Source organism: Impatiens glandulifera, chromosome 8, assembly GCF_907164915.1.
Source record: "Impatiens glandulifera chromosome 8, dImpGla2.1, whole genome shotgun sequence".
NCBI classification, from domain to species: Eukaryota; Viridiplantae; Streptophyta; class Magnoliopsida; order Ericales; family Balsaminaceae; genus Impatiens; species Impatiens glandulifera.
In genome coordinates, this window is record NC_061869.1 from 24,729,250 (window position 1) to 24,801,338 (window position 72,089).

Genomic DNA, 72,089 nt, shown 5'->3' on the forward strand with positions numbered 1-72,089 from the left:
AGTGGTTCCACATTCAACGCAACCGGTTCGGCTGTCTTCAGTTCTGCCCGCTTCATCACGTTTTTAATGGCACTTCGTTTCTTCTTGTTCTTGTTCCTTGTACTCATGGAGTGGGATGATTGACCCTGTACCGGTTCCTGAGCGTTAGCCTGCTCCTCTTCATTGCATTGTTGGGCAAGCTCATGATCCTTATCTTCAAGTTCCTTCTGTAGCTGTTCTCTTTCAATCTCTTCTTCTTGTAATTTCCGTGCGGTTTCAGCATCCTTTTCGATTTGAGTTTGGGTTGAGCCGACTTGAACTTTTGACATTTCACCGATCTGGATTGCCATTGCTTGCAGCATGTCCAAGAGTGGGGCGGTTGCAGCTTTGACAGACTCGGAAATCATGGCTTGAACTGTTGATTGCATAGTCGTATCCATCATAGTTTGTAGAGAGTTTACCATTTTATCTTCAGCCGCTGAGATTCTTTCTTCGGTTACTGCTTTAAAGTTCCCAAGACACGAATCAGCTGTTTCCACCACTGCTTGCTTGATTTGATCGATGTCCAGAGCTTTAGCCGGTTGAGAGGCTTCTTGTTCCCGGTTTTCAGAAGTGCCGGATGTTTCACCAGTTATAAAGAAAGGCTTACTTTGAAATAACTCAGGATTGTTGAATTGACGTTGGCAAGTATCCCACCATTTCTTATCAAGACGGTTGAAACTCTCCACAAGTTTTTCTTGTACCCCAAGGAATCGTTCTGCCATCTTCATTTCAATCGGTTCTAGGGTCTTTCCTTGGATTTCTTGAAAGGCATTCTCAACTGCCTGCAGCCGAACATTTTCAAGGATTACCGGAGCTTTGGAAAACGCCGGTTGGATAAGATTGGTGTTGGCCAGCTCAAGTGCCATCTCTTCTAGCTTGACAAGTGCGTCCCACTGCCTGTTTCCACTAAAACCTGGAAGCATGTCGGATAATTTGGTCTCGCATCGGAGCTTCACCCACCGGAGGTATGGAGCTAGTGCGTCACTTGCACCTTTGTTCATGTCTTGAATGAATTCATCAAACAGCTCATTTTCTTGCTCTAAGGTGTATGGATATTCTTCTCCGGTTGTGGCTTCAGTCTGAGGATCGATTTGCAGTGTTCCCGTTCCGGTTTCAGGTGTTTCTTCAAGAAGAATCCCTTTGCCTTTGTCTACCTGAGATGGACCTTCTGGAACTGTCTTGTCTCCTGCGGAACCGGAAGTTTCCCTTTCTTCAATATTTTCCTCCTGAGCCGGAGGTGCAGTTTCTGTTGACTTGGTCGTCTCATCGACCGGTTGAATTTCTGTTTGATCAGGTATTTCAACCTGATTTTCTGGCTTCCGACGACTGGAGACGTCGTCCTCTTCGGTTTCTCTTGTGATCTCCTGGACCACATTCTGAATTGCTTCTGAAGTATTCAAGCCCACATCGGCTTGTTTGCTTGGTGACTTGGAGGTTGCAGAGTGAATATTTCCCTCTACTTCCTCCTTAGAGTTTGACTTGTTCTCCTCGCTCCCCGAAGATTCGGTTTGCTTTGGAGAATCGGATGGAATGGGAGTTGGAACAATGGTGTTGATTGGGATGGGCTGGAAGACATCTGCGGTTCTTTCCGGTGGATTATCCGAGGAAAGCGTTTTCTCGGAGTCGGCCGGTTTCCTTGCACTCTTCTTCGCAGATACTTTCTTCCTCCTCTTCGGTTCTGGTGGAGCTTCTGCCTCAACCGCTTTTCTTGACGGTTTCCTTTGTCTTGTTTCTTCTTCAACTGGAACCGATGAGCTGGCTCCCTTAGATGACTTTGTTTTTGAGGTTTTAGGTTTTATCGTCTTCTCCGGTTTTTCTGCTACTGACTCAGAGTCAAGAATGTTGGAGATCGGAAGCGGTACGCCTTCACCTAGTTCCACATTAAGGAACTCAAGAATCTTAACGATTTGCATAGCGTAGGCCTGCACCCGGCCGTCTTTCTTGATCACCATTTGACAGAACTCTTCGTATAAAACGTATCCCCAGTCCACCTTATCGTTGCGGACAATGGCCAACAGCATTCTGAGCTTAAACTTTGTGAGATTATCAAAGTTACCTCCCTTTCCTTGGAGCGATTTGGAGATGATGGTCACTAACCATTTGTATTCCGGTTTCAGCTTGATTTTCCGGCTGTTGTGGATCACCAGATCCTGACCTGATAAAGATACAACCAACCGGGCAGCATTTGATTCTGCGTCGGTTAGGTCGAACTTTAGGTCCGAACCTGTGTTGGGCAGACCGAGGGCCTCCGCAAAAATTTCTTCAGTTATAAGGACGTCTTTCCCGTTAACGGTAGCAGAGATCTTTCTTTTCAACAATGTCGCCGTCGCTAAGAACTCCGTCACCGTCGCCGGATAGATGGTGAACGGACCAGAGAGGAAATTTTCCAACCCAGATTCTCGAAGAAGTTGAAGAACAGCCTTGTTCTTGTCGTCAGCGTGCTCGTCGATGTCTGCGAAGTCTACTTGCAACATCCATTAAAACGGAGCTTTGCCTAGATCCATGATAGTTTTGAAAGAAGAGGATGAAGATTGATGATGATCGGAGAGAGGGAATCTTTGGAGTTCTGGAAATTTTAGAGAGAGAAAGCGCATGTGTTGAATGGGCTGATTTGAGTTTATATAGATGGCGGTTCCAAGCAGTTTTTGAAGATGAACCGTCAACTTGGTGTTTTGGCGCCAATTTTCCCTCCAAAAGTTACTGCCGTAACTTTCGGCGGTAAAAGCGGAAATTCGATGGGCGGTAAATTTTGAGTGGTAAAACCATGGGCAGTTAAGATTTTTCAAATTTTCATTTATGCTCGAAGTTCCGGTTTCTTCTTTAAATTTTGTTAGCCGGAGATTGTTAAGTTAACTTTAATTTTGAGTTTAAAAATCGGAAAGGAATACTTTGAATGAGAAAACCGGAGACTCGTTAAGAATTGAAAATATTTCATTAATAAAGGAAATGGTTCACATATGAGCGGTTCTGGTCGTACAACAAAATGACCAGAGACCGGAAAGTAGAAGTAAGGAGAAAGAGGGATTTAATCTTTGGTGAACCAGTCTCCTTCCACCATCCTTTCATACCAATTTTCAAGGGTGTTTTCAGGTGATCGTTTCTCAATCCTTGAAATCCACCTGTGCATCATGATCATGGTGAAAGTGTTGGATGGTCCAACCGGAACGCCGGTTCCAAGGTTGCGACGCTTGGACATCAGAAACCGGGTAATCTGAGGAGCGTAACTGATCCTTCCTCTTTTACCGGTCATAAGCTGCTTTAGCTTATTGAAGAGATAGGAAGCCCAGTTGATGTCGGAGTTGCGAATGATTGCTATCATAATGTCGAATGCTTCCCGGCAATAGTTCTGGTTGGGCATTCGGCCTATGATAGACCTGTGAACCAAGTCATGCAGGACTTGGTAGTGAGGAGCGAGATCTTCTTTCTTCCCAAAGTTCTTAATCGGAGCGTTGGAGGAGGAGAAGATGTGGAAGAAGTCTTCCTTAACCGGCAGGAATGGCGTAGGGAAGTCAGAAAAACCTTCGGTCGGAAGGTGAAAGAAAGTGGCGAATTCTTCCTCAGTAAACTGGAGGAATTGGCCGTCGATGATGGTGCGAATGCTGCCATCATCCAGAATATGACCGTTGTTAAAGAATTCATACACCTCCTCTTCGAGGATAGTGTCCGAACCTTTGAGAAAACCTTTCAAACCAGAGTCTATGACATGCTGAAAAATGCATTCATAGTAAGCACTTTCCTTAATATCCTCAAAATCGATAATAAGAGTGTTTCTTAATTCAGCAGACATGGTGATGAGTGGTGAAGGAAATTTAAGGGAGTTCTTGAGCTTTTGAGTTTTGGAGAGAGGAAGGCTTGAAGGCGTGATTTGAAAAAAATGGAAGTTGAACCCCTTTTTATAGCCTGGAATGAATGAGAGCATTTAATGAGATGATTTGAAAATCTAGCCGTTTATGCTTAGACATTAATGATTTTGTGATTTTCCAAGAGAATAAAAACAAGTCTTGTCAAATCAAGTCAGGCATGCTTTTTGATAATGAGAATTTATGTTTCCAAGAGTGGAATGATTTATTTTTGATACGACGCATTGAATGTTGTAGATTCTGACTTGGAAAGGAAATCTGTTTTATTAATTGGAGTACAAAAACCGGTATTACAGCAAAAGTACCGGTTTTGTAAAGACAGGATAAGAGAAGAGAAGAAAGACAGGTTTAGACATTTGATGATTCGGCCGCTTGAGCATTTGAAGCCTCAGCCGCTTGAATTTTTCTAGCCTTGATCGCTTCCCACCGGTCGATCATCTCTTGTACTCGTTCTTTGGTGAGCACGTACCTTGGGTGCAGAGTGACGAAGGCTCCGGTGTGAATCTCCAGACTTGCGCAGAAACCGCTCAGCTGAGGAGCGTAGCCGGTTTTGTTGGAGAGAATCATCTTCTTCAGGTTTCTGAAGATGATCCAGGACCAGTTAACCGGTGTCCCAACCGTTACAGCGATCATCATCTCGAAGACCCTTTGAGTGTAGTAGTAACTTTTCTCTCTGCACATGACAGATTTTCCCAGAATCTCGCAGAGAATCTGGTACTTATGAGAAAGTTGACTCTTAGCACCCCAGGGCTTAACCGGGATGTTAGATCCAGAGAACCGGCGACACATCTCTTCCATTGTCACCGAAGAATAGGTTAGGTCGGTTACCCCTTCATTGGGTAAACCGCAGTATACAGCGAAATCCGTCTCGCTGGAAAGAAATTTTTGCCCGTAAACCTGTGCAACGAGTATCTCTCGATGCACTTCTTTCACGGTTTCGAACAGTTCTTCGACTACAAGGTAGTCGATGATGAACCTGTTCTCAAGAAAGCTTCTTAGCCCACTCCTTTCAATGGCTAAGAACATTTCCTTGACCTCATGATCCTCATATTGGTAGATTGATTCAAAATCTGTCAGTAAGATCTTCTTGGCTAGAGGGTTGGAGTTCATGTTTGTTTTTGAGAGAGAAAGAGGATTTTATCTCAAGGATGATACTTGTGAATAGTGAACTTGTGATGTTTTGAAAGATTAAAGGATGGTTTATATAGCCCGGGGATTCGGCTTGGTAATTAATAAGGTTAAGCATGCCTGATGATGTCATCGGCTATTTAATAGACTTAACTTGTTGAAGTAACTAATGGTTATTTCCAAGGTAAATCTAATAATTACTAAGATAGCAATGATGAAAAATATCTATTGACAAGATGTAAGTTTCCCTCTCTTGATGATGGACACATGTCGTCATCTCGATTGTGGTAAACTTGTTTTTAATTTATCACAGGCTTCATTTTTCAAAATATGCACGAAAACTCAGTCGGTCATCTCAGGTTAACCGGAAAAGTTCATCTCATCAGACCAAAGTGCATATGTACTGAGTGGTTTTCCATGACCGGTTTTAGTAGAATATTTCCGTTTATGAAAAATAGTTGATTGATATCAACAATTATTCAACTTTGGATTTATCTTATCCACTTCAACCTGGTTATTTCAACCCCATAGTAAACATACATTTGATTTGAAATTTTGAAGTAGTCGGGCATAACCGGAGACTTCCTCCCGGTTAGCATATTTGATTTGTTAATAGCCTATTAAGATATGACTTGAGAAGCTTTAGCTTCTCCCTGAACACATATCCCGGTTTTACATGCATCATGATTATATCAATTGATTTAAATTAGTAAGACCCAGGATATTTCGAAAATGTGAAAACTTAGCTTCCTGTAGCGGTTTTGTGAAGATGTCCGCTACATGTTGCTCGGTCGACACATATTCCAGCCGGATGTGTTTCTCCTGAACGTGCTCCCGGATGAAATGGTGTCTGATGTCGATGTGCTTTGTTCTTGAGTGCAACACTGGATTGTATGTAATCGCTATGGCGCTGGTGTTGTCACAGAATATTGGAGACTCTTTTGCTTCTATTCCAAAGTCCCTGAGTTGTTGTTGAATCCAGAGGAGTTGGGCACAGCAGCTTCCAGCCGCTAAGTACTCCGCCTCTGCGGTTGACGTTGCAACGGACGTTTGTTTCTTGCTGCTCCAGGTAACTAGCCGGTCACCCAGAAACTGACATGTTCCACTTGTACTCTTTCTGTCGATTTTGCATCCCGCGTAATCGGCATCGGAGTAGCTTATTAGATTGAAGCTCGAGTCTTTTGGATACCAGAGTCCCACTTCTTGAGTTCCCTTCAGATATTTTAGGATTCTCTTAGCCGCCGTATAATGAGATTGCTTTGGATTTGCTTGGAACCTTCCGCACACTCCAACCGCAAACAAGATATCAGGTCGGCTTGCTGTGAGATACAACAGCGATCCGATCATTCCTCGATACGCGGTGATGTCGACGGCCTGACCATCTTCATCTTTGTCCAGCTTCACGGAAGGACTCATTGGCGTAGCCGCTTCGGCACACGTATCCATCCCAAATCTCTTCAGCAGTTCGGTTGTATACTTCGGTTGACTTATAAAAATTCCTGCTTCCATCTGCTTAACCTGAAGTCCTAGAAAGAAGCTCATTTCCCCCATCATACTCATTTGAAATCTATCAGTCATCATTTTCGAAAATTTGTCACATAACTTTGGATCGGTTGACCCGAATATGATATCATCAACATAAATCTGAACAAGTAGAATTTGCTCCTTTCTTTCAAATTTAAATAAGGTTTTGTCTACTGAACCGATTGTAAATTTGTGATCAAATAGAAATTGAGTCAAAGTATCATACCAAGCTCTTGGAGCTTGTTTCAAACCGTAAAGGGCTTTATTCAGCCGGAAAACGTGATTTTCATGTTCTGGATTTTTAAAACCTGGAGGTTGATTAACATACACCTCTTCATTTACTTTACCGTTTAGAAAAGCGCTTTTTACATCCATTTGATAAACTTTGAACTTTTTGAAAGCTGCATATGCTAAAAATATTCTAATGGCCTCAAGTCTAGCTACAGGGGCGAATGATTCTTCAAAATCAATGCCTTCTTCCTGCTTATAGCCTTGAGCCACTAGCCTGGCTTTGTTCCTCGTAACTAAACCGTCTTCATTGAGTTTATTTCTGAATACCTATCGTGTGCCTATAACCGGTTTATTTTTCGGTCTAGGAACTAGGTACCAGACTTTATTTCTCTCAAACTCGTTTAATTCCTCTTGCATTGCCAAGATCCAATCTGGATCTGACAGTGCTTCATCCACCTTTTTCGGCTCAATTTGTGATATGAAAGCAGAGTTTCCATAGTGATCCAAATTTTGTTGCCTAGTTCGGACGGGTGAGGATATGTTACCTATTACTAGTTCAAGAGGATGATTTTTGTTCCTTCTGAGGTTAATCCGAGACGTGTCTACCAAGCTTTCGGCTGGCTGATCAAGGTTAGACTGATCGGTAGGTTGAACAGAGTCAGACCGACCGATTTCTTCAGTAGAAACTGAAGCGTCAACTTTCTGCGGTAAGGCAGCTTGATCAGGTTGAATTTCAACATCAACCGCTTGGTCCTTGACAAAACGTCTAAAAACCGGAACCTCGTCTTCATCATCAGAATAGATATTGAAATTTTCCATTCTGTTGTGAAGGTCGAAGGGTAATGCAGTGTTTCGCTCAACCGATTCATCGAAAACAACATGTGCGGTTTCTTCAACTGTTAAAGTCTTAGTATTGTATACTCGGTATGCTTTACTTACAGCTGAATATCCCAACATTATTCCCTCATCGGATTTAGCATCAAAAGCGGTCAAGTACTTCTTGCCGTTATTATGAACAAAGCATTTACTACCAAAAATTCGAAAATACCGTACATTTGGAATTTTATCAAAATAAATTTCAAAAGGAGTTTTTGAAAACCGTTTAGTCACTAGAGATCGATTTTGTGTATAGCAAGCGGTGTTGATAGCTTCAGCCCAAAACTTTTGAGCGATACCCGAATCGGCTATCATTGACCTTGCGGCTTCCTTGAGAGTTCGGTTTCTTCTCTCAGCCAGGCCGTTTTGTTGAGGAGTTCTGGCACTAGACAACTCGTGCCTAATACCGGAATCATCAAGAAAAGTGGTTAAGTTACTGTTAATGAACTCAGTTCCTCTATCACTTCTAATTTTGTTTACTTTAATAGATTTTTCATTTTGTATTCTCAAAATCAGTTTAATCAAGTTTGAAGTTGCTTGATTCTTAGAAGCTAGAAAGGTAACCCAAGTAAATTTAGAGTAATCATCAACAACTACCATAGTATAATGCATGCCTCCTAAACTCGTAACTTTAACCGGACCGAACAAGTCCATGTGCAGTAGTTCTAAGCATCTTTCAGATTGATAATTTCCTTTACTTTTAAAAGATGATTTCACTTGTTTTCCCATTTGACATGCAGCACATACTTTATCTTTTGAAAATTTAACATTTGGAAAACCGTGAACCAGTTCTTTGGAACAAATAAAGTTAATCGTTTTGAAATTCAAGTGATTTAACCGTTTATGCCAAAGCCAATTTGGATCATTTCCGGCTATCATACACACAGGTTTTTCGAAATCTGTTTTCCAGTTCACTTTGTAAATGTTTCCTATCCGGTTACCGGTTAATAAAGTTTCATCATTTTGATTTTTGACTAAACATGAGTTTTTATGAAATTCAACTTTGTAGCCCACATCACACATTTGGCTTATGCTTAGTAAATTAAAGCTTAGTTTTTCTACTAATAACACATTATTTATGGATAGTTCACCATGGACAATCTTACCCTTGCCCACAGTTTTACCTTTTGAGTTATCCCCGAATGTGATGAATGCTCCGGTTTCGTACTTGATGTCGGTCAGTAGCTCCTTGTTTCCGGTCATGTGCCTTGAGCATCCGCTGTCCAAGTACCATTCAGAATTCTTCAACCGATTGCTCCTCCTAACCTGCAACAAACAATTATTTACAACTTTTTGGTACCCACATTTAGTTGGGTCCATGGTTGATTAGTCCCTTTGGGATCCAGACTTGAATTAGTCGGATCACTTTCCCGGTTGCTGTTTTGATAATATTTGGCTTAACTTCTTGGCCGTTGCTCAAGAATGCCTTATGTGGTGATGGACTTCTTTGATGTCGGTTTTTATTATTTTTATTCGGTTTCCGGTTGGCTTTCCTTCTCTCAGGATGAAGCCATTTTTCAGATTCGTTAGGACCTACATACTTAAGCGTTTCTTCCGGTTTTAGGTCATTTTCGGTTTGTGAGCTTTTGACAAATTTTATAAATGGAAGATTGTTTTTCGTTAGTTTCATCCCGTTAGATTGTTTTGTTTCATTTTGTTTACTTGGTTCATAACCGATACCATATCTACACTTCGGATGTCGTTTGCTTGGCGTGATCTCTCCCACGCAGCCGTGACGTACATTGCTCGTTCATCTGTTTCAGTTGCCGGTTGAACTGTCTCCTCATTATCTGAGAATAGTTCATCCGATTCATACGTTTCAGTTTTATGTGTTTTATTGTTTTCATCATTTACTTGTTCGGTTACAGGTGTTGGCATATACGCAGATATATTTCTGAACTCAGCAACCATTTGGTTGAGTGCAGATACTAGATCTTCTTTAGTAAACTCATCAGAAGAGAAATCGAATACCTCTTCGTCGTTTGCCATGAAGCATGTTACTTTTTCTTCACCATCTTCATTGTCGGAATATGCCCATTCGCTTCCACCATCGGATGCAATGAGAGCTTTTTGGATCTCCTTTCCTTCATCAGCACGTTGATCATCATTTCTTCGGTAGTCGTTTCGTTGGTTATTGTTGTTTCCCCGATAATTGTTTCCTTGATAATTGTTTCCCTGATACCGGTTGCCTTGATAATTATTCCCTTGATAATTTCCTTGATAATTTCCTTCCGGTTTTCTATCATCTCTTCTTGGTTTTCTACACTCTGACCTGAAATGTCCAAAACCATCACAGTTATAGCATCTTTTGTTTGATTTATCTACATAGTTATAATTGAAATCATTGTTTGATGGTGGCTGGCTCTTCTTCATGAATTTCCCGAATTTCTGGGCTAGCATCGCCATCACATCGTCGGTTATTTGATCAGTGTTTTTGACTGGAGCCGGTGCGGTTGATACTGGAGCCGCCGGTTCCACCGATGTGACCAAAGCTCTTGTTGCGGTAGATGTTGATGTTTCATCTTCGATCCGAGAATTGATCTCGAATTCGTAGGCTTTCAAGTTCTCAAATACATCATGCAACTTCATCTGCCCAAGGGTACTTGATTCCCTCATCACCATGGTCTTGATATCCCACGTGCTTGGCAAGGATCTTAGAGCTTTGATGATCACTTCTCGGTTGTCATACTTCTTTCCGAGTGTCTGAAGCTCGCTTACTACGCTGGTGAACCGGTTGCTAAATTCTTTCATATTTTCTCCCGGTTTCATCCTTATGTTCTCATACTTCTGCGTAGCCACCAAGATTTTATTCTCCTTGGTCCTTTCATTTCCTTCGTGAATCTGGATGATCGTTTCCCAGGCTTCCTTTGCATTGTCACACTCTGATATTTTGTTCAAAGTGTTGTTATCTATGGCTTTATAGATGTGCCTCATGCAATGGTTGTCCAGGTTGCTTCTTCTCCGATCTTCACTTGTCCACTGGCTTTCCTCCTTGTTGATCTTGATCGGTCCTTCTTTCAGGACTCGGCTCATCTCATCATCTAACGTTATCAGATGTAGATACATCTGTTTCTTCCAAATGCTAAATGCTTCGCTGTTTAGCATTGGCGGCTTGTCGCTGTGAGTCATGCTTCCCACCATTTTTGGTTGCTTGAGTGCTAAGAACCTCGCTCTGATACCACTTGTTAGGATCGGGGACGCCCTTGGAAGACCGGGTATGTTTTCCGGTTTTAGTAAGGGTGGCCTCTTACACAACACACAACTTGGTGATAGTCCGGTTAGAGACTAAAACCTTTCTCAGCACTACACAGCCTGTCATAGACTCTTGAACCGGGTTCAAGGGCGGAAATGTCTGTTTCAGGTTGAAGCAACCTTTGCGACTTTAGATGAGTTTTAAGAAGGAATCGATTTAATGGAGGTGAATGACCGGTTTTAGAAAAGCGATTAGCTTGCGGTTTAAGTTTAGAAAGAGGAAATGAAAGCAGAAGAAAGAACACGAGGCAAGGAATTTGTTTATGGATGTTCGGAGCAAACCCTCCTACGTCACCCCTTCTTCTCAGGTTATGAGAAGGATCTCCACTAACTCTTTAGAGTTACAACGACACTTCCGGTCGAGCCCAACTTCGCTACTCGCCGGTTACACCAAACTCACGCTTTGATGTAATACAACACAACACAATAATCACACACAAGGATTTCCGGTTTGACTATATCGGTTATAGACTACAAGACTTTATCTCTCTAGAATTGAATGCTTTATAACTTTCACAATTTCAACTACTCGTATTCACAACTTGCTGCTTGCATTGAATTCGCATTGAATGAAGACGATTGATCTTCCTTTTATAGTTGAAAGTATCCAACGGTTACTTTCTTCTCTCTCTTGCGGATTGGTTGATCATTAGCACGCCTATTTGCAGAAGGGTTGCTTGCACGTTTCAACTTCCTCAACACCTGGCATTCATGCAGGTGACTCTGAGCATATGATGACATAGGCGGATTTCAGATTTATACACGTGTTTAACATCCGCCTCCGGTTGTCAGCATCAGATCAACAAAGCATCATTGCTTTCTTCGCATGCTTCTGATCGGATCCGATCTTCTTTTATTCTTTCAAGACACGTTTCCTCCGTCACAGTACGTCACTCTTGAGATTTGAATCTTCTGACTTTTGATCTGTACTTTCCGGTTTGTGTCTTTGTGCATTATGATCCAGTTGAAGTGTAATCTTCTGTTCTTTGTTTAGCCGGTTGCTTGAGATAGTGAGACCGGTTCCTGTGATCTTTTGACTTGATCACTTGAGGCTGGTTTCTTTGAAGTAGTAGCAACCGGTTATTGATGCAAGATTTCCGGTTTCGGTTTGTTTAGTACCTGCACATGAAATTTAACTTCTGTTTAGTTTGTCTGGCCGGTTCCAAAATTAATCTACTTAATTTTTCTATCAATTTCTCCCTTTTTGATTATTTAGAATAAATATTCAAAAATTGTAATGTGTGGCCGGTTTTAAGAAAATTAACTTACTTAATTTTTCTATCAATTTCTCCCTTTTTGATTATTTAGAATAAATATTCAAAAATTGTAATGTGTGGCCGGTTAAATTTCAATTGCTAAATTTGAGAGAAACGTGTTTGAAAAATGTGAGTTTGATAAATGTATAAATAAGTGAGATTTTTAAGAAAACTATGTTTGAAAAGCATAAAGGATATGTTTGAAAGCCATAAGAAATATCAGAGTAACCGAGTTCTGAAACACAGAAAAGCATAATTGTTCAAAAGTAGTTAAAGAAATAAATTTTAGGGCTTGGATGACCCCCCCTTGTCTTGCTCTTTTTCAAGCTCTTTGTCCAGCCGTCTTCTTGCTTCTTCTATTCGTGCTCTGTGCTCTCTAGCACGTCTGTCAGCATCGATCACCACACCGGCCCACACACTTGAATGACCGGGGACCTTTTTCTTAAGGCTTGGATGACCGTTAGCTTCTGATCAGTATTTAACCAATCCTTAGAGCAACGGACGAAGTACCTTGCCTGACATGAAACCTTACGTACAAGCGTACTTATTTTGCAGAGAGACTACTCAATCATCTTGCTTACTGAACTCATTGTTGAAGCTTCTTTCTGATTGTACTGTGTGTGAATCGAGAGAGAGAGCTAGAATCAAAACACCATTAGCTGAGTGATATTCTTCATCTTCTTGTAATTGAATAGAAAGTGTTTTGTTCAATAGTGAGCTAAGTGTGTGTGTAAACTGTATTTGATTCTCATCATATAGTGAATCATTCCGGTAGTTGGAAGAAGGGGTGACATAGGAGAGTTTCTCCGAACATCCATAAACAAACTATTGTGTTCTTCATTTTCTGTCATCTTTTCATATTTCTTCTTGTGCTTCAAACCCAAGTAAACAATTTCTCCTTGAATCCGTTTCAAGTGTTTACACAAGTTTGCGTAGAATAGAAAGCGAATTAAATCCCTAACATGATTTCTTTCAAACCGTTTTTCATAAGCCTTCATCCTTAGCCAGACCCCCGTCTCTAACGATAAAGCCGATCCTATCACACTCCTTTTTATATTTTTTAAAAAAAAACCCAATTAATGATTAAAATGGATCAAATTGAATAAACGTTAATTTCATACTCACTTTCATGTTTTATAAAAAAACACAAAATAAAAGCGTGAAAACGAACGATTTAAGAAAAACGTTAATTTCGTACTATTTGTTGGATTTTTGTGTTTTTATATAAACCAGCGTACAAAATATCATGAAAACGGATCGATTTTATGATTTTTCGATGTTTTCTATGAAAAACACAACATAAACAGTTAAAACGTACGATTTAAAAAAAACACATTAATTTCGAACATTTTAATTTATTTTTGATGTTTTTTACGAAACAAAACAAAATAAAACACAAAATAAACGCGTGAAAACGTACGATTTAAAAACATACGTTAATTTCGAAAATCATAATTGATTTTTAATGTTTTTTACGAAAATTAAACAAAATAAAAGCGTGAAAACGGAACGATTTGAAGAAACTGTGGTTGTAAACGGCTTTTGGCTGTTTGAAACTCGTCCATTTCAAATTTCGTGAAAAAATTATTTTTTAAAATTAAATTGTGATGTATCAAATAAATAAATTAATCATCATATGACGGGTGCGATCATACCAGCACTAATGCACTGGATCCCATCAGAACTCCGCAGTTAAGCGTTCTTGGGCGAGAGTAGTACTAGGATGGGTGACCCCCTAGGAAGTCCTCGTGTCGCACTCCTTTTAATGTTTTTTTTGAAAAACAACCCAATTAACGATTAAAATGGACCAAATTGAATAAATGTTGATTTCACACTCACTTTTCCTGTTTTATAAAAAAATACGAAATAAAAGCGTGAAAACGAACGATTTAAGAAAAACGTTAATTTCGTACTATCTGTTGGATTTTTGTGTTTTTATATAAACAATGTACAGAATATCATGAAAACGGATTGATTTGAAGATTTTTCGATGTTTTGTACGAAAAACACAAAATAAACGCGTGAAAATGTATGGTTTTAAAAAACATGTTAATTTAGAACATTCTAATTGATTTTTGATGTTTTTTACGTAAAAAACAAAATAAAACACAAAATAAACGCGTGTAAACGTATGATTTAAAAAAAACACGTTATTGTCGAACATTTTAATTGATTTTTGATGTTTTTTACGAAAAAAAACCAAAATAAAAGTGTAAAAACAGAACGATTTGAAGAAACTGTGGTCATAAACGACTTTCGGCTGTTTAAAACTCGTCTATTTCGAATTTCGTGAAAAAATTATTTTTTTAAATTAAATTGTGATGTATCAAATGAATAAATTGTTCGTCATATGACTGGTGCAATCATACCAGCACTAATTCACCGGATCCCATTAGAACTCCGCATTTAAGCGTGCTTGGTCGAGAGTAGTACTAGGATGGGTGACTCCCTGGGAAGTCCTCGTGTCGCTCTCCTTTTTATATTTTTTTTAAAAACAACCCAATTAACGATTAAAATGGACCAAATTGAATAAATGTTAATTTCACACTCACTTTTCATGTTTTTATAAAAAAAAACACAAAATAAAAGCGTGAAAACGAACGATTTAAGAAAAACGTTAATTTCGTACTATCTGTTGGATTTTTGTATTTTTATATAAAACAACTTACAAAATATCATAAAAACGGATCGATTTGAAGAATTTTTAGTTTTTCTCAAACCGTTTTCTAAACCGGCCAAATAAAATAATGTTATTTTGAAACCGGCCAATGATTAAAGGGTTTTGAATATTTATTTTAAATAATCAAAAAAGGAGAAATTGTGATATATCAAATGAATGAATTGTTCTTTATATGACTGGTGCAATCATACCAGCACTAATACACCAGATCCCATCAGAACTCCGCAGTTAAGCGTGCTTGGGCGAGAGTAGTACTAGAATAGGTGACCCCTTGGGAAGTCCTCGTGTCGTACTCCTTTTTATATATTTAAAAAAAAACCCAATTAATGATTAAAATGGATCAAATTGAATAAACGTTAATTTCACGCTCACTTTTCATGTTTTATAAAAAACACAAAATAAAAGCGTGAAAACGAACGATTTAAGAAAAACGATAATTTCGTACTATTTGTTGGATTTATGTGTTTTTATATAAACCAGCGTACAGAATAGCATGAAAACGGATCGATTTGATGATTTTTCGATGTTTTGTACGAAAAAACACAACATAAACACGTTAAAACGTACGATTTAAAAAAACACATTAATTTCGAACATTTTAATTTATTTTTGATGTTTTTTACTAAACAAAACAAAATAAAACACAAAATAAACGCGTGAAAACGTACGATTTTAAAAAAATACGTTAATTTCGAAAATTTTAATTGATTTTTAATGTTTTTTTACGAAAAATGAACAAAATAAAAGCGTGAAAACGGAACGATTTGAAGAAACCGTGGTTGTAAACGGCTTTCGGCTGTTTGAAACTCGTCCATTTAAAATTTCGTGAAAAATTTATTTTTTTATATTAAATTGTGATGTATCAATTGAATAAATTGTTCATCATATGACGGGTGCGATCATACCAGCACTAATGCATTGGATCCCATCAAAACTCCCCAGTTAAGCGTTCTTGGGCGTGAGTAGTATTAGGATGGGTGACCCCCTGGGAAGTCCTCGTGTCGCACTCTTTTTTATATTTTTTTTGAAAAATAACCCAATTAACGATTAAAATGGACCAAATTGAATAAATGTTGATTTCACACTCACCTTTCCTGTTTTTTAAAAAAATACGAAATAAAAGCGTGAAAACGAACGATTTAAGAAAAACGTTAATTTCGTACTATCTGTTGGATTTTTGTGTTTTTATATAAACAATGTACAGAATATCATGAAAACGGATTGATTTGAAGATTTTTCGATGTTTTGTACGAAAAAACACAAAATAAACGCGTGAAAATGTATGATTTTAAAAAACATGTTAATTTAGAACATTCTAATTGATTTTTGATGTTTTTTACGTAAAAAACAAAATAAAACACAAAATAAACGCGTGTAAACGTATGATTTAAAAAAAACACGTTATTGTCGAACATTTTAATTGATTTTTGATGTTTTTTACGAAAAAAAACCAAAATAAAAGTGTAAAAACAGAACGATTTGAAGAAACTGTGGTCATAAACGACTTTCGGCTGTTTAAAACTAGTCTATTTCGAATTTCGTGAAAAAATTATTTTTTTAAATTAAATTGTGATGTATCAAATGAATAAATTGTTCGTCATATGACTGGTGCAATCATACCAGCACTAATTCACCGGATCCCATTAGAACTCCGCATTTAAGCGTGCTTGGTCGAGAGTAGTACTAGGATGGGTGACTCCCTGGGAAGTCCTCGTGTCGCTCTCCTTTTTATATTTTTTTTAAAAACAACCCAATTAACGATTAAAATGGACCAAATTGAATAAATGTTAATTTCACACTCACTTTTCATGTTTTTATAAAAAAAAACACAAAATAAAAGCGTGAAAACGAACGATTTAAGAAAAACGTTAATTTCGTACTATCTGTTGGATTTTTGTATTTTTATATAAAACAGCTTACAAAATATCATAAAAACGGATCGATTTGAAGATTTTTTAGTTTTTCTCAAACCGTTTTCTAAACCGGCCAAATAAAATAATGTTATTTTGAAACCAGCCAATGATTAAAGGGTTTTGAATATTTATTTTAAATAATCAAAAAAGGAGAAATTGTGATGTATCAAATGAATGAATTGTTCATCATATGACTGGTGCAATCATACCAGCACTAATACACCAGATCCAATCAGAACTCCGCAGTTAAGCGTGCTTGGGCGAGAGTAGTACTAGGATAGGTGACCCCTTGGGAAGTCCTCGTGTCGTACTCCTTTTTATATATTTTAAAAAAAAACCCAATTAATGATTAAAATGGATCAAATTGAATAAACGTTAATTTCACGCTCACTTTTCATGTTTTATAAAAAACACAAAATAAAAGCGTGAGAACGAACGATTTAAGAAAAACGTTAATTTCGTACTATTTGTTGGATTTTTGTGTTTTTATATAAACCAGCGTACAGAATATCATGAAAACGGATCGATTTGATGATTTTTCGATATTTTGTACGAAAAAACACAACATAAACACGTTAAAACGTACGATTTAAAAAAAAACACATTAATTTCGAACATTTTAAAATTATTTTTGATGTTTTTTACTAAACAAAACAAAATAAAACACAAAATAAACGCGTGAAAACGTACGATTTTAAAAAAATACGTTAATTTCGAAAATTTTAATTGATTTTTAATGTTTTTTACGAAAAATGAACAAAATAAAAGTGTGAAAACGGAACGATTTGAAGAAACCGTGGTTGTAAACGGCTTTCGGCTGTTTGAAACTCGTCCATTTCAAATTTCGTGAAAATTTATTTTTTTAAATTAAATTGTGATGTATCAAATGAATAAATTGTTCATCATATGACGGGTGCGATCATACCAGCACTAATGCATTGGATCCCATCAAAACTCCGCAGTTAAGCGTTCTTGGGCGAGAGTAGTATTAGGATGGGTGACCCCTTGGGAAGTCCTCGTGTCGCACTCTTTTTATATTTTTTTTGAAAAATAACCCAATTAACGATTAAAATGGACCAAATTGAATAAATGTTGATTTCACACTCACCTTTCCTGTTTTATAAAAAAATACGAAATAAAAGCGTGAAAACGAACGATTTAAGAAAAACGTTAATTTCGTACTATTTGTTGGATTTTTGTGTTTTTATATAAAACAACATAAAAAATATCATGAAAACGGATCCATTTGAAGATTTTTCGATGTTTTGTACGAAAAAACACAAAATAAACGCGTGAAAATGTATGATTTTAAAAAACATGTTAATTTAGAACATTCTAATTGATTTTTGATGTTTTTTACGTAAAAAACCAAATAAAACACAAAATAAACGCGTGTAAATGTATGATTTTAAAAAAACACGTTATTGTCGAACATTTTAATTGATTTTTGATGTTTTTTACGAAAAAAAAACAAAATAAAAGTGAAAAAACAGAACGATTTGAAGAAACTGTGGTCGTAAACGACTTTCGGCTGTTTAAAACTCGTCTATTTCGAATTTCGTGAAAATTTCATTTTTAAAATTAAATTGTGATGTATCAAATGAATAAATTGTTCATCATATGACTGGTGCGATCATACCAACACTAATGCACCGGATCCCATCAGAACTCCGCATTTAAGCGTGCTTGGTCGAAAGTAGTACTAGGATGGGTGACTCCCTGGGAAATCCTCGTGTCGCTCTCCTTTTTATATTTTTTTTAAAAACAACTCAATTAACGATTAAAATGGACCAAATTGAATAAATGTTAATTTCACACTCACTTTTCATGTTTTTATAAAAAAACACAAAATAAAAGCGTGAAAACGAACGATTTAAGAAAAACGTTAATTTCGTACTATCTGTTGGATTTTTGTATTTTTATATAAAACAGCATACAAAATATCATGAAAACGGATCAATTTGAAGATTTTCTAGTTTTTCTCAAACCGTCCAAATAAAATTATGTTATTTTGAAACCGGCAACGATTAAAGGGTTTTGAATATTTATTTTAAATAATCAAAAAAGGAGAAATTGTTAGAAAAATTGGATAGTTAATTAATAAGTAATTAACTATATAAAAGAACTTAATCAAACTCAACTTTATGTGCAGGTACATATCTTCAACCAGACCGGTCAAACCGATTTTCTTGAAGAAGCACAAACCGGAACTCCTTAATTAAACCATCCTCTTAGAAATCCGGATCGACTTAACTTCAGGACCGGCTGAATTGCAAACTGAAAATGTCCGACTGGTTCAACCTCTTAAAAATCCTAAAGCTACCATACATCTCCAACGGGCAGATTATTCAAAGATATGAATATGTTAGAAGTTAACGTGTTGATATAAACAAATATTCCTTGGGAATATGCAAAAAAAGGTTCTGAAACAAGGCAGAATGCAGGTGAATGATTACCTGACATTGCCTAAGTCCATAAGCAACTTCCAAGGAGCAGGCGACCGCCAAATGAACAACTGCCATGTGTACAAAGACATAACGTGCAAGTCACCTAATTCGGACCAGCACAACTTCTTGGGACCAATCACCTTGGAGAGAGAGAAATATGACCGTTGTCATATTTCCACTATAAAAGGAAGCTAAAGGGTTGAAGAAAACGCTCTTGATCACGTGAAGAATTAACGAACAATAAAATCCTTTTGCACAACTTTCTCACTCTTGCGATCATACTTTGAGAAATCTACCAAGCTATTGAGTGATAAGAACAAATTGTAAAAGTTCTAAGTATTTATAATATTTGTAAAACTGTATTACAATACTGTGTGAGTGTTGTAAGGTGTACGACGAGTAGTAAATAAGACTCGATCGTGAAGTGTATTGTGTTGTTGAATATTCCTTAGTGAATATCCTTCTCACTGTTTGAGAAGAAGGGGTGACGTAGGAGTTTAATCTCCGAACATCCATAAAAAAATCAGCGTCATGTGTTATTTACTGATTTCCGGTCACTTAAACCAACCGAACTGATCTCTCATTTCTCCGAACTGATTCTTCTTTACTCTCTTCTTTAACCAATCTGTGTGTGTTATTTCAGGCTGTAACAAACATTTCCTCACTTGAACCCGGTTCAAGAATTTGTGACAGACTGTGTAGTGTTAAGACCAGTGTTAATTCTTAACCGGATTAGCACCAACCATTGAGTGTGTTGTAAGCGGTCTCCTTTAGCCGGACCCAGGTCCCCTATTGGCAATCCCGATCCTAGCAGGAATCTTGACAAGATATCTCATAACGGAAAAATCCTCTCTATAAATGAAGACATTAAATGCTTTCAAAACCATTCACCTATTTAAGGAACCATTCATCACGAACAAAAGTCACAACATCTTTGTTTTCTCACTCTAAACAAAAACTTCCTTCTCTCAAAATTCTCAAGATAAACCCAAACCTTTGATCATCTCTAATCATTGATTTCGATTCTGCTTTAACCTCTAAAACAAGAGGAATCATCTTTGAACCTCTGGTAGACTTCGGTCTGCAGAAGTTCTTGGAAGGATCCGATTTCATTCTGGATTCGAAAGTAATCGAATTCTTCGATCATGCCGCTGTATTGAAAGATGGAAGTATGCAACACATACCCTTCCTGATCTCGGAAGAATCATTTGCCGAACTCTTCGAATTACATCCGAAAGCTTTTCAGATTTTCCCTCTCTTTCCATACCTGCACATGAGGAGTTTTCTTACTTCTTCTCCAACACTTCCAATCCTGTCAACTGTCACGGTCTCAAATCCGACATTGCCCCCTATTTTAAGATCTTCCAAGACATCATTCAACGATTCATCTTGGGACATGTGATGAATCAGTACTACACTCGGTAGGTGTATGATATGATGATTGCCATAGCCTGCGAAATGCCCATCAACTAGGCTTCTCTTATCTTCAACAACTTAAAGAAGATGATCCAATCCCCTTGATGAAGAATCGGCTATGCGCCTCAGATTAGTCGGTATCTTCGCTCCATCATTCCAATTTCAAACCTTGAACCAAGAACCTCGGTCAGTCCGGCCAACATCCTAACCGAAGAATCGGTGGAAATATAGATCTAGAGAATACAAATCTAGGCCTTAAGATTCTAAATTACAACCGGTCATTTTGTTGTACGACTGATTGTTCTATCTAAACCAGACTATGTTTGCATTTCTTTTAAAAAGGAAACCGTTTTACTTAAAAGAACGTGCATTATTTCATTTCGGTTCATCATTTTTTGGTTCATCTTTAATCTAGTGTAATTTAATTCGGCTCATTTCAAATTTACCGCTTAAAATTACCATCAAACAAGTTTACCGCCCACTGTTTATCATCCGCATTTACCGCTGATTTTTACTGCCAAAAAGTTACCGCAGTAACTTTTAGAGGGAAAATAGGCACCTTTTTGTTGAAAAGATGTGACGGTTCGGTGACATAACCGCCACGTCCATCACATATATAAAGAGATCATGAACATTATTTCAGTTACAACGTTTTATCTCTCTAGAAATTTCTTTTGCTCTCAGATTTTATCACTCAATTCTTCTAAAGTTTATCTAGATTTCTAGTATGGGACTTGATAGTGCCCTCTTTTTTCATATAATTCAGGTTGATTTCGAGGAGATTCAAAGCAATAGAACGGAGGAGATTCGAAGGTTGATGGATGCGATCAAGAACTCGGGACTGGAGTTCTTACTTGGAGGTCCATTCGTCCTGCATCAGGATGAAGTTAAGGTGTTCTTCGAGAATTTCAAACTGAAGAAGAATGTTATCCATGCAATGGTGGGAAGTAAAAATTTTCAGATAACGGAGGAGGTGTTCGCAGAGGCCCTTCATCTTCCAACAGAGGGACCTGACTTTTTGACCGATTTATCGGAAGAAGATGCTTTGGAGATTCAGAAGATGATATCCAACTCGGATGAACCGATAGAGTTCACCGGAAGGAAAAGTGCATTGAAGTTCGAATACCGGTTGCTATTTGACATCATCTCCAAATCCCTTCAAGGAAAAGGAGGTAATTTCTATAATATTACCCGGTCCAAATTCGAAATGATGATCGAAATTATTCGCGATGACAAAATAAACTGGGTCGGTGTCCTGTTTGAAATCATGTGTGAGATGGTGGTTGGGAAGAAGGACATGCCATTAGGGTATGCAATGCAGATCGGCAAGATCCTGCTATATCTTCAAATTCCAATCACTCTCGGTACTGTTCTTCCTGAGAACAAGATTTTAAACTCTGTGAATATTGGGAAGAGCTGGGTTCGAACCGAAAAGGCTAAATCACCAAGAGAAAAGGAACCGAAAGAGAAAGAACCGAAGGCTAAGAATCCAAAGGTGAAAGAAACCAAGCAAGCAACTAAGAAAGGAAAGAAGTCGGTTGCTGAGAAAACGGCCAGTGAGGCAACCAACAACGAGAAAACTCCTACTGCTACGTCTCCCTGACTGGTTGACCGCGAAGGAACTCCGGTCCCCAATCTAGTTGATGGTCAAATTTTAGCCGAACCTGATCAAAATCCAACTCAGGAGGAGACGGTTAATAATACAGTCATTTTAGATTCTGAGATTCCGAACTTTAAAATGACCGATGATAGGGCCGATGAAATTTTTGATGGCGTTCTCAAAATGGTTGCAGAAGACACTCATGATTTATTAAACTCGTTCTATGAATGGTCGAGACTAAGGACTGAAACACTATTTGAGAACATGCTCCTAGATTATTCCGAAGCCGACAGGTGGTCCAACTTAATAAACTTGGAGAGAAAGGTGACTGAATTCGCCAAGACATCATCCGTACCATTAGCCATGTCAAGGGCAAGGTTGATAGAAACCAACGCAAAATTAAAGATACTAACGTCAACGATGGAAACCGCTTATCAAAATCATATGGCTAATGGTGGAATAACCGGGGTAGATAAGAGTGTGTTGGATACAATGGAATCAGTTGTAGAGAGACTTTAAGCCGATATCTAGAAAATGGAAGAAGAAACCGAGATGAATGTTGCAATGTACTTCACTCCAGTTGAAGAGGCTGGCCTAATTGGGAAACATCTGACACAGACAACTTTTGAGTTCGGTCAATCATCAAGACCGGGAGGGGATGAACATGAAGAAAGTCAACCAGAATCTCCCTCTGCGTCTCCAGAAAAAGATAGCGCAACGGTTTCACCATCCACCGCAAATGTCCAGGGCAAGGACACATCTAATGCCAAGTCTTCATCAGGTAAGTCTCCTAACTGAAATGAAACTATAGAGAATAATCCTCCAAGACAGATCGGCCCAACTCTATCATTATCGGTTCATTATGCGCCTCCGGTACAAAATCAAGTTGTTATTCCATTTCCAGATGAAATAAAAGTGTTCATCCTGAAAACGATTCAAGACTCCATGGCCTTGTAGCAGGCATCTCTGGACGCTAAGACTTCCTCGTGGCAGGCATCCCTAGAATCTAGGGTTTTTTCGACCGATTCTAAAATTGAGAATGTTGAAAAGGTCACGTCTCAAACTCTAGAGATGGTGCAAGGCATATCGGTTCAGATATACGAGTTGATAAGAGTGAAAGTTGTTGCCCATGAAGAACAGATAAGAAGAGATGAAGAAACGGCCAGAAAGTTTCAGGCCGATGAGGAAGAAACGGCACAGCTAGCTAAGGAAACCGAACTTACTGACGCAGAATTAGCCCAGAAAATTCAAGACGAAAAAAATAATCTTGAAGCGGCTATACAAGCAAACGCCGATGAAGAGAGAAGAAAGACACCCACCACAATTGCCAAAAAGATTAGAGCTCAAGAAAAGAAAAGAAAAAGAGAACAAGTAGCAGCGGTTTTATCTCGCGTTGAGCAGACAAGTATTCAGACGGTTGCGAATCCAGGCAATGGTTTAAACAGTCCAATTGCTGATGAAGAAGAGGAAGATGTTGCACCTCTGAATCCAAGAAAGCGCCAGCCTGCAGCCTCAACCACACCGATTTCACCAGCTTCAATTAAATCTGTTCGTTCTAATGCATGGTCAGATCAAGGAACTAAAGCAAACTCGGTTGAACACTTTATGTAGAGTTAGAGATCCTCACCATTCCAAGTTCATGCTCAACCGATGAGACACCAACAGTCGGCTGGATTCTCAGGTCAACCGGGTGGCAGTTTCCAAGATCCCACTACTCCGGGAACGAGTTTCGTATAAGGATGGGTCCACGACACGATCAACCAACCGGATAAAAGGGGCCAATAATCTCTCAACCTTTAAGATTTTCGTTTCAAATATATATAATTATAACTTATGATATTTTGGAAACTTATATTATTCGGTTCAAACTTATATATATATATATAATATATCTTACGACTATTTTAGGAAATTATGATATTTTGGAAAATACAAAATTTTCGGTTTCAGTTTCAACTTTCTGGTTTTGATATCTTTATATAAAAATATCAAAAACGGAGAAATTGTTAAGTATACAAAATTTTACATACAAAATTCTTCCTCAAATAAAGTTCCCCTTAAATCAAAACGCTTTTCCAAAAACCGGCAAAATAAATACAAGTTCTTTTAAAAACAGGCCATCGATTACAGAGTTTTGAATATTTAACTTAAATAATCAAAAATGGAGAAATAGTTAGAGAAATTAGACAAGATAATTATAAGTAATTAACTATCTAAAAGAACTTAATTAAACTTCAACTCTATGTGTAGGTACATATTTTCAATCTGGTCGGTCAAAACTATTCTTCCAAAATAGCACAAACCAAAACAACGTATTCATATTCTCTGAAGTCCAACTCGGCTAGAATTCAAGACCGGTTAAGATTATCAACCGATATGTGTCCGGTCAAGATCAAATCCTAAGGCAATATATACTCATCGGACAGATTAAATCAAGATCAAAGATACGAATACAATGGCAGTTGACGTGTTGATGCAAACATATATTCCTCGGAATATGCAAAGGAAGATCTTTAAAGGTTCATACTACGTCACTTGTTATCTGATATAAGCCTGCTGATTAGACTAAAGGAAGCTATCAGATGAACAATTACCAGATTTGGTACTATCTAGAAGCAACCTTCAAGGAGCAGGCAACTGGAAAATGAATAACTTCCAAGTGTACAAAAATACAAACGTACAAGTTACCTAATTCAAGTCGGCACGGCATCATCATTTGGGAAGCTTCTATCAGATTGCTGATCCTTTGACCAATCATATAAGAGAGAGAGAAATATAACCGTTTTCATATTTCCACTATAAAAGGAAACTAAAAGGCTTAAGAAAATCTTCTTGTTCTTCTTGGACTTCTTGCTCTTCCTACGCACTTAACTCTCTAGCTCTAGATTCTAAATCTTGCGAACATACTATAAGAAATCTACAAAGCTATTGAGTGATAAGAACAAAATAAAAAGTTTTGTGTGTTTACATATTTGTAAAAGTGTATTACAATACTGTGTGAGTGTTATAAAGTGAACATTTAGCAGTAAATAAGACTCGATTGTATGTTGTATTGTGTGGTTGAATATTTCTTAGTTAATATCCTTCTCATTGTTTGAGAAGAAGGGGTGACGTAGGAGTTTCATCTCCGAACATCCATAAAATTTATGTCTTGTGTTCTTCATTTATTTTCGGTCACCAAACTAACCGAACCGGTTTCCCCTCATTCTAACCGATCCTTCTCTACTCTCTTCTTTAACCAATCCGTGTGTGTTGCTTCAGGCTGAAATAAACATTTCTTCCCTTGAACTCGGTTTAAGAGTTTGTGACAGTCTATAGTGTTAAGACCAGTGTTTATTCTTAACTGAATTAGCGCCAACCGTTGTGTGTGTGTTTAAAGATATCTCCTTTAGCCGGATCCCGGTCCTCTATCGGTGATCCCGATCCTAACATATTTAATATATTATGTTTAAATGATGAAGAAGGATATAAATAATAAAGATCGAATAAGATTTCAAAAATATCAGTCGGGTGCTTGTAAAAGAAATATCAAGAAACGACATGAGGCAATGCAAGAATCATTAGTGGTTTCAATTTGTACGTTATTCAATAGAAAAAAAAAGTTCTCAACCTTTGAATCAAGATGAAAATGAAGAAAATGATAGTTTAAGAGCAGGATATGAAGTCTTGGAACAATCTAATACTATGGTTATGAATGATAATATTGAGGATGAAGGTGATAATGAAGAAAATGATAGTCTCGGGGATGAAGGTGATAATAAATAAAATGATAGTCTTAGAAATAAAGGTGATAATGAAGAAAATGATAGAATTAGAGATGAGGTACTTGAACAACCCATGACTATAAATGCTAATATTGAGGATGAATGTGATGATAAAGAACTTACTCATATGATTGAATTTGAAAAGGACATTGATGTGAACTATGATCTAAGATTTGGGGGAAGTATTAATGATCTAAAAGGATAATGTTAGTTCAACGAGGTCTATTAAGATTTTAAAAGATAGGTTTCCTAAGGATAGTATAAGTGGGAGATGTTTTCCTCCAATTTTTACGTTTTTATTGTACTCAATGGTGAGAAACAAGAAAGGAAATGGCTTGTGTATTCAAATGAGTTTAATAAGGTCTTTTATTTTTATTGCAAACTATTTAAGCATACAACTATGACAAGTAGTTTGACTGAAGATGGAACTAATGATTGACAACCTTTATCCAAAGATTAAAGAGCATGAAAGTAATTCAAAAAACTTCCTCAATATTTTAATATGTAATGAACTGGAAAAAATACAACAACAAAGAGAGAAATCGTCGGAAGTTAATATTAACTCGAATAATTGGGATTGTGAAGTATTTTTCTCGAAATAATTTGTCGCTATGTGGGTCTAGTGAGAAAATTTATGAGAATACTAATGGAATGTTTTTATTAACTTATTGAACTTCTTGCAGGATTTGATCATACTATGAAAGAACACCTTCAACTTATGATAAATAAAAAAATTCACAATCATTATATTAGCCAAAAATTTCAAAATGAATTGATAAATTTGTTGGCGGAAGAGATCAAAAAATATTTCTCAATAAGAATTCAAAAGAAAAATATTTTTCCATAATCCTTGATTGTACCCTAGATATAAGTCATCAAGAACAAATGGTGATTGTTATAAGATGTGTATATATGGATGATATTATTGTCAAAGTGCAAGAGTTCTTTCTTGGGTTTATAAATGTTGAAGACACATAAGGGCTTGGAATTTTCAAACGATTAGAAGATGTTTAGATCGAACTTCAACTCAACATTGATGATATAAGAGGGAAATGTTATGACAATGGCTCAAATATGAAAGGTAAATATCAAGGTGTAAAAAAAAGGTTACTAGATGTAAATCCTAGAGAATTTTATATTCCACGTGGATGTCTTAATTTAAACCTTGTTATATGTGATATCGCAAAATTTTGTGACCAAAGAACATATTTTTTTTGATATTTTGCAAAACATTTATACATTGTTTTTGTCTTAAATTCAACAATGATACCTTCTTAAAACATTTGTGAAGAATTTGACAACTAAGCCTTTGTCTACGACTTGTTAGGAAAGTCGTATTGAAAGCCTTAGAGCAATAAAAAATCAAGTAGTAGAAATGTAGAATTTAGAGATGCTTTGAAAAGCATGATCAAATTGGGAGTGTAGAAGTTAAAGGCTTGTGGATGTTTATTTTAGAAGATTTTGAGTTCTTGATTATCTTATGTATTTGGTACAATGTTTTAGACAAAGTTAATCGTATTCGTAAATTACTTCAACAAAAAGATATATAAATTGAGGATGCAATTACAAGAATGAAGGAGCTCATTTTATACATTAAAAATGTTAGAGAATATGGTTTTGAATATTTGATGGAGGAAGCTAGAATACTTGCACGTAAAGTTGGCATTGATCCCCGTGTTTGTTCAAAAAAGAGTTTCTCGTAGGCCGAAGAAATTTGATAAGGGTGTGAGAGATGATGGCAATGCCAATCAATTATCAGAGGATAAATTTAGAATAGCATATTTTCTCCACATTATAGATCAAGCTCTTACATTGATTTGAGATCAGTTTGAGCAATTTGAACGATATGAAGAACTCTTTGGATTTTTATTCAATGAAAAATTTAAAACTATTAGTGAAGAGAAATTGTTGAAGGATAGTACTAAATTAGAAAATTTCTTGAAACACAACCAACAAATGGACATTGATGATGATGAATTATTTAAAGAGCTTAGTAATTTGAAGACAATGCTACTGGGAGAAGTAAAAAGATCAATTGACATCCTTAACTTTACAAGGTCACTATGGAAGGCATGTTGTTTCAAAATGTAGGGATTTTTTATCGAATTTTGTTGACTATAAGTTTGATAGGATAGGCTTTATCGATAGAGACGGGGATCTGGTTAAGGATGAAGGATTATGAAAAACGGTTTGAAAGAAATCCTGTCAGGGATTTAATTCGCTTTCTATTTTACGCAAACTTGTGTAAACACTTGGAACAGATTCAAGGCAAAATTGTTTACTTGGGTTTGAAGCACATGATGAAATAAGAAAAGATGACAGAAAAGAAGAACACAGCAGTTAGTTTATGGATGTTCGGAAAAACTCTCCTATGTCACCCTTTCTTCCAACCACCGGAAGGATTCACTATAATATGGTTCGAATCAAATATAGTTTACACACACACATAGCTCACTATTGAATAGAACACTTTCTGTTCAATTACAAGATGAAGAATATCACTCAGCTAAAGGTGTTTTGATTCTAGCTCTCTCTCCCGATTCACACACAGTACAATCAGAAAGAAGCTTCACAATATTCAAAGGCTTGAATTCTCTGTACTTTTAGTAAGCAAGATTGGCAAGTAAAAGGTGCTTCGTCCGTTGTCCTTAGGATTTGTTAAATACTGAGCAGGAGCTAACGGTCGAATCTTCAAGAATGATACGTGGCACTCTTCCATTGGAAAGCCTCCATTGTACACATCAGGTTCTGAGCACAAGGATCTTGGTCGTACATCACTGGTAGTGCGCCGAATATTCCATCAGGGATGTACCTGCAAAACAAGTAATGTAAGGAAAATTATCTTACGTGACATTCCTTGATTGGATGCATATAGTTGTTGTACTAATCTTCACTAGAAAGTGGAGCAGAAGTAGGGTACATCTATAGCACGTGGGTAGGTGAAATGCTAGATTCAAGTGTACTACTTAAACTGAGCATTAGACGTATTTCAGTTAGACGGATTATGAAAATCAGTCTAATGAAATAAGTGATCTCCTTTTAATAGAAAAACGTCTATTAGACCGCCTGGTCTAATAGAATTAGACTCGCTTCTAATTACAATAACCATTAGACTACACGTCTAACTCCACTGAGTTAGACTGCACGTCTAATTCCGGTTCTACCTCAGACTTGTCTGAAGGAGTTAGACGCACGTCTAACTTTCACTTAATTAGATCACACGTCTAATTATCCAATAACCATTAGACTGCACGTCTAACTCCACTGAGTTAGACTGCACGTCTAATTCCGGTTCTACCTCAGACTTGTCTGAAGGAGTTAGATGCACGTCTAACTTTCACTTAATTAGACCACACGTCTAATTATCCAATAACCATTAGACTGCACGTCTAACTCCACTGAGTTAGACTGCACCTCTAATTCCGGTTCTACCTCAGACTTGTCTGAAAGAGTTAGACGCACGTTTAACTTTTACTTTCTATTAGACTGCACGTCTAACTCCACTGAGTTAGACGTCACGTCTAATTCCGCATAAATTAGACTATCCGTCTAATTGCAAATATATTAGACTACACGTCTAACTCCGATGCGTTTGACTGTACGTCTAATTCCGAATATCAATTAGACTTCCCGTCTAATTACAAACATATTAGACTTACGTCTAATTCCGTGTATTCATCAGACTTGCGTCTAATTCTTTACATCTATTAGACTACACGTCTAACTCCGATGAGTTAGACTATACGTCTAATTCTTTGCATTAGACTTACATCTAATTTCGTGTATCTATTAGACCATCCGTCTAATTACACGTCTATTAGATTACACGTCTAATTCCGATGAGTTAGACTGTAAGTCTAATTTTATGTATTCATTAGACTTGCGTCTAATTCTGTACATCTATTAGACTACACGTCTAACTCCGATGAGTTAGACTGTACGTCTAATTCTATGCAATGAAAGTCGAAGTCAGTCTAATGACCCTCATTAGATCCAAGTCTTATGACATATTGTTTCAATACACCTATATCAAAACTCATAAGTTATTTCATCATCAAAATATCAGTGGTTAAATTATTTCAACACTTAGTCAAAATAATTTGACCCAACAATTTCTCCTTTTTTGATGAAGAAATTTCAAACCTGCATACATATATCAATGCATGCATTCATCATATAAATAAACAGATTCATTTGCATGCAAGTAAGTCATTCAAAAATCATCCAAGTTAATCACATATGAGTGTTTTCAGAAGAAACACACAAAACATTGTTCAATGTAACCAAAATAAGTTTACCAAAAACATAATGAAAACATTAAAAATAACTTCAAAAACATTTAATCACTATTCTTCTTCTTCTTCTTCTTCCTGGTCATAACTTCTAGAGAGAATAGACTTCAACCTAGGAAATCTCTAAGACTACGGTTAGAGGAGAGTTGGAGTCTTCTCTTTTCCTTTTCTTAGACTTGAGTGTTTCCACCCTTTGAATGTAATCTACCACTTTCTGGTAGTTCAGGATCTTAGAAGGAAGGGGAAAGATCTTACCGGGTTTGTTCATGAGGAAACAAAGAAGAGAGCTGAGAGGACCATCAAATCCGAAGATCTTCTTCCGAGCAACAACCATTCTGACAAGATTCCCGAAGAGGAAGCTTGTCCAGTTCACCGGAACACCCCTGGTGATAGCCACCATTATCTGAAAGACCTTCGTACAATACTTGTAAGAGGTTTCTTTAGACAGAAGGGATTTCGATATGATATCGCTTAAGAGAGCATATTCAACCTTCAAGAGGTTTTTCTTTCCATGAATTTCTACTAGAGGGGAATCTGAAAAGACCTTTATCATCGTAATCATTAGATTAGGAGTGGTTGAGAAATCATCAATACCTTCTTTTAGGAGATTGAAAAATGCACCAAAATATTCTTCTGTGATACAGACCATCTGGCCCATTACGGCACCAGCAATAACACTGTCTTGATAGAAGCTAGTGTATTGGAAAAAATCGTTAAATAACTGTTCGTGATAGGTTTCATGAGGGGTGAGGAATCTTCTCAGCCCAGAAGCTTTTAACGATTCGAACATCCTATGCATTCCCGGAGATTTTACAGTGGATACGGATTAAAAGTCCACTTGAATCGATTTTGGACGGAAAGGCAACATTATGATTTGATGAAGGAGGGTTAGAACGATTCGAATTCTAAAGACAGGGAGAGATTGATTTCAAGGATCTTCTATCTTTTAGAGTGAATGATCCTATCAATATCAGGGTTTTTAATCATGTATAAGAAAACTAATGATTATTCCTACCGTCAAGAACTTCAAAAGACAGTTCCCAATAAACACAACATTTAATGTTAGCATGAAACATAACGTTTAATACTAAGTGTACAAGAAAAAGTTGTCAGAAATATTAGTCATTCCTTGCATATTGAGAGACACATGTCTTCAATTCTTTTTAGGAATGACTGATTTATTTTTCGGCGGGAAAATAAACTTGATCGGATCATTAAAAGACAGCTGTCCAAATAGCCAGAAGATGAAGAGTCTAATTACACCAATAGTTAGACGTTTATTCTCCTTTTCACATTTTCAACTTCCTTTTGATTATCAGTCTATTAGACGTGTACGTCTAATTATGCAATAACAGCACATGAGACACGCGTGTCTGGTTAGACGTGAGCATCCACTTGCTCATGACGTAAAAACGTCTAACGTCTATTAGACGCATCCGTTTAACCAAGCAGGTTAGAATAACCAAGACAATGATTTCATATGAAGATGAAACTGCTAAAGTAGACGAGTGTCTAAGTAGATGTGTTTCTCAAAACTCTGAATCCTTAGGACAAATTAATACCTCTGTCTTTCATATCTATTCAGTTGCGTTTTGAACAATAAGTTCCCCCTTAATTTATGCACGTAATTACGTCAATCAAGATCAACAAGACCTAGCATGTTTCTAAAATGAGAAAACTTAGCTTCCAGTAGAGGTTTCGTGAAAATGTCCGCAGTTTGTTGATCTGTAGGAGCATGTACAAGACGATTTTGCTTCTGATTGACATGTTCTCGGATGAAATGATGCCTGATTTCAATATGCTTTGTCCGAGAATGCAGAACTGGATTGTAGAAAATTGCGATAGCACTTGTGTTGTCGTAGAAAATTGGAGATTCATCAGCCTCAATTCCATAGTCTCTGAGTTGTTATTGAATCCACAAAACTTGAGAGCAACAACTACCAACTACAAGATACTCTGCTTCTGCTGTAGACGTGGCGACCGATGTCTACTTCTTGCTGAACCATGTGATTAGACGATCTCCAAGGAACTGGTAAGTTCCACTTGTGCTTTTTCTATCAATTTTGCATCCTGCATAATCTACATCTGAGAAACTAATTAAATTGAAACTGGAATCCTTCGGATACCATAGTCCCACATTTTGAGTTCCCTTTAAGTATTTAAGAATATGTTTAGCAGCAGTAAAATGAGAGAGTTTAGGATCAGCCTGAAATATGCCACAAACACCAACAACAAATTGAATGTTTGGCCTGCTAGCAGTTACATACAACAGAGAACCGATGAGTCCTCTATATGCTGTTACATCGACACTTTGGACACCTTCATCTTTATCCAATTTAATTGAAGAACTCATTGGAGTAGCTGCTGCAGAACAATTCTCCAAACCAAACTTTTTTAACAATTCTTTGGTGTATTTTTTCTGGTTGATAAGAGTTCCGTTTTTTAGCTGACGGATCTGAAAAGAATGTAAGTTCTCCCATCATTCTCATTTCAAACCTGTCCTGCATCAGCTTGACAAATTTTTCACACAATTTGGGATTAGTTGACCCAAAAATAATTTCATCAACATATATCTGAACAAGTAGAATGTGAGAATCTTTAGTAAATCTAAACAGGGTTTTATCCACTGTTCCAACCACAAAATCATGATCAAACAAGAAATTGGTTAAAGTGTCATACCAAGATCTAGGAGCTTGTTTCAGACCATACAATGCTTTGTTAAGCCTATAAACATGATTTGGCAAAACATGATCTACAAAACCAGGGGGTTGTTCAACATATACTTCTTCACTTAATTTTCCATTTAGGAATGCACTTTTCACATCCATTTTAAAGACTTTAAAATTCTTAAATGATGCATATGCTAGGAAGATTCTGATTGCCTCTAGTCTTGCAACCGGTGCAAAGGACTCATCAAAATCAATACTTTCTTCTTGTCTGTATCCTTGAGCAACTAAACGAGCTTTGTTTCTAATGACTAAGCCATCTACACTAAGCTTGTTTCTAAAGACCCATCTTGTTCCTATGAATGACTTGTTAGTTAGTCTAGGAGTAAGATACCACAATTTATTTCTATCAAATTGGTTTAACTCCTCTTGCATAGCATTGATCCAATCTGGATCAACTATAGCTTCACCAATTTTTTTAGGTTCAATTTGAGAAATAAATACAGAATTGGCCATTTAATCCATCAGTTAGTGTCTTGTCCTTCGAGGAGAAAAAGGATTTCCAATTATCAATTCTGGTGGATGATTTCTGTTCCATCTGAAGTTGGAACCAAGGGGATTGGTCATCTGAACCGGTGATACCGCGACATCCAAACTCTCAACTTCTTGTTGAACAGGAGTTTGCACATCTGGTTGAACTTCAACCGGATCAACCACGGGATCAAATAGAGTCATCCGCTTGTCCAAGGTTTCTTCTTCTTCACTTACAGACTCAAGACTAGCTGCTTGCAATCTGTCAGCAATATCAATGGGTTCATTAGATTTGCTCTCAACAGGCTCATCAAACACTACATGAATGGATTCTTCAACAGTCTGTGTTCTTTTGTTGTATACTCTGTAAGCTTTTCTTACTGATGAGTATCCCAACATGAATCCCTCATTTGCTTTAGCATCAAAAGCGGTCAAATAAACCTTTCCATTGTTATGGATAAAACATTTACACCCAAATATCTTAAAATAAGAAACTATGGGAATTCTCCCATAATACAGCTCATAGGGAGTTTTATCAAAACGTTTGTTGATTATTGACCGGTTTTGCATATAGCAAGTAGTACTAATGGCTTCCGCCCAGAACCTCTGAGGTACATCTAATTCAGCAAGCATGGATCTCGCTGCTTCCTCTAGAGTTATCACTCTTCTGTCAACAATGCCGTTTTGCTGTGGAGTTCTGGCACCAGACAACTCGTGCATAATTCCAGTCTCCTCAAGATAAGATGATAGGTATCTGTTAGTGAATTCAGTTCCCTGATCACTTCAGATGCATGTGATATTTAAAGATTTCTGATTCTGAATCCCTTTAAATATCCTAATCATGTTTTCAGCAGTTTTATCTTTTGATGGTAAAAATTCAACACATGTAAAACGAGAAAAGTCATTGATAACAAATAAGGCAAATATCATTCCTCCTATACTTTTTACAGGAATTGAACCAAAAAGATCCATATGTAAAAGTTCTAAGATACGGCTAGATTTTGATTTTCCTTTGCTTTTGAACGATGATCTGCCCTGTTTGCGTAACTGGCAAGCAATGCATATCTTGTCCTTTGAAAACTGAAGTTGATTGAACAAATGTTGTTGATGGTTTTAAAATTCAAATGGTTCAAACGTTTATGCCATAACCATTTCTGGTCATTCTTGGCAATCATGCACATAGGATCATAAGTTTCTTTTTGCCAATTCATTTTATATGAGTTTCCTACTCTACTTCCAATCAATAAAATGTTTCAATCTTGGTCTTTAACTAAACATGTATGAGTTTGAAAGTCTATTGACAAACCGTTGTCACATAATTGACTAATGCTGATTAAGTTATAACATAGATTGTCAACAAGCAATACGTCATTAATAGTTAGGTTACCATGGATAATCTTACCCTTACCCATGGTCTTACCCTTCTTGTTGTCACCAAATGTGATCTTAGGTCTAGAGCAATCTGATATATTAGTGAAAAGCTGTTTGTTTCCTGTCATATGCCTAGAACATCCGCTATCAAGATACCATACAGATTCTTCCAGTCCCTCGTTTATTTGTACCTACATAAATAAATATTTACAATCTTTTGGTACCCACCTTTAATTGGGTCCTCGGTCAATCAGTCCCTTAGGAATCCATATTTGAGTTATTTTGATGGACTTTCCATTTTGTTCCGTGATTAATGCGTATGTTTTTGACTTAGCAGACGACTTCCTGCTAGCCACTGATCCTTTAACTTTTGAAGAAGATTTTCTTTTCAAACTCCTTGACTTAGAGTCAGATTTTAAATTACCAAACTTATTAGCTTTTTCTAGCTTATTCTTAAGCCAGCTAACAGTCGGTGGAACATAAACTATTTCATTTTTGAAAGCAACTTATTCATAATAGGATCAGATTCACTGTTAGTCATACTTCTCTTGACGAAACTTATTGGCTTAAGTTTGTCATTTGGCCTTCACTTTTTGCATGACAGGTTTGGATCATTGCTATTATATCCCAATCCGGATCTAGATCTAGCAGGTTTCAACATGCTGATCTGATATTTGACAGCATCACCAGACCTTGTCCATGCACTGACAATATAGTTTAATCTCTTGTTTTCAGATGAAAGAGTTTGAATCTGTTCTTTGAGCATCTCATTTTCAGATGAGATCTCAGTTAAGTTTTCATAAAAAACGTTTAGTTCAGATTCTTGGTTTGAAGAGAGAATAGTTGATTCATATTTAACTTTCATTTCATAAAAAGAGTCAGCTAACTTCTTATACTCAATGGCCATTTCATTGAGTGCATTAGTTAACTCCTCGTTGGTAAATTCTGGTGCAGAGATATCATTTACCTTAGATTGATCATCTGCCATCAGACATGTGATAGCTTCATTCTCTTTTTCGATAGGATGCTCCTCTGTATCACTATCAGCCCATCTGGATTTGTTCTGATTGCAAATGAATGCTTTCTGGTTCTTCTCTGCCTGAGAGTTTGCACCGTAGATCTAATTAAGATTATCCCAGATCTCTTTAGTAGTGGAACAGGACTTGATCTCACAGAACATATTCATGTTGAGCGACTGGTATAGAATGTTCTTAGCAACATTGTCCAGGTTGTTGGTCATCTTATCTTCAGTAGTCCATTCACTTCTTGGCTTTGAAAACTTTATGGGGCCATCGGTAATAACGCTTCACATATCATAGTCAATAGCATCCAAGTGAGCTTGAATTCTTATCATCCAACAATCGTAGTTGTCTTTTGACAGAAAAAGAATTTCATCGATGAAAGACATGCTTCGGGTTTTTGATGCTTGAGAATAGAAACAAGGCTCTGATACCAATTGATAGGATCGACTTTATCGATAGAGACGGGGGTCTGGCTAAGGATGAAGGCTTATGAAAAACGGTTTGAAAGAAATCCTATTTGGGATTTAATTCGCATTCTATTCTATGCAAACTTGTGTAAACACTTGAAACGGATTAAAGGCGGAATTGTTTACTTGGGTTTGAAGCACAAGATGAAATAAGAAAAGATGACAGAATAGAAGAACACAGCAATTTGTTTATGGATGTTCGGAGAAACTCTCCTACGTCACCCCTTCTTCCAACCACCGGAAGGATTCACTATAATATGGTTCGAATCAAATACAGTTTACACACACTTAGCTCACTATTGAACAAAACACATTCTGTTCAATTACAAGATGAAGAATATCACTCAGCTAAAGGTGTTTTGATTCTAGATCTCTCTCTCTCGATTCACACACAGTACAATCAGAAAGAAGCTTCACAATATTCAAAGGCTTGAATTCTCTGTAGTTTCAGTAAACAAGATTGGCAAGTAATAGGTGCTTCGTCCGTTGTCCTTAGGATTTGTTAAATACTGAGCAGGAGCTAACGGTCGAATCTTCAAGAATGATACGTGACACTCTTCCATTGGAAAGCCTCCATTGTACCCAGCAGATTCTGAGCACAAGTATCGTGGCCGTACATCACTAGTAGTGCGCCGAATATTCCATCAGGGATGTACCTGTAAAACAAGTAATGTGAGGGAAATTCTCTTACGTGGCATTCCTTGATTGGTTGCATATAGTTGTTGTACTAATCTTCACTAAAAAGTGGATCAGAAGTAGGGTACATCAATAGCACGTGGGTAGATGAAATGCTAGATTCAAACGTACTGCTTAAACTGAGCATTAGACGTATTTCAGTTAGACGAATTGTGAAAATCAGTCTAATGAAATAAGTCATCTCCTTCTAATAAAAAAACGTCTATTAGACCGCATGCTCTAATAGAATTAGACTTGCATCTAATTACAATAACCATTAGACTACACGTCTAACTCCACTGAGTTAGACTGCACGTCTAATTCCGGTTCTACCTCAGACTTGTCTGAAGGAGTTAAACGCACGTCTATCTTTCACTTAATTAGACCACACATCTAATTATCCAATAACCATTAGACTGCACGTCTAACTCCACTGAGTTAGACTCCACGTCCAATTCCGGTTCTACCTCAAACTTGTCTGAAGGAGTTAGACGCACGTCTAACTTTCACTTAATTAGACCACACGTTTAATTATCCAATAACCATTAGACTGCACGTCTAACTCCACTGAGTTAGACTGCACGTCTAATTCCGGTTCTACCTCAGACTTGTCTGAAGGAGTTAGACGCACGTCTAACTTTCACTTAATTAGACCACACGTCTAATTATCCAATAACCATTAGACTGCACGTCTAACTCTACTGAGTTAGACTGCACGTCTAACTCTACTGATTTAGACTGCACGTCTAATTCCGGTTCTACCTCAGACTTGTCTGAAGGAGTTAGACGCACGTCTAACTTTCACTTTCTATTAGACTGCACGTCTAACTCCACTGAGTTAGACTTCACGTCTAATTCCGCATAAATTGGACTATCCGTCTAATTGCAAATATATTAGACTACACGTCTAACTCCGATGAGTTAGACTGTACGTCTAATTCCAAATATCAATTAGACTACCCGTCTAATTACAAACATATTAGACTTACGTCTAATTCCGTGTATTCATCAGACTTGCGTCTAATTCTTTATATCTATTAGACTACACGTCTAACTCCGATGAGTTAGACTGTACGTTTAATTCCTTGCATTAGACTTACGTCTAATTATGTGTATCTATTAGACCATGCGTCTAATTACACGTCTATTAGATTACACGTCTAACTCCGATGAGTTAGACTTTAAGTCTAATTTTATGTATTCATTAGACTTGCGTTTAATTCTTTACATCTATTAGACTACACGTGTAACTCCGATGAGTTAGACTGTACGTCTAATTCTATGCAATGAAAGTCGAAGTCAGTCTAATGACCCTCATTAGATCCAAGTCTTATGACATATTGTTTCAATACACCTGTATCAAAACTCACAAGTTATTTCATCATCAAAATATCAGTGTTTAAATTATTTCAACACTTAGTCAAAATAATTTGACCCAACATAGTTACCGTTTCTTCGACAAAGAGAAGTTTTTCTAAGTTGAAGTTGATAAAAAGTTACTTACGATGTACAATGTCACAAGAAAGATTAAATGAATTAGCGATGATATCAATTGAAAAAGAATATTTAGAAAAGCTGGAGTATAATGACTTAATTGAAAATTTCACCTAAAAGAATGCAAGGAGGAGTATTTTTGTTGAATCGAATAGTACTAGTTAATTGATAAATTATGATAGGATCAGTGCTAATAAGAGAGACTAAGGTCTGGCTATTGATAACAACTTATGATAAACGATTCGATTTTAACTCTATTAGAAGTTAAAATCTCTTTCAATTCTTCACAAATCCTTCGAACTCTTGAAACAGTTTCAAATACGGAAGTGTTCGTCGGATTCGAAGCTTTGAACCAATGAAAGATGAATGACAAAAAGTAAAGAACACATGGAGTTGTTTATGGATGTCTAGAGCAAACCCTCCTACGTTACCCCTTCTTCCACAGCTGGAAGGATTTCACTAAATTCTTTGAATCAAATACAGTTTACTAAACTAGCTAACACTCCGTGGAACAAAACAACCTTTGCTCAACTTATAATATATTGAACAATATTCTCATAGCTAGACAGTGTTCTGATTCTTTCTTTCTTGAGCTTAAATGATGTAAGAAATCAGTAAGTGCAAGAGTAAGCTTGTAAGATTGATAATCGATTAGATAACTGATAATTCGTCTGTTGTCTTTGAGCATCTATTTGTAGTAGAAGGACACCAACGGTCGAATCTTCTTCATGGACGCGTGGCAAGCGTCCATTGGAAGGCCACCCATAGTACAAGAGTACAACAGACTCTGAGCAAATGGATCGTGGCCATACCGAACTGATAGTGCACCGAATATCCTCTCTGATATTATCTTGTCCTGGACAAACCATTGGAAGGACATTTGCGTATGTGGCATTCGTTCATTGGATACAATTAACTGGCTTGTCAAACTACACATGAGTGAGTGGAGCAGAATAACAGACAACTAGTTGATTGTGGATCGTATGCTAACTTCAGACGACTGTTGAAGTGAGGCATTAGACGTGCTCCATTAGACTGACAAGTCTAAGGGAGTTAGACGTCAACATCTAACTACGAATCTGTTAGACTGCAACGTCTAACTACGTATCACTTCAGACTTGTCTAAAGGAGTTAGACGTCAACGTCTAACTACGTTTCCCATTAGACTACCACGTCTAATGGAGTTAGACTTCAACGTCTAACTACGTATCTGTTAGACTGCAACGGCTAACTATATTTCTCATTAGACTACCACGTCTAATGGAGTTAGACTTCCACGTCTAACTATGTATCTGTTAGACTACAACGTCTAACTACATATCACTTTAGACTTGTCTGAAGGAGTTAGACGCCAACGTCTAACTACGTGTTCCATTAGACTAACAAGTCTAATGGAGTTAGAATTTAACGTCTAACTACATATCTGTTAGACTTCAACGTCTAACTACGTATCTGTTAGACTTCAACGTTTAAATAAGTATCTATTATACTTCAACGTCTAACTACGTATCACTTCAGACATTTTTAAAGGAGTTAGACGCCAACGTCTAACTACGTTTCCCATTAGACTACCATTACTAATGGAGTTAGACTTCAACATCTAACTACGTATCTATTAGACTTCAATGTCTAACTTTGCAACACGTCTATTTAACCTACTTAGACCATGTATAAAGTAACATGGTCTTATGTACCTGCATAGAAACAATTAGACAACTTAGCTTTATTCTAGTGAATATTTATCTTTATTCAGAACTAGACATCATCAAAATTCTGTAATGTTCATAACTAAACATCATCAAAATTCTGTTTTAGACATTATCAAACTTCTGTCTTTTAATGTTTCACTTCTAAGTTAATTACTTCTCACTTAATTAACTCTTTTTTTTATTTTGATTTTACTTTTTCCAAACAACTTCCCTATTTTTGATGATGTTAAAACCATGCAATCTTAATAAAGCAATATACACACCCATCAAATAAGATAGAAATCAAAGTAGTTCTCCAAAATATTCAAACATAAGTTTTAAAATATGAAAAGCAAAGAAAGAGATTTATGGTCCTTCCCTTTTCACGTTTGGATCAGCGTCCCCTTCTATCAATGAGTTGTCCGTTAGGATGTCGTTGAATCGAGTGATAACACCTCGGCCACCTCCACTTCCACCACCTTTGTATCCTCCATGACATGGACCTCTCTTTGCTTTTTTGCAACCATCTTCGTTCTCTTAAGAAGCTTTGCGTTTTTATTTTGATCAGGTTCCTCTAGCAGCTCCACCTCTTGAGATACCACCTTTAGAGCTACCTTCCCCCTTTTTAACATTATCAGTTTCAATAAGTGCTTTTTCCTTAGCAGCAGCAACCTCAACCACTTCAACAACTTGAACCGACCTTGCAAAAGAATCATCTTGCTCCATTCGCTCGACTTCATCTCTATTCATTGCATTGGACATTTCCACCATTTGGGCTCGCATGAGATCCATTGCTGACATAACATCTTGATAAAGCTCCAGGGTGAAATGTTTGGAGTCAGCAAATTGTTCCAATTATCTATTGAAGAAATTCTTCTCAAACTTCTTGTGCATAGAGTTAACGATGTTGACTTCATGAGTATTTCTCTTCATAGTCTTCTCAAGTTCTTTATGAGTAGCAAGAATATAATACACCTCTTCCTTACTTGAAATTGAGTCCTTCTCAGGATTGGCCAATCTGAATTGCATGTCTAACATATTCTGTTGTATGAATCAACTACTCCAGAACCATTCTTCATGGATCTCTTCTGGTTGTTGGTGCTTGCCGCGGAATTCATTACCGATTTGGTTTGTTTAGCCCCCGTAGACAACACGAAAACGGCCTGTCTTTTAGAAAGAGTGACCGACTGGCCACCAGTCTGTTGGTTGGAGGAGCCAAAAACCATCTCTTTTGAGAGCTTAATTCTTGCAAGAGCGCTCTTCACGGAAAAATTTGTGTATATGCGACTTGGGTTAATAGCCTCACCCTCGCCCATAGGGACACCCAAATGCTTCTAAAATCGGCTAAGTTGGGCTGCAAAACTCACACTCTCCTTGTTCTTGGAATAAATTGATTCACAGAGATTAGAAAAGAGAGTCGAGGTCTAGTTTACTTGAATACCTTTTGAAATGGCAGTCATATAGTCGAAGCGATCCTGACTATATGAATCGAAAGAGTCTTCTCTACATTGGAGATCCTTCGCCACAATGTAGTTTAATAAGATGAAGTGAGGCTTTAAAGCCTTCTTGTTCCCGTTTAGCCTTATCTCAGAACCGTCGTTGGAAAAGACCGTCATCATTTCTGTAATAATCTCTGCCGGTAAAGTAAGATTGAACTTGTGACCCACCGATAGAAGTTCAAATAAATCCGTATAGGTATATTCGTTGAAAGATATAGACGATTCGTTCACAGTCACCGTAATATATTCTTCGACCAAGACCGCCGTCTTGAAAAACTCACAAACTTCCTTCTCGTAAAATATAAATGGACCGCCGAGATACTTTATGAGACTAGAATATTCTAAGGATCATAACATATCAACCACAACCTATTGATTGAAAGAATAAACCGAAGAGAAGTCCACCTACAGAGTGTAGTGACTAAAAGTAATCTTCTTGTTAGCCATTTGAGAAAAGATGAAGAAGATGAAACGATTTCTTAGAGAGAAGTTAGAGGAAACTAGGGTTCTTAAGAAATTTGTGATCGTAAAAGGCATCCAACACATGCACGATGTCCTTAAATAGAATCCCAACAGTCGCATGGCTTAACCGTCACATTTAACACACGGGGACCCACCACTTAATGTTAGACACCTTTTCCCAAAGTTAGTCATCATTAAATTAAGGGGTATTTTAGTCATTTTCCTTAACCGTGAGAGATACGCGTCTTCAAGTTACTAGGAATGACTATTCAATATTTTGAGCGGGAAAGTTAGATGACAGCGCATGAAGGACAGTTATCCTTAATCAATCTGAAGATGAAGCGTCTAATAGAACACGTAGACAATATGTGTGAACTGAGCATCTATTAGATGCATGGGTCTATTAGACACATGCGTCTAATCATTTGTCTTATAGATGTCTATCTGTCTATTAGACGTAGACGTCTAATTATGCATGAACAACACGTACTAGGCGTGTGTTTGGCTAGATGTGAGTGTCCAACTACTCTTGTATTATAAATGTCTAAACGTCTAATAGACTTCGACCTCTAACCGCGTAAGTTTTCAAACAAGACATTTCACATTCATTGTCTAAGTATGTATACGTTTAAGTACTTTCTTTTCTTTTAGACAACCTCGTCTAATTGACCGATTAAAAGCTTTTAGTCTGCGGGCATCTTTATTTACACAATAAATTTCCCTTTCAATTTTAAAAAATAAACAAATGTTTTGAGGTCCTTAAGACCAAAAATATTTTTAAAGGAGAAAATACTTAGTCCTTTGAAGTGTCATGAGCCACTGTTGATCTTTTCGAGAAAATCTTCAGAAGATTATCCTCCAATCTTCCTTCCTACAGCTTTCATGTATCACCTCAGATACCACATAATCTTCCTATTCTCTTGCCATGAAGCAAGAAACCTATTCATCATCACTATCACTGGATGATGAATAAATTGAGTTGCTTTGAATCCACTTTACCTTGCTTTCTGCCGCCATGAGGGCTTTTAGCTCGCCTTCATTGTCTTTCTTTTTCTCATCACGTTTCGGCTTTCTGCACTCCAACTTGTAATGAAATGGAATACCACAGGTAAAACACTTAACATTAGATTTTGATTTAGATTTATCATCATTGGTATTATTTGAAGAGCTTGAGTTAGGAATGATCTTCTTCATGTATTTCTCGAATTTCTTCACGAGAAGAGCCATTGCGTCGTTGTTGAGCTGCTGGGCAGACGACTTTTCTTCGTTGACAACTGGTGACTCCTCGGAAGACACCAAAGACTTGGTAATGATGATGGATGTGGGGTGCTCTTCTTCAGATCGACAAGCAAGTCGAAGAGCTCCATCTTATTGAGGTCTTTGGACTCCCTCATCGCCATTGTCTTGATGTTACACTCCCTGGGAAAAGCTTGCATGACCTTTATAGCAATCTCTCTGTTGCTGTAGGTCTTGCCTAGAATGGATAGGGTGGTGACAATCTGACTGAATCCTGCATCAAACTCAGTTATCATCTCTCATAGACGCATCTTGAAGTTGTCAAATTGTTGAGTGGCAACCGTAATCTTGTTCTCTTTGGTTTGCGCGTTTCCTTCACAGAGTTGAGTGAGTCTATCCCAAATTTCTTTGGTAGACTCGCAAGATATGATATAGTTGAACATGCTATCGTCAAGGGATCTGTACAGGACATCCATGGCCAAGTTGTTGAGATTGTTCTTCCTCTCATCTTCATTTGTCCATTCAGATTTTTCTTTGTCGATCTTTATGGGTCCTTTAGTGACAACACTCCACATGTCATCGTGCAAGGAGGAAAGATGGGCATGAACTCTCTTCTTCCACACCATGTAGTTTTCGTTCGAAAACATAGGAATCTTAGAGGAGCTAGCATCTTTCAACATGATTTGGGTTCTTGTTGCTTGAGAATAGAAAGCATAACTCTGATACCAATTGATAGGATCAGTGTAATCAATAGAGACGAGGGTCTCACTATTGATAACAACTTTGGATTAACGAAAGGATAGAAATCCAATTAAAGATTAATATCTCTTTCTATTCTTCGCAAACCTTCACAAACACTTGAAACAATTCAAGTGCAGAATTGTTTGTCTAGGTTTGAAGCCTTGAGCCAATTAATAAAGAATGACATAATGAAATAACACATCAAGTTGTTTATGGATGTTCGAAGCTAACTCTCCTACGTCACTCCTTCTTCCAACAACCAGAAGAATTTCACTAAACTTCTTGAATCAAATACAGCTTACTGACTAGCTAACAATCTGTTAAACAGAACACACTCGATTCAACTTATAATATGATCAATATATCTCTCAACTTGACATTGTTTTGATTCTCTCTCTTAAACTTGAATATGATGTACAATCAGTAAGTGCAAGAGTAGATGAGTAAGATTGTAAAAATAAGCAGAGTAACTAGTGATTCGACTGTTATCATTGAGCATCTATTTGTAGGAGAAGGACACCAACAGTCGAATCTTCTTCCTGGACAATTGGCATACACCCATAGGATGGTCGTCTAAAGAACAAAGTACAGCAGACTCTGTGCTTCTGGAATGTGGTCGTACTGAATGGTAGTGCACGGTATATCCTTCTGCAACTATCTTGTACTGAACAAGTAGTGGGAGGAGTCTTCGTGTACGTGGTGTTCGTTCATTGGATGCAAATAGCTGGCGTACAGGTCTGCAAGAGAAAGTGGAGCAGGAGTAGCGTACAATTAGTTGATAGTGGGTAGACGTATGCTAACTTCAAACGGCTGCTAAAGCGAGGCATTAGACGTGCTTCATTAAACTGCCAAGTCTAAGGGAGTTAGATGCCAACGTCTAACAGCGAGTTCCATTAGACTACTATGTCTAATGGAGTTAGACTGCCACGTCTCACTACGCATCCCATTACACTTACCACATCTAATAGAGTTAGACTTCAACGTCTAACTTCACATCACCTCAGACTAGTCTAAAGGAGTTAGACGCCAACGTCTAACTATGTGTCTGTTAGGCTGGCACGTTTAACTATGTATCTGTTAGACTGGCATGTCTAACTACGTATCTGTTAGACTGGCACGTCTAACTACGTATCTGTTAGACTGGCACGTCTAACTACGTATCTGTTAGACTGGCATGTCTAACTACATAACACTTCTAATTAGTCTGCTTATACCACGTCTAAGTTAGCCAAAATTGATGCATCTACATAGAAAGAATTAGATGACTTAGCTTCATTCATATCTAAACATCATCAAAACTCAATTAATTAATGTTTAGAATTTTTCTGTTAATTGACTCTTTACTTAGTTTTCCAACCATTTTCTTCTAAGTTAATTATCTCTTAATTTTTCCCAACAAGGATGAAGATGGTCAAAGCGTAGACATCACTACCTATCGGGGAATTATCGACTCCCTTCTTTATCTATCAACAAACCGACCAGACATAATGTTTGCAGTTAGAGTTTGTGGGAGATTTCTGGCTAATCCTAAACAATCTCACTATATTGCTGCTAAAAGAATATTAAAATATTTTAAGAGTACTCAAAATGTAAGACTATGGTATCCGAAGGATTCTAGTTTCAATTTAATAAGTTATTCTGATGCAGACTATGCAGGATGTAAAGTGGACAGAAAGATTACCAGCGGAACTTTCCAGTTTCTAGGTGACCGACTTGTATCCTGGTACAACAAGAATCAAACATTTGTTGCAACCTCAACGGAAGAAGCAGAGTATCTTGCAGTCGGCAGTTGTTGCGCTCAACTACTCTAGATTCAACAACAGTTAAAGGATTTCGGTATTACAGTTGAGGATTCCCCAATATTCTGTGACAAAACCAGCGCCATTGCCATAGCATACAATCCAGTGTTGCACTCGAGGACCAAGCATATCGATACTCGACATCACTTCATTCGGGAACATGTGATGCAAAAGCATATTCAGCTAGAATATGTGTCAACCGATCAGCAAGTGGCCTACATATTCACAAAGCCACTCTAAGAGACTAAGTTTTCTTACTTTAGAAACATATTAGGACTTACTAATATTAACTATACTATGTTTTTAAAATACCAGCATGCATTTAGGGAGAAACTCCTTGGTTTTCAAAAAGAAGTCATCTTGCACTTATGAAAAATCGAGCATATTTTTAAGGAGAAGCCTTCGCTTCTCAAAACATCTTAATAGCATAAAACCTTGATTTCGGCATTCCCTTAAAACCGATCGGCTTCTCAAGAGTTTCAGTATTTTCAAAAACCGATCGGACTTTTAAATTTTCGGTTTTCTAAAAACTTTCATTTGCATTAGTATAGAAAAAAATATTAAGCAAATTAAATCAGGCATTTTTCTCAATCGAGGACTTTTCTAAAAACAATATTAATCCTTTTTAAATCAATAAGGATCACTTAATCGAGACACATGTAAAAATCAAACACTTCAAGCATTCTGGAGGTCAAGCCGACCAGTTATTTTAAATTTGAACAAAAATCGATCTACTCGGTTTCTCTTAAAAAATTAAATATCCGGTCCTTTGGGCAAAGAACATCCGGAAAACCGACCGGTTATTTTGGTAAACATCTCGGTAGTGTAATCTTTAAAGATAGAATAAGGAAAATGTCTTAATTAATTTCATCCGCTTTTAATTCTTCTACAACTTTAAAAAGGTCAAATTTCAAGTAACGTGAAGACCCATGCTTTTTACTGGTTCACATTTATGACCAACATAACGACTAGATTCCATTGCCCAATAGACGTTAGGACGACTCTTTAGTAGTAATCTAATCCTATTTAAAGACACATTCATCAATATCAGCTCACAAAAATTCATTTTAGAAATATCTAAGCAAATCTAAAGATTAGAGTTCTTTCTCATAATAAAATAGTCTTCCTCTTCTCTCACAAATCTTGATATGGATCCAGCTTTCGCTCGCAACACCCTAATCGTTGATTTCAACTCTATTCTATATCTTGAAGATGAGGAGGTTCTTGAAATGATCATGTTAGATAAAATTAGACCGGTTCACAGAACTTAACACAAATAAATCTTCCATGCAGGAACAAAGAACCGGACCAGTCAAAGTACCCAACCGGTTTGAGAAAATCAACCGGTCAGATCACTCAACCGGTTAAGAAGCTCCACCGGTCAAGTTATCAAACCGACCTGAAACATGACCGCTCAAAAGAAGGCTGGAAACACTGGACAGACGGTCAATAACCGGAAGTCATCAGGCTAAATCAAATGACCGACCAGCATAAGAAGATACTTCGGGTATTTGTTGAGAATGATACCAAAGGAACAGACTGAATGTTTCTATATTCATACAAGTCTGAGGAAAGTCTGCAGGCTGCAGAAGACAGTTCTACAAGATCTTTCTACTTCAGGATAAATCAGAAAGGAAATCTTCCAAGTACAGACAACTGTCTAACCAACAGTCACCATATTGAGTAAAAGACAAACCTGGCAGGTTTGTCTTACACACTGGAAGAACGGACTGCCAAGTCTGTGAAGTTGACCGCCAGGTCTGAACAGTTGACCGCCAGGTCTGAATCACTGAACCTCTGCTCAGCCAATCAAATTCAAGGAAGTGAAATATGATCGTTGGCATATTTCACCTATAAAAGAAGCAGTTGAAGAAGAGTAAATGCGGGACACAAAGAGATTCTAAGTGGGACACAAGTGACATAGTGAGCAATTAATCTACAAGTGATAAAAGTGTGTTCTGTCTCTAGAAAAGCCTAAGTGCTAAAGTTGAAGTGTGTATTTACAATTTCAGTGTAAATTGTACGGGTGTTATCGAGCAGGAAATAAGTCTCGATCGGATTGTATTTGTATTCCTTAGTGAATATCCTTCTCGCGGTTTCGAGAGGAAGGGGTGACGTAGGAGTTTTATCTCCGAACATCCATAAAAAACCTGTCTTGTTATTTACTTTCCGCTCGTTCTACATTCTAACCGACCTGTACTAACCTACCTACACCGCTCTAACTAACTCGACTCTACCCAAACCGAATCACCAAGTTCAAAAACCGACCCATCAATTTCCAAACCTGTCCTATTCAAAACTGGTTCTGCCTATCCTGTAAGTGTGCTGCTTCAACCTGAAATAAACCTCTTCCGCGCTTGAACCTAGTTCAAGGGTTTGTTACAGTTTGTGTAGTATTGAAACCCCGGTGTTAATCTCTAACAGGATTAATCACCACCCTTTAAGTAAGACGTGCTAACCGGCCCAACCCCGGTCCTCCAGCCGCGACCTAGATCCTAACAATTGGTATCAGAGCAGTTAGTTTCAATACTCAAGCAAGCATGCACCTACACTTAATCACCATGGATGATGAGATGCAGTTTATCATAGCCGAAGGACCAATAATCATTAACAAGGACAGGAAGGACTGGACAACTGAAGATAGGAGAAGAAATAACCTGGATAACCATGCCAGAAACCGATCTCCAACAGTGTGGACAGAAACACGTACTGCAAAACCGCAAAGGAAACATGGGACACGGTTATTCAGATTTATGAGGGAAATGAAAGAACCAAGGAAAACAAGTGGGAATGCAGAAAATCGAGGAGAGATGACCGGAAACCGGACAATCAAAATAACTGAAATAACTACCAACAAACCGGTGAAGGAAGTGAGGTTCAGAAAGCACTGATAGCCGATGATGGAGGTAGCTTATGGGCTCACAGTGACAATGATGATGAACTCACATGCCTCATGGAAAATGAGGAACATGTATTTGACTCTCCTTGTGAAGAATTTACTAAAGATGAGTTATATAATGCATTGAATGATATGGTAGCAGAGTATAAGAACCTACTAGCCATGTTACCCAAGCAACTCAACTTTAGAGCAGACCCTTTAGTACCTATTCTGACAGAACCAGAAATACCTGCTTTAACCGAACCAGAGATCATAGAACCTGATGAAACCCCTACCTAAGAAACCGAACTAGCACCTGAACTATCCTCTGAAACCGAACAGTCTAGTGAACCAGTTCGAGAACTAACCAAAGAGGAAAATGCCCGTCTCCAGTATAAAATGGCCGCATATAAGAGATCTAGTGACATGGTAAAGAAGATGTGCAACTATAAAAGACACCCTTTCTGCATGTTTGGCCTAGGTTACAAAAATGATAGATCCAAAAACCAGAAACCTGTAGACAAAGTTAGGTTTACAAAGGGTGACCTTCCTCTTATAAGTTTCATTAGAAGCTCCTTAACCGCTGAAGAGGAATTGACCGCATACTATACGGCGGAAAAACTAACATATGTAGGTCCAACCGACTCTGAGAAGTGGCTTGACCCTGAGAAAAGGAAAGCCAACCTGCTCAAAAATAGGAGAGCCAATCCTCAACCGCATAGGACAAAACAAAAATCACCCTCATTTAAGGCCTTCGTAGAAAAACCGAAATATCCAAAATCGAGTGCCAAAAAGACGGTTAAGACCTTAGCAAAGAAAACTGTCCGGTTTGTCAAGGTCTGGATGCCCAAGGGACTAATCGCATGTGGACCCAAGTAAATGTGGGTACCAAATTGTAAATATGTACATTTGCAGGATTTAAAGAAACGGCTAGGAAACTCTGAATGGTACTTGGATAGTGGTTGCTCCAGGAATATGACCGGGAACAACAACCTGCTAACCGACATCAGAATAGAAACCGGTGCATTAATCACTTTCGGTGACAACTCAAAAGGTAGAATTGTGGGCAAGGGTAAGATTGTCCATGGTAACTTAACAATTGATAATGTACTCTTAGTTGAAAACCTACGTTTTAACCTACTAAGCATTAGTCAAATGTGTGATGCTGGATACACGGTAGAATTTCTTAAACATGCATGCTTAGTTAAGAACTCTCAAGGCATCATACTACTAACCGGAAATAGGCTAGGAAATATTTACAAGGTAGACTGGAAAACTAAGGTAGAATATCCTGTATGCATGATAGCTAAGACCGATCAAACCTGGCTATGGCATAAAAGACTAAACCATCTAAACATGAAAACCTTAAACTATATTCGCGGTAAAAAGTTAGTCGAAGGAATTCCTGACATAGTACTTAACAAGGATAAGGTCTGTTCAGCATGTCAAATGGGTAAACAAACTAGGTCAACCTTTAAGAGTAAAGGACACATTCAATCTAACCGATGCTTAGATCTTCTTCACATGGATTTATTTGGACCGATTCAGGTCATTAGCCTAGGAGGTATACTTTACACCATGGTTGTTATTGATGATTACTCTAGGTTTACATGGGTAATATTCTTACCATCCAAACGTGAAACCGCATCAAACTTGATCACACTGCTTAAACGTTTGCAAAATGAAAAATCAACTCGCATTAATAGTATTAGAAGTGATAGAGGTACCGAATTTACCAATAGCACTTTAACCGCATTTCTTGATGAATCCGGTATTAGACACGAGTTGTCTAGTGCTAGGACTCCTCAACAAAATGGCCTGGCCGAGAGAAGAAATCGGACTCTCAAGGAAGCCGCACGGTCCATGATAGCCGATTCGGGCATTGCTCAGAAATTTTGGGCTGAGGCTATCAATACTACATGTTATACACAAAACCGGTCTTTAATTAACAAGTTTCACAACAAAACACCGTGTGAGGTTTATTTTAACAGGGTTCCCAACCTTAAGTACCTTAAGATTTTTGGGTGTAAATGTTATATTCATATAAATGGTAAAACCTATCTTTCTGCTTTTGATGCAAAAACCGATACTGGGATCATGTTAGGTTACTCAGCAGTGAGTAAGGCATATAGAGTGTACAACAATAGAACCTTAACCATGGAGGAATCACTTCATGTTGTTTTCAATGAATCAGTTGAAAGTAATACTGCATCATGCTTTGATCTACACAATAGATTGGAAAATAACAATATCCATTCTGATAGTGAAGATGAGATTCCGGTCTTCAGGCGGTTTGTCCATGACCAAATGGGTAATATTGAAACCCAGCCGGATCAAGCTGTCCCACGACAGGAAGCTGACACTTCTGTCCAAACTGAGGAAGTCGGTCGGTCTGACAATCCTGTTCAGCCTACCGATATGTCTAGCCTTGATCAAACAAACGGTGATTTGGTAGACATCCCTGAACCGAATTTCAAAAGGAACACTAAACATCCTCCTTAGCAAATTATAGGTGACCCTTCAGAACCTGTTCGAACTAGGCGTCAAATCCTGGAGGAATACTTTAATTCCGCCTTTATATCCCAGATTGAGCCGAAAAGAATAGATGAAGCATTGTCAGATCCGGATTGAATCTTGGGAATGCAAGAAGAATTAAACCAATTCGAGAGTAATAAAGTCTGGTACCTAGTCCCTAGACCGAAAGATCAACCGGTCATAGGAACAAGATGGGTATTTAGAAATAAACTCAATGAAGACAGTTTGGTCACGAGGAACAAAGCCAGAATAGTGGCACAAGGTTACAAACAAGAAGAAGGCATTGATTTTGAAGAATCATTTGCCCCTGTAGCTAGGATTGAAGCTATTAGGATTTTTCTAGCTTTTGTTGCATTCAAAAACTTTAAGGTTTTCCAAATGGATGTTAAAAGTGCATTTTTAAATGGTGACCTACGTGAAGAGGTATATGTTGAACAACCACCTGGTTTCAAAAATGCTGAACTACCAAACTATGTATACCGGTTAAACAAAGCTTTTTACGGTCTAAAGCAAGTACCTAGAGCCTGGTATGACACACTAACCGCATTTTTGTTAAAACACAATTTCACCATCGGTTCGGTGGATAAAACGTTATTTAAATTTGAGAAGAAGGAACATATCATACTTGTTCAAATCTATGTAGATGATATCATCTTCGGTTCAACCGATCCTAAGTTATGTGATAAATTTTCAACCCTGATGACTAACAAGTTTGAAATGAGTATGATGGGGGAATTAAGCTTCTTTCTAGGTCTTGAGGTTAAGCAACTCGAAGAAGGAACATTCATAAGTCAACCCAAGTACACCAAGGAGCTTCTGAAGAAATTTGGGATGGACACATGTTCCTCAGCAGCTACTCCAATGAGCTCATCGGTTAAATTGGACAAAGATGATGAGGGTCAATCAGTAGACCTGACCGCTTACCGGGGCATCATCGGTTCTCTCCTATACCTGACAACGAGTAGACCGGATATTCTATTTGCAGTCGGTGTGTGTGGAAGATTTCAAGCCAATCCAAAACAATCACACTACACAGCCATAAAGGGAATATTGAAATACCTAAAGGGAACACCTGATGTCGGTCTGTGGTATATCCATAGGATTCATCCTTTAACCTAACGAGTTATTCAGATGCAGACTATGCAGGTTGCAAGATTGATAGAAAAAGCACCAGCGGAACATGCCAATTCCTAGGTGACCGGCTTATTTCATGACATAGCAAGAAACAAACATCAGTTGCCACATCAACTGCAGAAGCTGAATACCTGGCGGCCGGAAGCTGTTGTTCACAACTTTTTTGGATCCAACAACAACTGAAGGACTTCGGTGTCATAGTCGAAGAATCCCCGATCTTCTGTGATAACACAAGTGCCATAGCAATCACCTACAATCCGGTTCTATACTCCAGAACCAAGCACATTAACATAAGGCACCACTTCATTCGGGAACATGTCATGCTGAAGCATATCCGGTTGGAATACGTATCAATAGATCAACAAGTAGCCGATATCTTCACCAAGCCTCTACAGGAAGATAAGTTCTCTCAATTCAGACTTACACTCGGTTTAACAGATATTAGTCAGATCATCCCTAAGGATGCTTAAAGGGAAACCGGTTCGGACAGACAAAACCGGTAGTTACTCCTAAACTGTCGGACTTCAAATTTTCCAAGGTATCTATGGAAGAACCGCCTGGTCTATCAGACAGAGTAAACCGACCGGTTATTTAGTGCATGCACCAAATAACCGCATTGGGATGAACAACTGATAACTGACCGGTTCGGAAATAGGTTACCTTAGATTATTTGAACTTCAAACAAAAGTGGAATAATTATCTGTGTTTAAACTTATCTGTTCTGAAACATCACCTTTTCAAAGTAAAATGGTCGCACCTAAAAATACGTGAAGATCTGATATCTTTCATGGTCCAGGTCTATGACCAACATCCTAGGATGTAGACATGCTTATTTCATGCAAAACTCTTTATCCTATGGTTAATAGACATTATCACCTGTGATATCTGGATAATAGGCTTCTCTCTCCACTAGTATATAAGTTGAACAAACCTTAAATAAAACAATCACAAGCTACATAACTCTTTCTCTCACTAAGACAAAATGTCTCAATTTCCCAACATCCTTCAAGTGGATTTCAACTCTACTCAAAGCACTGAGCACTATGAGATCTTCAAGACGATCAAATCACTTGAAGATCTGGTCTCCAACACTTTCTAGATGACAAACATGTCATCTATTCTGAGTCTGTCCTGGAGTTCTTCTATAACGCCAGGGTCTTTCGTGGAACTCCTCACTTTGACACTCACATCCAGTCAAAGGTTGGAGGAATTGTGTTTGACTTTACAGAAAATGACTTTGCCAGATGCTTTAACCTACCAAAGCAGGGGCTAACCGATCTCAACATACCGGCTGAACTAAAAGCCGAGATCTCCTTAGCATTTTCCCGGTCAAGCCATCCAGTGGATGACCACGGTGCTAAGTCACTATTGAAAGCTGAATACCAGCTTCTCAATGATGTAATCGGTCGAGGCATCCTGGGAAGGGATGTGACCAACACATACTGCACCGCTGCCTTCAACATGATGGTTGCTATAACTACTGGCACACCAGTCAATTGGTCGAGGGTACTGTTCGACGTCCTAGTCTGGATGATTGGCGTTAAAACAGTCGGCCTCATTCCTCAAATAAGCTGTCTGCTTCTGGAACTTGGAGTTCCGACATGCCCCGAGGAAGGGCTGAACCAAGCTCAAGTGCTAACCAAGGAAATAACCGACTCGTTCTATGAGCGGTTTGAGAAGGCGTAGAAGAGGAGGAACCGGCACACTCACTCCAACGGTCACACCAACTCAAGCGGATATTAGGTCACTCCTTCCTACACCCGGTCATTTTGCTGCACGCACCGGGTGTATCTTTGTTCAACCTCCTTATGATCATTTCAGTTTTATCTATGTTTTCTTCGGCTTAGTCTAAGTTATCTTCGGTTTCTATTGGTTACTTTTCAGTGTGTTGTTGCATGGGTCATTAATGAAAAGTAACATCTAATTAATGAGGTAACCCCCAACTACATGAGTAATCAATACCCAACTAACTTGGTTACTTTTCAACTAGATCCTACCTCGAGCTCCGCAATTAGTCAAAAGCAACCTCTTGCCAACACACTTTGGAAACATAAATATTCTCTTCTCCAATAAGACAAAACTGACATTCAATGTCGATGTTTCCCTCTAAAACCGGATCTATATAAAGATACTCTTCCTAATCAAATTAACACATCTCAAATCATAAATCTCTTAAACTCCTTCTCTCTCTAGTAGAAAAGTTTGAATCATGCCGAGCAGAACTCTGGGAAACTTCTTGAGCATCAACTTCGATTCATGTATGGAACATTGGGACATAGAAACAAAGGAGGTTATGTTTGAATCTCTCATTGACACCGGTCTTCGAACCTTTCTCGAAGAATCCGGTCCCATACTTCTTGAGGATGTCAAGACGTTCTTCAGAAGTGCTTGCATCAGAGGAAACTATATCGTTTCCACGGTAAGAGACCATACCTTCTGGCTGGATGAAGCCGAATTTTCCCAAATGTTCAACCTGCCCACAGAAGGGTTTTCCGACTTCCCAACCCGGGTGGGAAGCGCCGCAATCAATCACTCAATATTCTTCTCTGGAACCGATGTACCGGTGGAAAATCATGGGTTAAAAACCCGCCTTGCTCACCACATCCAACTCCTTCTTGAGATTGTAAATCGCTCTAACATTTGTCAATCCCCGAATCAGCGTTACTCCAAGAAAACATACGATATGATGACCAATATTGTTAGTAACACGGCCATCAATTGGTCATCGGTTATCTTCCAGAACTTGAAATCAATGGTGCTGACCAAGAAAGGTCTCGGTTATGCTCCTCACATCAGTCGGATCATTCTCAAGTACCGTCCTGAATTTGGACCAGGCACACCGGCATCTCCTTCAAACATCCTTGACATAGATGGAGTGAAAGAAAAGCTTTCAAGAGTCGTTATCACATAAGTCCTCTTTATTTCTTATGTATTTCTATTTACAAACCGATCCATATATCGGTTTCTATCTTGTACTCTCATTTAATGAAACTCTATTTCAGTCTAAATAACCGGGTCAACATAACAATCAGTATATCCATTTAAGTAACCGGTTAATATTATCAAGTAACCTCGTTTTCATTGAAATATCCAGTCAATATCAGAGAAACCGCGTCTTCGCAGTTAAGCACGGTATCAAAAAGAACCGCTTAATCAAGAGTTGTAAACAATTCAGGACATTCTTCTAAATAACCGGTTAAATCGATAGACAAACCGGTGTTCGTAGAATTCTCCGGTCAAAGTCAAAACACCGCATCTCTGCGGTTCACAATACGGTTTCAAAAGGGGGGATTGCGTCATCAAAATCAAAATCGAAAAATTTGGATGGAAATTTCCCGCCCAAAGAGCTCCCGCTCAAAATTCCCGCCTCTGATTTGGCGCCCATAGTGTGCCGTCCTTTTGGTTTACCGCCGTTTGATTCCCGCCCATTGATTACCGCCTTTTGGCCCCGCCCATTGTTTTCCGCCTTTTGGCTTGGAGGAAAAAATCCCGCCAAAAGTTGATGGGACGGTTGGGCTCCCAAACCGCGCCTATAAAAAGGGCCCTTGGCCATTTCATTTTCCTCTTACGCAAAACAGCTTTCTCTCTCTAAGTTATTAAACTCTCTCACACCGGTTATTCTCTTACTCTCTCAAACTCTCTCAATCACCAACAATGGGTCGTGCTTCGGCTTTATTCAAACACATCATTCAGGTGGATTTTGAGGAGATCCGACAAAAAGGGTCGGCTGCGGCAAAGGAAGTCATTACCCGGATCTCTGAAGCCGGACTCGAATATTTTCTAGGCAGTCCCTTTGTTCTCTACAGAGAAGCGGTTGAAGAATTCTTCAAAACCGCATCTCTTTCTGGCGACAAAATAACCGCAACTGTTGGCGGTAAACAATTCGAGATAACCGAAGAGTCGGTTGCGGAAATTTTACGTCTACCTACAGATGGCCGAAACGCCTCGATGGAACTGGATCCATCAACATTCGAGGCGGCTTGCCAGATTCTCTCGGCAACCGGGGATCCGGTAAAGGTATCCGGTAAAAAGTCCTCATTGCGATTGGAGTATATACCGCTTTGTGACATCTTCACTAAGTCGGTTCAAGCGAGAGGTGGAAATTACGACAATCTCACCAAGGCCAAAATCGAGATGCTTATCGGTTTGTTGCACGGTATGAACGTCAACTGGGCAAAAGAGATTTTCAGAAATCTACAAGACATGGTGAAACCGGACTCCGCCCGGTCATGGGGATACGCCATCCCACTTGGAAAGATCATGCTGCATAACAACATTAACACCGGTCCTGGTGTTCTTCTCCCCTAAAGCAAAATAATAAGATCCAAACAATTTCTGGAAAGGAGGCAGCCGGCCCCCGGTTCCACAAGTGGCCGAAAGAAGAAATCTACAACCAAGACACCGGCTCCGGCAAAAGACAAGTCCGGAGGCAAGGATAAGGAACCGATAGTATTCACGGAACCGCAAACGCAAGATGAGGAAGACTCGGCTTCCACGTCTGACCGAACAGGATCACAGAAAACCAATGACAATCCATCTGATAAAGAATGACCGAATGAAGAAGAACAATCGGCTACAAGTCCTGACAATACCGGTGCGGCCGCAAGCCTTGAAAACTCCGATGCCGGTGCAGACAGCCGTGGGAAGGAAGAGGTTACCGCTGACAACGACCAGAAGATGGCCGAAATTATAGTGCGCAGAATCCGGAGGAAAACAAACTGCGAGTTCAAGCGGCTGCCGCAGTATACCGGGAATGGCACGAGTACCGATGCGATAAATTCTTCAAACACATGTTACCGGGCCTAACCGATGAACAAAGTTTTAGAAGGCTGAAGTAGATAGAAGAAAATGTTATAAGCCTCACAAACGCCGAAGATCCTAACGAAGCTATGGACCGACACGCAATCGTGAAACCGCGTGCTTGGCTACAAAAGCTAACCGTACGTATCCGAAAGCTTTCAGAAAGGTATGTTGCGGGAACACCGAAGGCTAAATTACAGCTCTTGGTGTTGGATAAGCTTGAGATAAAGAAAGGAGAATTCACTGAAGAAATAGATCGGCTTGACGCGGTGCACAGACAGCGAGAAACAGCGCATTCTCCGCGTCTTGAGACCAATGACGGTCAGAATCGAGGTGAAACGCCTCCACTAGCGGATCCGGTCATAAACGAAACCGACGAAAGGACAAAGACTCCTTTCACCGGGCCATTTGAAACGGATCAACCGGGGGATACAGAACCGGTTGTCACAAAGGAAAAAGTAAAGACTCTTATTCAAGAATTTGCCAACTCAAAGGTTCGACCGTGGAAGAGGAAAATCAAGAAAGCCGCGCGCCAAACAATCCTGTTAGCCGAAAAGACGAGGGATGATCTTGTTAAGGTAGAGGCCCGGATCACAGACATCGAAACCGACTACCGGAACGACACGGTTCTGCCCAACGATCATCTTCAGCGAACCGAGGACTTGGAAGATAAGACCTCAAGGATGGTGGATGACATGGGTCGGTTTGAAAGGGAAACCGAGCAACAGCTCACAAAGGTCGATGAAGACCTGGGGCGGTCATGCAACGAAGCCGCTTCCACACTCAACAGAGTCATTAGCCTCGAGGAAAAGAATGCAAGCCTTGAGGACCGGAATACCCAACTTGAAGCCGACCTCAAGGCGCTAACCGAACATGTAAATGAATTAATCAAGGCCAAGATTAATGCTGATATAGTGGTTGAGGAGGCAAACGCCCGAGCGGCTAAGGAAGTTCAAGATGCGCTAGACGAAGAAACGCGGAAAGCAAAGGAGGCACCGCGATTGTCCGAAGAGGAAATAGCCGTGCGTGAACGAAACACAACGGCTAAATATCCGGGACTTGCGAAGTCCATGGCAGCTCAAGCGGCTAAAGATGCAGAGCGGTTAAACGCACAAAAACAAGGGCTCGAAGAATATGCCAGGGCTCACAAGAAGACCAAGGTGGCTTCTTCTTCAGTTCCGGCAAAACGAAAAAGGAAAACACCATCAAGGAAAGCTCAAGTAGCCGGGATGCTGGAAAGGATTACCGAGACAATAATTGAAACTCAACCGAACCCAGCTATGCACACCGAGGATGAACTCGAAAAAAACCTCGAGCCGCGTTCTACAAGACAGAGAGTCTCCAATGCGGTTCCAATCAGCACGGGCGGTGAACCGCAAGCTGAAGGTTCATCTTCAAGATCGGATCAACCGGATGAGGAAGAACCAACCGATGCTATGATGAAAGACTTCATATTTTCCGAATCAGAATAGGGGCTCACTTTTCCTAATCTATGTTTATTTCGGTGTCTATATATATAAAGCTATTTTTGAAACCAGCCTATACTTGCATTCCTACATGGTTTTGATAATTTTAAATAAAATAATCAAAAAGGGAGAAATTGATAAGATAAAAGATAATAATTTTCCAAATTTTTTCTCAAATTTTTTAAAATTTTTCGAAAAATTCTCCCAAGTTAGTTTCAAAAATCCGGTCAAATAAAGAACCGGTCTACGTTTGCAATCTTACATGATTTTAATAATTTTAAATAAAATAATCAAAAAGGGAGAAATTGTTAGATAAAATTAGACCGGTTCACAGAACTTAACACAAATAAATCTTCCATGCAGGAACAAAGAACCGGACTAGTCAAAGTACCCAACCGGTTTGAGAAAACCAACCAGTCAGATCACTCAACCGGTTAAGAAGCTCCACCGGTCAAGTTATCAAACCGACCTGAAAAATGACCGCTCAAAAGAAGGCTGGAAACACTAGACAGCCGGTCAATAACCGGAAGTCATCAGGCTAAATCAAATGACCAACCAGCATAAGAAGATACTTCGGGTATCTGTTGAGAATGATACCAAAGGAACAGACTAAACATTTCCATATTCATACAAGTCTGAGGAAAGTCTGTAGGCTGCAGAAGATAGTCCTACAAGATCTTTCTACTTCAGGATAAATCAGAAAGGAAATCTTCCAAGTACAGACAATTGTCTAACCAACAGTCACCATATTGAGTAAAAGACAAACCTGACAGGTTTGTCTTACACACTGGAAGAACGGACTGCCAAGTCTGTGAAGTTGACCGCCAGGGCTGAACAGTTGACCGCCAGGTCTGAATCACTGAACCTCTGCTCAGCCAATCAAATTCAAGGAAGTGAAATATGACCGTTGGCATATTTCACCTATAAAAGGAGCAGCTGAAGAAGAGTAAATGCGGGACACAAAGAGATTCTAAGTGGGACACAAGTGACATAGTGAGCAATTAATCTACAAGTGATAAAAGTGTGTTCTCTCTCTAGAAAAGCCTAAGTGCTAAAGTTGAAGTGTGTATTTACAATTTCAGTGTAAATTGTACGGGTGTTATCGAGCAGGAAATAAGTCTCGATCGGATTGTATTTGTATTCCTTAGTGAATATCCTTCTCGCGGTTTCGAGAGGAAGGGGTGACGTAGGAGTTTTATCTCCGAACATCCATAAAAAACCTGTCTTGTTATTTACTTTCTGCTGGTTCTACATTCTAACCGACCTGTACTAACCTACCTACACTGCTCTAACCAACTCGACTCTACCCAAACCGAATTACCAAGTTACAAAAACGACCCATCAATTTCCAAACTTGTCCTATTCAAAACTGGTTCTGCCTATCCTGTAAGTGTGCTGCTTCAACCTGAAACAAACCTCTTCCGCGCTTGAACCTGGTTCAAGGGTTTGTGACAGTTTGTGTAGTATTAAAACCCCGGTGTTAATCTCTAACAGGATTAATCACCACCCTTTGAGTAAGACGCACTAACCGGCCCAACCCCGGTCATCTGACCGCGACCTAGATCCTAACAGATCATATCTCTTGAAAACTCTAGGCTAAGAAAATTCCTCGAAGGATCTCAAGCGATTCATGAAGATGAAGTTTTTAGTTTTTCGAAAATGCAAGATTTGTCAATAATTTCATCCTGTCAAAAGTGGCAGGAATGGAATTTATTCTTAAAGAGGAAGATTTCACTCGGCTTTTCGATCTTTCTACCGAAGGATTCTCGTAGTTCCTCCCATCCCAAACAACACCATCCACAATATGACCTTCCTTTTCTCAAATTCCTCCACTCGTGTGGAAATCATGGAGTCAATTCCCTATTAAGACCTGATATCCAAATCCTAAATGCTATCGTTGGCATATCTATCCTGGAAAAAGAGTCCACCCACTTCTATACAAATAAAACCTTTGAAATGATGATCGACATAGTTAGAGGCACCCCAATAATTTGGTCAAAAATCATTTTTGATAATCTGAAGAGAATGGTCTCTTTATCAAGAATGAGGATCGGGTACGTTTATTAGCTCGGTTGCATCCTCCTCGATTTCCACATCAATCTTGGACCAAGAACCCATCTAAGATCATCCAACCTCCTTACCAAAGAAAAAGTCGAAAGCTGGATCCATAGGGTAGAAGCAACATATGCTAGGAAGGAATTAACCCTAGGATCCTCAAGTCATTATATTTTGTGTTAAGTGTACATTGTCTTTATCGAATTAGAAGAATGCGAACCGGTTATTCTGCCTTAAAATCGATTACTTAAATCTATATTTATGATGTTTTTGATGTTCTACTTTATTATCTATATTTAATAGACTTATGGATTATTTAAATCTAAGTGTATTTGTTAATTACTTTGCATAATTAAAAGTCATTTTCTAAATAATGGTCATAAATAATTTTTTTATTAAAATAATAAATGTATCTTGGAAATAGTGTTTTGGGAAACGCGTTTTAAAAGTGACGGTTCAAATTACACTAGGCGGTTTGGAATACGTTCTGACAACTCCATTTAAAATAGAATGCATGCCGGAAATCTGGGATACACATATCTTCGGTAAAACCCTAATACAACTCTCGCTTAGCTCTCTCTCTATAATACTCAGCTTCACTCCTACTTCTCTCAAGCCCTAAAAATGGCTAAGGATAACTTGTTTTCTAATAATGTTATGCAGGTCGAATTCAAGTCTATCTCGAATCTGAAATGAAGGAAGTAAAATCGATGTTTGGATTGATTGAAGATTCCGGCCTAAGGCACTTTTTGGGAGGCGAGTTCTTCAGCTATGGCGATGCGGTCAGACAGTTATTTTCTTCAGCGAAACTAGTCGACAAAGAGATATGGGCCAAGGTAAATGAAGTGGAGTTTCCTATAACTGAAGAAAGATTTGCAAGAGTCTTAAAACATCCAACCCACAGACGAGATTTTACCAAACCCATATGTCCCGACGCGACGACTCATATGCAAACACTACTCTCGACCAACAATGTCCTGGTTAGTTGTAGTGGCAAGAAGAAGGATCTCAAAAGCCAGGATCGGCTTCTCTGCGACATCGTAGCCAAATCTCTACAAGGAAAAGGTGGAAATTTTGACACGATTACTTAGTCCAAATTTGAAATGTTTGGCGCTATAGTAAAGGGTGATAGTGTTAACTGGGGACGTGTTTTATTCAATATCCTCTACGAAATGGTGTCTTCCCACAACAATAGAAGTCTTGGTTACTTGATACAAATAGGATGGATCTCGAAGCATCTTTACGTGCCTACCGGTCCAGGTACTATCCTAAGTCCCATGAAAATCCTCTCTACTACTACTATTGACTACTATATGACCAGATGGAACAATGACAAGGAATCTAATTCCTAGTATTCTGGAAAATAACTTAGAGAAAGTATATATTTCGTGGAAAAACCAACAACAAGAAAATCGGCAAGCAAACGAGCTCTCACTACTGCGAGTGATGTACCTAGTAAAAGACTCAGATCTGGGATTGAGTCTACTGCAAGCACTAATAGCATCGCCAGAACCAGAATTGAAGAAACCAGAGAAATTACATCAAATCGAATGAAGCCGGACTTGAGGTAAATATTCCTACTCCCCCTTTGTTTAATGCTACATCAGCTCATGTAGAAAGTGCTACCCTTCGAAATACTGAGATTGGGCTTTGGGTTTAGAGGCTCAATCAGTAATCAATATTAATATTGGTCAGTCAAACATTTTCGAAGCCGAGCGGTTGGAGGGCTCACAAACCGACTGACGGGATGTAGGTCCTCAAACCGATTGGTTGTTTACTTTGCAAACCGACTAGCAACAAGAACAACAAACCGACAGACTCGAAGATGTTCAAACCGACCAGCGTAATACACAACAAGCCGACCATGATATTGTCGCTCTATTAGTCAATCTTGATGAGGTCGATCGATCCGAAGTGGTCATAACCGGTCAGTACGACCCTAATCATGACAATAAGGCTACAACTTCGATAATGAGTCCATCAAACACTGCTGATCAGACGCCTACAGAAATAAATAATGAAAGATTTATTCTAAAACCGACATTTCCTCTAGGAATATTAATGAACAGACCTCCTCCAAACGAACATGTGTTAAAAAGGGCACCAGTTGAGTCATTTTCTTCATTTGCTGCAATGAGATCATCAAGGCAGCTTGAGATTAGAGAGCCTATTACATAACCCGAACTAGAGGAAGTTGCGAAGCCCGACATAGATCCGATCATGGGTAAGCAACACAAAAACAAGCCAAACAAAGGTCGTGCTCCTCCTTCCCCTGAACCTCCTTTGAATGTCACTCTTGAAGCACAAACCTCTATTCAATTAATTCTTGACCAAGTTAAAGCTGAAGTAATGGTTAAAATTGATGCTTTCAACTCTTGGGCAAACATCAGATTGGAAAATAACTTGGATGAAGTTTTCCCAGAATTAGCAGACGATCAGAAATGGGCAAAGATGTTGGCATTGGAAGAATCCATTTTCTCTATCACTAAGACAATAACCGTTGCTGCGACTCTCAAAATGGGTAAATACGTGGAAGCTTATGCAAGAGGCAGTTCTATCTTTTCAGCTATAAAGGCGTGTCAATCCAACTATAACCCCTCTGTCAGAAACAACAAAAACTGATGCGCAAGTAATCAATCACTAAACCTGGCTACTAGAGTTGTATGTCTCAACCATTCTTTGGCATATTAATGGAGGAGAAACATCAGAAATTACCAGAATTCCTCATTAGCGTATCGACTTAAATCATGATGACGGAAATGAACCATTGGATTTCATTAAAGAAATGCCCCATTTTCTATGTGATTTTGAACTTATCAAAACAGAACAACCGCCTGTTGAAGAGGCTCGAACCTCAAGGACAACTTGGACTCCCTCCGAAGAACGTGAGCTCTTTGAGAGTTATGAAGTTAGAGGATGGTGCGTTAAATATAAATATCTTGGAATGTCTAAACAAGTTTTTGAACGAATTACAGAAAGAAATAAAGATGCTTAGGCTAACAATACGGAATCGAGTCTTCTAGGAACAACCTCTGATGAATATGAAAAAGAGACAGTCAAGACACATCTAACTCCAAACCTCCTCCAGAAAACCACCCGTTGAATAGGAAATTGAAGCTCCACCTGCCAAGACCCTGACTCGCGCTAAATCCAAATCGGGTAAGTCTTATGAACCTAAAGAACTATTTGGTCATGGTCATGAGAATAGGAATGATAATATTGAAGGACCGACTCATTTGGAAAATCTATTCAATTTAGCTCTCATAATGCTCGTCCTATCCAAGTTGTTCCTCTTAGATCTCACATCTCAACTCGGTCCAACTCTTAAGAAACTCCAAGGCATGACATCCGACAGATTGTCTTGGACGCTCTAGCTCCGTGGCAAGAATCTGTTAATACCCGATTGGATGAAATGGAAAGGAGGCAAGCATCCTATTCAGGTTCCATTAATCAAGAACTAACAAGGTTAAGGCAGGAGATACGACAAGAACTAAGCCAAATCAGACCGTTGCGAGAGGAAATAAGTCAAATCAGACCTATGATCAATGAGAATCTCAATGTTCAGAAGGAAACCAAAGTTACGGTTGAGGTCCTTTCCTCTCAAGTCATGGAACTGGTTAGATATCAAGGCCCTGCCGATGTTTAGAAACTGAGGGAACATGAATAAGCTACAATACGTATTCAAGAGGAAGAGAACGCAAATGCTGAAGCCGCTAAACAAGATGATGAAGAGGTTGCCCGACGTATTCAAGAGGAGGTAAATGTAGATGAAGCTGTCATGCAAGCAAATACTGCCAAAAAGCCTAAAGCAATAAAATGAAAGAAGACTACTCAACTCAAGGTTGCGACGGATAATATGACGATGTCTCAATATAACTCCCAATTTGCGAATTCTCGGTCTCAACATGAAGTGGCTCAACCGGAGATCCCATTTAGTGCTTGGTCAAATCGAAGGTACGAAAAGGTGGTGGGAGTTCCGTTGACAACGTTCCTGCTCAATCGAGGGAAAGAAATCATGAAGTCAATATCCCAAGTCAACCAAGTCAGCACTTCATGACAAGACTCATAAGCGATTATACAAAACCAGAGCCACAACCGAAAAGAGGGAGATGTTAAACCCCCTTTTCTTACTATCGCATTCTATCTATTCAGTTTTACTTTAAGCATGAACATACTTTATATCTTTCTATGGTTAAACGTTTAAACCTTTTCACTAACTCCCTCTCACTATTTTGGTTATCAGAAAGGCTATTAATAGTCAAACTAATTCTTTTATTATCTAGCTGGTTTTGACATTTTTAGTTTTAAAACAATCAAAAAGGAAGAGATTGCTAAGGAATAGACAACATATTTTGAATATTTATTCTAAATAATAAAAAAGGGAGAAATTAATAAGTAAAAATAGTTAATTAAGTAATAGTATTAATTCACTATTTAAATATGTTGTTAGGTCAAATTATTTTGACTAAGTGTCAAAGTATTTTGACTATTGGAATTTTGTTGATGAGTGTGTATGAAACTTAATTTAAGCCGTCTAATCGTTTTTGGTGCAAGTGTATCGAAAACAGGTTATATTAGACTAAGTCTAAATGAGGTTCATTAGAATGATTGGCCATTAGATGCATTGAGTTAGACATGCAGTCTAACAAGAATAGTTATACGTGCAGTCTAACGGATACGCAGTTAGACATGCAGTCTAATAGGCGTAGTTAGACGTGTAGTCTAACTGATACGTACTTAGACGTGCAGTCCAACAGGCATAGTTAGACGTGCAGTCTAACGTAGACGTAGTTAGACGTGCATTCTAATAGGCGTAGTTAAACGTGCAGTTTAACAGATACGTAGTTAGACGTACAGTCTAATAGGCGTAGTTAAACGTGTAGTCTAACGGATACATAGTTTGACGTGTAGTCTAATAGGCGTGGATAGACGTATAGTCTAACAGGCGTGTTTAGACGTGCAGTCTAACGTATGAGAGTTAGATGTGCAGTCTAACTCTTTCAGATTAGTCTGAAGGGATGCGTAATTAGACGTGCAGTCTAACTCCTTCAGATTTGTGTGAAGGGAACCGTAATTAGTCGTGTCGTCTAATCCCATTAGACCAGGTGGTCTAATGGATCCTTCTATTAGACATGGGCGTCTAATCATTAGACGAGGTCGTCTAAGTGAAATACGTCCAATGCCATGCTTAAGTAGTTGTTTGAAGCTAGCACACGTCTACCCACCATCAACTGGCTGTACGCTACTCCTGCTCCCCTTTCTAGTGAAGATCAGTACGATAGCCAGAAGCAACCAATTGATTAATTCAACGTAAGTAAATATTCTTCACACTACTTATTTTTGCAGGAATATCCTAGAAGAATATTTGACGCACTACCCGATTGGTACGGCCACGATCCTGGTGCTTAGAGTCTACTGTGTACTATGGAGGCATTCTAATAGAAGCTCGCCACGTGTCATTATGGAAGATTCGATCATTGGTACATGTTCCCTATTTAAATATCTTCAAGGACAATGGAAGAACTTCTGGAAACTATTGCTTGAATTACAGATTAATCTATCTATCGATACTCAGACGCATACAAACTGATATACGAAAAAACTGTTTTCTTGCTTTAGTGTGTGTTTATCAAGAGAAAGTTAGAATCAAAGCATTGTTTTAGCTGAGTGATATACTTCATCATATTGTAAGTTGAACAGAGTCTGTTTTGTACAACAGTGAGCTAATCGTGCGACTGTATTTGATTCTAAGAAACTTATAGTGAATCCTTCCGGTGGTTGGAAGAAGGAGAGACGTATGAGAGTTTTCTCTGAACATCCATAAACAAACTGTTGTGTCATTTTCATTCAATCATCTTCACATTCTTGGTTCTTAGCTTCAAACCTGAGCAAACGTTTCCGCACTTGAATCGTTCAAGAGTTTGCAAGGGTTTGTGTAGAATAGAAAGTGATTTAAATCCTTAACAGGATTTCTATCAAACCGTTCCCGAAGCCGTCATCAATATCCAGACCCCCGTCTCTATTGATTACGTTGATCCTATCAATTGGTATCAGAGCCCTGTCTCTATTCTTAAGCATCATGAACCTGAATCATGTCGATCATCAACGAGATCCCCATTCTATCAAGGGACAACTGCGAATATTGGATGATGAGAATGCAAGCTCACTTGGTTGCTCTTGACTGTAATATGTGGAGCATCATTACCGATGACCCCATAAAAATTTCAAAGCCAAAATGTGAGTGGACTATTGAAGATAAGATGACCAACAATCTGGACAATGTGGCAAAAAAATATTTTGTATCAATCGATCGACATGAACATATTCTATGAGATCAAGTCCTGCTCCTCTACTAAGGAAATATGAGAGAAGTTGACTCAGATCTATCGTCGAAATGTTCAAGCCAAGAAGAATAAGAAGGACCAGAAAGTTTTCATGTGTGTTGAAAACAAATCCAAATGGGCTGATAGCGATTCAAGGGATTCTCCTACTAAAAAGAGACTGAAACTGTAACATGCTTGATGGAAGATGATCAATCCAAGGTAAATGATGTTTCTACACCAGAATTTACCAACAAAGAGTTAACTACTGCACTCAATGAAATGGCCATTGAGTACAAGAAGTTATCAGATTCCTTGTATGAAATGAAAGTAAAATATGAGGCCATTATTTTTTTCATATAAAACTTCTGAAACAAATGTTTTTGAAAAGAAACTAGTAGAGATCTCATCCGAGAATGAGATGATCAAGGAACAGATTCAAACTATTTTCTTTGAAAACAAACGGTTAAACTATGTTATAAGTGCTTGGACAAGGTCTGGAGAAGCTATCAAACATCAGATTAGTCTGTTGAAACCTGCTGGATCTAGATCCGGTTTAGGATTTGATGGCAATGACCCAAACTAGTCCTGCAAAGAGTCAAACTTAGCAAATGACAAGTTTAAGCCTATAAATTTTGTCAAAGGGAGTTTAACTGACAATGAATCTGATCTAGTTCATGAAGAAGTAGTTTTGAAAAATGAAATAACTTATATTCCGTCGACTGTTAGTTGGCTGAAAAATAAGTTAGAAGCAGCAAGCAAGTCTGGCAATTTAAAACTTGGCAAGAAGTCAAGAATTCCTAAAAGAAAATCATCTTCAAAGACTAAGGGATTAGTGGCTCGCAGGAAAGCGTCTACTATGTTAAAATCATACCCATTAATTACTACACAATATGGGAAATCCATCAGAATAACTCAAATATGGATTCCTAAGGGACTGATTGTCCGAGGACCCAATTGAATGTATGTACCAAAACATTGTAAATATTTTTTTGTGTAGGTTCAAGTGAATGATGGTATCGAGGAATCTGTATTGTATCTGGATAGCAGCTGTTCCAGACATATGACAGGAAACAGACGGCTTCTCACTAATATAGTAGATTGTTCTGGACCTAAGATCATTTTTGGTGACAACAAGAAGGGTAAGACCATGGGTAAAGGTAAGATTATCCATGGTAATCTAACCATTAATGATGTGTTACTTGTTGACAATCTGTACTATAACCTAATCAGTATTAGTCAGTTATGTGATGATGGTATATCCGTTGATTTTCAAACTCATGCATGCCTAGTTAAGGATCAACGTGGTAATACTTTATTAACCGGTAGTAAAGTAGGAAACTCATATAAAATAAATTGGCAAAAAGAATCATCTGATCCTATGTGCATGATTGCCAAGAATGACCAGAAATGATTATGGCATAAAAGGTTAAACCATCTGAATTTTAAAACCATCAACAACATTTGTTCAAACAACTTAGTTATTGGTTTACCTAAACTTCAGTTTTCTAAGGACAAGGTGTGTTTTGCTTGCCAGTTAGGCAAACAGGGCAAATCATCGTTCAAAAGTAAAGGGAAATCTCAATCCAATCGTTGTTTAGAATTGTTATACATGGATTTGTTTGGTCCAATTCCTGTAAAGAGCTTAGGAGGAATGAGATTCGCCCTAATTGTCATTGATGATTTTTCACGATTTACATGGATAGCATTTTTACCATCAAAGGATAAAACTGTTGAAAACTTGATTAAAATATTTAAAAGAATTCAAAATCAGAAATCTTTAAATATTGTTTGCATTAGAAGTGACTAGGGAACTGAGTTCACAAACAGATACCTTTTATCTTATCTCGAGGAGTCCGAGATTAGGCACGAGTTGTCTAGTGCTAAAACTCCGCAGTACAATGACATTGCTAAAAGAAAAGTGAGGACTCTGAAGGAAGCAGCGAGATCCATGCTAGTTGAATGAGACGTACCTTAGAGGTTCTGGGTAAAAGCCATAAACAAAGCTTGTTATACACAAAATCGGTCAATAATTAACAAACGTTTTGATAAAATTCCCTATGAACTGTATTACATGAGAATTCCCACAGTTTCATACTTCAAAGTATTTTTGGGTGTAAATGTTTTATTCATAACAATGGAAAGGTTTATTTGACCACTTTTGATGCTAAAGCTTATGTTGGATTCATGCTGGAATATTCCTCAGTAAGCAAGGCTTATAGAGTATATAACAACAGAACATGAACTGTTGAGGAATCCATTCATGTATTCTTTTATGAGCCTATTGAAAGCAAATCCATTGATCTCATTGACCTTGTTAATAGACTAGAAGCAACGAGTCTTGTGTCTGTAAGTGAGGAAGAAGCTCTAGATAAACGGACTTCGTTGACTAATCCTGTGGCTGATCCGGTTGAAATTCAACCTGACGTACAAACTCCTGTTCAACAAACTGTTGAGAGTTCAGACGTCGTGGAGGTACCTTCAGATGACCAATCCTTTTGGATCTAACTTCAGATGGAACAATCCCTTTGGATCTAACTTCAGATGGAACAAGAATCATCCACCAGAATTGATCATCGGAAATCCTTTCTCTCCTCGAAGGACAAGACGTCAATTGATGGATGAAATGGCCAATTCTGCCTTTATTTCTCAGATTGAACCCAAGAAAATTGGTGAAGCAGTGGTTGATCCATATTGGATCAATGCCATGCAGAGGAGTTAAACCAATTTGTAAGAAATAAAGTGTGGCATCTAACTCCTAGACCGACCGATCAGCCACTCATAGGAACAAGATGGGTCTTTAGAAACAAACTTAGTGAAGATGGCTTAGTTATGAGAAAAAAAGCCCGCTTAGTCGCTCAAGGATACAGACAGGTGGAAGGTATCGACTTTGATGAGTCTTTTTCACTTGTAGCAAGACTTGAGGCAATTAGAATCTTCCTGGAATATGCATCATTTATGAATTTTAAAGTCTTTCAAATGGATGTGAAAAGTACGTTTTTAAATGGCAAATTAAATGAAGATGTCTATGTTGAGCAACCACCTGGTTTCGTAGATCATATTTTACCAAATCATATTTATAAACTTGACAAAACTTTGTATGGTCTGAAACAAGCTCCTAGAGCTTGGTATGACACTTTGAATGAATTTCTTTTTTATCATGACTTTGTCATTAGAACTGTGGATAAAACATTGTTTAGATTCACTAAAGGCTCTCACATTTTGCTCGTTCAAATATATGTTGATGATATTATATTTGGATCAACTAACCACAAATTGTGTGAGAAATGTGCTAAGCTGATGCATGACAGATTTGAAATGAGCATGATGGGAGAATTAACATTCTTCCTCGGTCTTCAAGTTCGTCTGCTGGAGAAAGGAACCTTCATCAATCAGACCAAGTATACCAAAGAGTTACTAAAGAAGTTTGGGATGGAGAACTGATCTGATGTAACCACTACAATGAGCTCCTCTAGTAAACTGGACAAAGATGAACGTGGCCAAAGTCTAGATGTCACAACATATAGAGGTCTAATTGGGTCATTGCTCTATGTTAATGCTAGTAGACTTGATATCCAATTTTCTGTTGGTGTCTGTGGAAGATTCCAGGCTACTCCTAAACTCTCTCACTTTACTGCTATTAAACGCATTCTAAAGTAATTGAAGGGAACACAAAATGTGGGACTGTGGTATCCGAAGGATTCTAGTTTCAATTTAACTAGTTTCTTAGATGCAGATTACGCAGTTTCAATTTAACAAGTTTCTCGGATGCAGATTATGCAGGATGCAAAATTGATAAAAATAGCACGAGTGAAACTTTCCAGTTCCTTGGAGATCGTTTTATCTCATAGTTTAGCAAGAAGTAGACATTGGTTGCCACATCTACAAGAAGCAGACATCGGTTACCACGTTTATAGCTGAAGCAAAGTACCTTGCTGCTAGAAGTTGTTGCTCTCAACTTTTGTGGGTTCAACAACATCTTAGGGACTATGGGATTGAGGCTGAAGAATCTCTAATTTTCTGCGACAACACAATTGTTATCGCAATCACCTAAAATCCAGTTCTGCATTCTTGGACAAAGCATATCGAAATCAGGCATCACTTTATCCAAGAGCATGTCAATCAAAAGCAGATTCGTCTTGAATACATCCCAACAGATCAACAAACTGTAGACATATTCACGAAGCCTCTACCCGAAGCTAAGTTTTCTCATTTTAGAAACATTTTAGGACTTGTTGATCTTGATTGATGGTGTTATGTGCATAAATGGAGGGGGAACATGTTATTCAAACGTAACAGGACAGACAAGAAGACCGAGGTCTTAATACGTACAATTGACTAAAAGTTTAAGAAGCATAACTACTTAAACGTACATCTACTGAAGCAGTTTTTATCTTCTTTCTTGAACTCTTGTCTTCGTGAATTAACATACGCGGTTAGACGTATACATCTAATAGACGTTAGACGTTTTTATGACAAGAGCAAGTGGTAGCTCACGTCTAACGAAACACACGTCTAATGTGTGTTGTTCATGCGTAATTAGACGTCTACGTCTACTAGACTTCTACGTCTACTAGACGTTAGACGTTTATAAGACAAACTTGATTAGACGACAACATCTAATAGACGGATTTCCCAATTAGAAGTAATGAATGTGAAAACTAGAATAAACGTCTAACTACTTGTGTACTTAGACTTTTTATCTTTTGGCTATCTAGACATCTGTCATCTGCATATGTATCTGTCTATGTACCTTTTCCCGCCGAAAATAAACTAGTCAGTTCTCAATAAATTGAAGACGGGTGTCTATCAATTTTGTCAAAAGTGACTGAAATTTCTGATTATTTTCTTCTATACGTCTAATATTAATTGTGCAGTTTCATGATTAATATTAATTGATAGGTGTGTCCCTTGGGAATATATTTCTGAGATTTTTGACGGTTGAATGATTATTAAACATTTACTGCTATACGTTAGCTTTCCAATATTT

The 72,089-nt window shown here is 38.2% G+C and overlaps 8 non-coding genes across 8 annotated transcripts; all 8 read left to right on the top strand.

Annotated features, from left to right (window-relative positions):
* Nucleotides 1-13,789: 13,789 nt before the first annotated feature.
* Nucleotides 13,790-13,908, top strand: LOC124913444. Its single transcript, XR_007096719.1, has one exon. It is a non-coding gene; the product is annotated as a 5S ribosomal RNA (ribosomal RNA).
* A 595-nt stretch (nt 13,909-14,503) lies between these two features.
* LOC124913486 lies at nt 14,504-14,622 on the top strand. The gene has a single exon (XR_007096732.1). It is a non-coding gene; the product is annotated as a 5S ribosomal RNA (ribosomal RNA).
* Nucleotides 14,623-15,005: 383 nt separating this feature from the next.
* On the top strand, nt 15,006-15,124 carry LOC124913476. The gene has a single exon (XR_007096723.1). It is a non-coding gene; the product is annotated as a 5S ribosomal RNA (ribosomal RNA).
* A 595-nt stretch (nt 15,125-15,719) lies between these two features.
* LOC124913477 lies at nt 15,720-15,838 on the top strand. Its single transcript, XR_007096724.1, has one exon. It is a non-coding gene; the product is annotated as a 5S ribosomal RNA (ribosomal RNA).
* Nucleotides 15,839-16,434: 596 nt separating this feature from the next.
* On the top strand, nt 16,435-16,553 carry LOC124913487. The gene has a single exon (XR_007096733.1). It is a non-coding gene; the product is annotated as a 5S ribosomal RNA (ribosomal RNA).
* Nucleotides 16,554-16,936: 383 nt separating this feature from the next.
* On the top strand, nt 16,937-17,055 carry LOC124913479. The gene has a single exon (XR_007096726.1). It is a non-coding gene; the product is annotated as a 5S ribosomal RNA (ribosomal RNA).
* A 597-nt stretch (nt 17,056-17,652) lies between these two features.
* LOC124913475 lies at nt 17,653-17,771 on the top strand. The gene has a single exon (XR_007096722.1). It is a non-coding gene; the product is annotated as a 5S ribosomal RNA (ribosomal RNA).
* A 595-nt stretch (nt 17,772-18,366) lies between these two features.
* Nucleotides 18,367-18,485, top strand: LOC124913508. Its single transcript, XR_007096753.1, has one exon. It is a non-coding gene; the product is annotated as a 5S ribosomal RNA (ribosomal RNA).
* The last annotated feature ends 53,604 nt before the right edge of the window (nt 18,486-72,089 follow it).